The sequence below is a fragment of the Pleurodeles waltl genome, chromosome 4_2 (genome assembly GCF_031143425.1).
Source record: "Pleurodeles waltl isolate 20211129_DDA chromosome 4_2, aPleWal1.hap1.20221129, whole genome shotgun sequence".
Taxonomy (NCBI): domain Eukaryota; kingdom Metazoa; phylum Chordata; class Amphibia; order Caudata; family Salamandridae; genus Pleurodeles; species Pleurodeles waltl.
The window spans coordinates 1,041,961,148-1,042,033,236 of NC_090443.1; the positions used below are offsets into that span (position 1 = coordinate 1,041,961,148).

The window sequence follows — 72,089 nt, forward strand, 5'->3', positions numbered from 1 at the left end:
TCATATGACAGTCCTGTTAGTTTTTTTTACATTTTTTTTTTTAAATCAAACAGTAGTTAGCATGATGCTATTTTTAAGCATATACTTATCATCAGTGCTTTGAGTAGTCAAAATGTTGGGGTCTTTATGGGGGTATGGTCTAAACCATTTATAAAAGGCTTGTTTTCTTTAACTATTGTGATCCGTACAATCCCTTGGAGTCCACCACCTTCAATTAGCCCTCTTTCTTCTCCTCTTAGTTCTGTTCTTCTGGGACCTTGCCCTAAACACGATCTCCTGACCATGGTCACCCTAGTATGACATGCTGTTTCTCGTCCTTCTTCGTTTGCTTCTTTTTCGGTCTGCCTGTTCCTGGTCCCCTGTGACCTGATCTGTCTTGTCCACCAACCTCTGGTCCAGATCTCTCTGGCCATCTGTACTTTTAATTCTGGGCTTTTGGTCTTTGCATCAGCCAGGTACAGGTCATCTGTGCAGCAGTTGTCCTTTCCCCTTGTTCCTCGTTCCCTGCTTGCTGACACATCTACCCCTTGTCCTCCTGGCTCTAGTTGTTTGTGCCTATGGACCTGATGCTTGTGGCTCTCAAGGGCCTTGTCCTTTGGTTTCAGGTTGCCCTAGTTCTCTTGAGGCTAATCACCCTGGTCTTGTATCTCAAGTCATAGCCTTTCTGCTCACATGGCCATATTCTGGACCTTTTGGTGCTGTTGTTTCTATTTCTGTTCCTTCTAGTTCTTGCTTTCCTCTTGATTATGCCCCCACTGTTCGGATCCTTTTAAACCTAGTCCTCCTTGTTCAGGTATTTCTAGGACTAGCTCACAGGGACCTAGTCCTCCCATCCATCCTAATCCTGGCCCCTCAGCCCTGGACACACAAGCCATTGCTGCTTCTCCTCAATACAGTCCTGATCATCCCTGCCTGGTTCTGCATCAACTGGTCCTGGTCCTTCTTGCCCTGGCCATTCTTGTAGCTCATCCTCCTGGACATGATGATCACAGACACCCCTCCCCGCCCCACTTCGCCCTAGTCCTCCTGGCTCTAGTCATCCTTATCCTTCTCATCCTGGTCGCTCTAGTCCCTTGCTCCTGGGTCTACTATACATTGTCTTTCTTCCTCTACTTTCATAAAGCTCGTGTTCTGATGCTTCTGGGCACTGGTTTAGATCCGCTTTCTTATCCTCATGCACTCCATTTGGTCATACTTGCTCAGATTTTGTTTATCCTCCTCCTCATGATCCATCCAAGGTCATGCTTTTTCTTCACCACTTGGAATGGTACTCTGGCCCTTGTCTCCATGTTCCTCCTAGTCTTGTTTTTGGTATCACTGATACGTCTGGTCCATGAAGTGTCCATAAGGTTTAGTCCTCCTGACTGTGACCCTGCAATATTTGGTCCTCATAGTCCTTGTGTTCTTCTGGATTCTGACCTTCCGGCCTTGTTCCATCTTCCTAGCACCATTTCCCCTACTCCTGGCCTAACAGCCCCATTCCTCCTTCAGGTATGAACATATCAAACCACCAGTTTTCACCAAGGTGAATGTGTAGAAAGCTACAAAATGAAGGCATTCAGACTTCAGACTTCACAACACAAGGTATAAAGCACGGCATCTAATAAAAGTCCATCATTGCTTGCAGACTCTAGTTATGCTGCAAATCCTGGACCGTACAAGAGCGAGTCTTCAAGACTGCTTGGGTATAAGAGCTGAACTAGACACTCTCAATTAATGTAGAACTACCATTATTTAGAGACTCTCAATCCAGCTTGAAAGAATAAATATTTTATGGGATCACAGGAACGTCCACTGACTGCACATATGCTTTAAAAATAATCTGTTTATTCTGGGGAGCTGGGAATATCATTGAAATAAAAAAGAAATCCCAGATCTGAACATGCTATGTCCTCTGTATTTTATGGCAAGTTTGTTATTGACATTAACAGTGACAATACCCCTAATGTAAATATGTTTATGGATTTTCAATGGAATCACCAGTGAAGTCTACTGCCACCAGGCACTGCCAATAATCTCACTGGTAGCAAATTGTTTATGAGATGTTTCCCGAAATCAGCAGGTGGTGTGCAGGATTTTTCTAACACCTAGTAATTTCTAGGGAAACAGGAGTCAACATTTAGGCCCTCATTACAACCCCGGCGGTAAATGCTGCCTATCGCTGTGCTGATGGCTGCCAAAATACTGTGACCGCTGCGGTAATCCACCACAGGTATCATGACCCACACATAGAATACCGCCACAAGTCCGCCAGACCAAAAGTCAGTGATAAACTGGCGATAGCAAAACCCACACCGTTACGCCAACAGGAATACACCCATAGTATCACGACCCACGAATCAACGCGGCGGTCTTTCAACCACGGTAAACCATTGGCGGTACACACCGCCGTGCTCAAAATACACACACACTTACAAAACTACACCATATTGGACAATTCAAAATACACACACCTGACATACAAACACACACCACACCCACACCACTATAAAACACACTCCCACTTTACCTACAACCCATTACAACGAAAAAAAAGATAGCTAACTGAGAGAGACAAGCCAGGAGCACCCACTCAATCAGAGGCACAGTACACCATCACCCATACACCATTCACACACATCACAGCATACACAACACATCACCTCACACATACCACTCACACTACATCCATGGCACCCCAAAGACACCCCAGGTTTTCAGAGGAGGAACTAAGGGTCATGGTGGAGGAAATCATCCGGGTAGAGCCACCGCTATTCGGATCACAGGTGCAGCAGACCTCCATGGTGCAGCAGATCTCCACTGCAAGGAAGATGGAGCTATGGCGCAGAATCATGGGCAGGGTCGACGCCGAAGGACAGCACCCAAGAACCAGGGATGACATCAGGAAGAGGTGGAACGACCTACGGGGGAAGGTGCGTTCCGTGGTTTCAAGACACCAGAATGCTGTACAGAGGACTGGCGGTGGACCCCCACCTCCTCCCCCACAACTAACAGCATGGGAGGAGCAAGCCTTGGCGATCATGCATACTGTGGGCATCGCAGGAGGACTGGACTCTGGTAAGTCAAAACTTTACTACTTTATCCCCACCCTACCTGCATGCCATCACAAACTCCTACCCCTACCCTCACCCCCATCACTCCACCAATTCACATATACCCCACTAGCACAAGCCACCCATCCCAATACCAAGCCATCACAGACCTGCATGGGCACCCATCACACCAGCATGCCCAATAGAGAGAGACTCACCAAGCCCACAAAATCACCACTCACACAAGGCCAAGCCGACAGGGAAATCACAATCATACAGGGAAACACACACATGCACAAGATGGCACATGCTGATACATTAACAATGCATTTGCATCCCAACGTCACCGGAGAGGAGGTGCCAGCTACATCCAGCCCCCCCCCCCCAAGAAGAGGCCCACAGTGATGACAGCAGCTCTGCACGCCTGGATCACGATGACCAACCTGGCCCATCAGGGACCTCTGGACAGTCGGTTCCCCTGCCTCAGTCCCAACCCACCACAGAGCCTCCCCCTGAGGAAACACCAGCACAGCACCCATCCAGCGGGCCCATGCCACTGTCCTCAGGACACGTCAATCACCAGTGTGTCCACCACTACAGGGACCCCAGGCAACCCCACAAACACAGAACGATCAGGGACCTGGGGTTAGTGTCAGTGGGCACATGGTTCAGGGGACAGAGGCACAGGACAACCAGGAAGCTGGGAGGACTGCTGTGCGGCAGGGGGAGGACAGGCCAAGGGAACCGACCATCCACGAGGCACTCTCAACTATCATGGGAGCATACCACCATTCCCAGGAGACCATGGGCCAGGTACTGGCCAAGTTACAGGAGACCCAGCGGCTGCAGGAGGGACAGTACCTGGGGATCATGGAGGACCTAACAAAAATCTACACCATCCTGGTCGCCATTGCAGGGATGCTGGCTGACATGGGCAAGACCATGAGGGAGGCAGTGGCACAACAAAGGGCGCCTGACACTAGCCAAACCAAGGAACAGCCTTCCACCTCCGCCGGCGCTAGTGGACAGGAGGCCCCGTCAGAGGACCAACAGGCCACCAGCACCCCACCCCCTGCAGAAGGAGAACCACCCCGCAAACGGTCCCTGAGATCCAGGCAGAAGACAGAGAACATTGCCAAGACTCCCGCCAGGAAATAGGACTCTCCTGATCGTCACCCTTCTGCCCCACTCTGTCCACCTGAACTGCCATTGCATCCCCGTCCTTTGCCACATTGGACAATGCACCTGTGATACCAAGAGACTGGACTCTAACTGGACATTCCTCCACCATCACCCCAGCCCCTTGCACATACCCCCATACTTACTGGTACAAAAATAAACACTCTGGAAAGAAATACCATAATGGAGTCAGTGTAATGAATCTCAAATGTATTAGTACAACATTATCAAAGCACTGCAACGTATATGTTCAGTGAAATATACTACAGGATGACCTTTGGTGGACAGCAGTACATATAGCAAGAGCCAGAATGGGGCACACAGATCTGAAAATACAGAATCCAAAGGGAACAGTCAGTGGCCATAGACATAGGGTAAGAGGCTGCCATGTACAATGTCCAACAGATTCCTGAAATGTTAAGTGGAGTTACAGTCTCTTACCTGTGTGTCACTGGAAGTACTGCTGTATTATGTTTGTTCTGTTGTCCACATCTTCTTTCTCTGCCTCCTCTTCGTCACTGTCCACAGGCTCCACCGCTGCCCCAAGACCATCTCCAGGCTCATCCTCCTGCAGAAAAGCACCTGGCGTCTCAAGGCCAGGTTGTGCAACATACAGCATGCCACGATTATCTGGCACACCTTCTTGGGTGAGTAGTATAGGGATCCACCTGTCAGATGAAGGCACAGGAACCTGGCATTCAGGAGGCTGAAGGTTCTCTCAGTAATCCTCCTTGTACACCCATGTGCCTCATTGTAATGTTCCTCTGCCCTTGTCCTGGCATTCCTCACTGGGGTCAGTAGCCATGAGAGGTTGGGGTAACCAGAGTAACCTGTAAATATCGAGGGACACCTGTTAAACACACACTAACCCTTAGGGACAACCCCATACCCAGACACCTACTTATACTCTGTGGGGACCTTGGGCTCACCTATTAGCCACACCCAGTGCCTCTGGAGTTGGCCCATCACATATGGGATGCTGCTATTCCTCAAGATATAGGCGTCATGCACAGAGCCAGTATATTTGGCATTCACGTGGGAGATGTACTGGTCCGCCAAACACCCCATCTGCATATTGATCTAGTGACAGCTTTTTCTAGCCCTGTAAACCTGTTCATTTCTACGGCGGGGGGAGGATCGTGGGGGGGAGACGGACAAATGCCACATGTGTACCATCAATGGCACCAGTGATGTTGGGGATATGTCCCAGGGCATAAAAGTCAGCTTTCACTGTGGCCAAATCATCCACCTGGGGCAACACAATGTAGCCTGCGCATGTGTTTCAGCAGGGCAAACAACACTCTGGATAACACGTTGGAGAACATTGGCTGAGACATCCTTGATGCCATGGCCACTGTAGTTTGAAGGGAACCACTTGCCAGGAAAAGAAGCACTGACAGAACCTGCACTAGAGGGGGGGATTCCTGTGGGCTGGCGGATAGCTGACATCAGGTCTGGCTCCAATTGGGCACACAGTTGTTGGATTGTGGCACAATCAAGTCTGTATGATGATAATGTGTCTGTCCTCCATTGTCGACAGGTTCACCAAGGGTCTGTACACCGGAGGATGCCGCCATCTCATCATCTGCCTCAGCGGTTGTAGCCTATGGAAGAGAACGTTGAGCAGAAGGTCATATTTCCACATAGATTGCACTACTGTTGCTGAATTTACGTCACAGAAGCAGTATGTGAAGTCGAGAGGAAGTTCATGGGCTAATGTCAGCTGTGACGCAGTTAGGTGCCATGCCATGTGCCCCCCTGAAATGGCGGCTGCCTGACCTGTGAGTAGGGACAAGTGGAAATTAGGTAAGTGCGCTGGCGTTGTGCGCCGTCGCGATAGGCGGTCGATAACCGCCGCGCAACTTCGCATTGGTTATCATTGGACCCTATGGGTTCCAGGAGCCAATGGCGATGTATGCCTACGGTGACGGTATGCACCGCCGCGGACGTCACCGCCATTTTCTAACTATTCACTCACTTGCTACCTGACTGTCAACAGGAGAGGACCTACACTGCAAGTGCTGCTGTGACCTGAGTCTGGAAGCGACAATGGCCAGAATGTCTGGGGAAAGGGCCCCTGCCTTCACTGTGGAGGAGTTGGAAAAACTGGCAGATTGGTCCTACCCCAGTCCACATTACTCTATGGTCCTCCAGACAAACAGGTAAGTACACTGTGAGCATGATGTGTGGTCAATGCATGTTTGGAGTGGTGTGGATGTAAGTCACATGTTGGGGGGTGATGAGGCGTCCTGGCCTGAGTGCTGCATGAGAGGTGGTCAGTGTATGTGAGTCAGGGCATGGGTGGGAACAGGTGGGCAATGAGTATGCCGGTCCGGATGGGGGAGTAATTTCCTTTTCTGCTGTCTTTTCCCTGCAGGTCAGCGCCCACCAGAAAAAGGGTATTTGGCGTGCCGTCGCCAAAGAGGCGCAGACCCTGGGGGTCTATCACAGGCAGAGCACCCACTTCCGCAAGACATGGGAGGACCTGCACCGCTGGACCAAGAAAACAACAGAAGCCCAGCTGGGGCTGGCCTCCAAACGTGGACAGGGTGCCCGTTGCACCATGACCCCCCTGATGGTCCGCATCCTGGCAGTGGCCCATTGGGAGTTGGATGGGCGCTTGAGGGCATCACAGCAGCCACAACGGGGTGAGTAGATTCAGAAAGCTGACTTTGTGCGCTTTAGGAGCTGGCTGGGTGGGGGATGTGGGCGCCCCTAGGCCAAGGCGATCATGGCAGGGTAGGTCCCTTGTGTGCAGGCTCTGGCGCACTCCCAATGGTGCAAGTGGCCATCTACTACTGGGCAGGGTCCTGTGGGTGTCAGGTGTGCAGATGCTGACGTTAGGCATTGTACCCCATGGGCTGGTGAATACCTTAGTGACTGGTTGGGCATGGCTTAGTGCATAGGGGCAGCTCCCTGTGTGTTGTGTACGCCAATGGTAGTGTTGTTGCTGGCATTGACCAAGTGTATCCTCTGTCTCTCCCCCCCTTTTTGTTTTATCACCCTGTAGTTGTGTGCATTAGCATCATCTGGCGGAGGAGCAGAGGCACGGGCGACGGAGGGAGCTGCATCCCACATGGGCCTGGAGGCCGAATCTACAGAGGGTGAAGGCACCAGTAGGACGGAGGGTGAGGGGAGCTCCACGACGGGGACAGGAGGGGAGACCTCTGACAGTGACTCCTCCTCCGAAGGAAGCTCCCTGGTGGTGGCGGACACCTCTGTGCACACCCCAACAACAGGTACAGCCGCCACCCCCCCTACCAGCACCGCCCTCCCAGCAGACCCTCAGCATGTTTCCAGTGCCCGCTCACCCAGGAGGGTGGGCATCTCCTTTGCCCCAAGCACCTCAGGCCCTGCCCCAGTCAGCCCTGCTGCCCTCAGTGAGGAGGCTAATGACCTCCTGAGATCCTTCACTGTTGGGCAGTCAACCATACTGAATGCCATCCAGGGTGTCGAGAGGCATTTGCAACAAACAAATGCATAACTGGAGGGCAGTCACTCTGGCGTGGCGGCCCAAAAGAGAGCATTTCAGGCTCTGGCCTCAGCACTGATGGTAGCCATTGTCCATGTGTCCAGCCTCCCCCCTCCAACTTCCACTATCCAGACCCAATCCCCTCTACCTCACCCTATCCCAAGCACACCTTCAGACCAGCATGCACCCAAATCAACACACAAAAGTGGCTCAGGCAAACATAAGCACCACACTACATCTCACAGGCACTCACACAAGCACCAGACCCATGCAAACACAGCAACATCCACTGCACCCCCTCCCTCCCAGTAGCTTCTCCACTCACACCTGCATGCACTACATCTTCATCAACTACCTCCATCACCAGCACACCCATCACTACACGGCCCTCACTGGCAGTCACCACCCCCACAACCATGCACACATCCCCTGTGTCCTCTCCCAGTGTGTCTGTAACCCCTCCTCCCAAAGTACACAAACGCAAGCACCCACCCACCCAACAGCCATCCACCTCACAACAGCATCCAGCCCATGCACCTTTACCCAAACACAGCAGACGTACACCTCCTACAACTACTCCCTCTTCCTCCACTCCCAATTCCTCTCTATCTTCCCGTCCCAGTGTGTCTCAAAAACGTTTCCTGGCAAACATTGACCTCTTCCCTATGCCTCCCACCCCCTCATGCCCCGTCCTTCCCCTCGGGCCAGGGTGCCACCAAGTCGGCATGCGCTGTGGTACCTGCAGGTCCCAGCGGATCAAAGGGGGCACCCCTCAGGGCTGCCAGTGTGCCACCGACACCTGCAAAGGACCAACCCATTCCGCCAGCTGCCAAGGTGAAGAAGGGGCCAGCATGCAGCACAGCCAAGAAGCACGACCCACCCAGCAAGGCCTCCTCCAAAACTCAAGCTCCCATTGCCAAGGTCCCAGCAGCATCTGCCAAGGTAGGGAAGGGGAAGAAAACCCAAGGCAAGGCACTTCAGGCCTCGGAGGCTCCAGGTGAGGGACTGGTGCCCACCATCAGTACCGACAGCCACGCAAACTGTACCACGGAGTGCACCGCCGCAGACACCACCATCTGCCCCGCCTCCTGCCCCGCCACCTGCACCCCCGCTGCCACAGATGCTGTCAGCAGCATCTTCCCCAGTAGGCAGCCGTCCGAGGCTGCACGAGACGGCCTGGTGTCTCCCTCCACCACTACCAGCACCTGCACCACGGCGAGCACTGTCAGCATCCCTGCAGCAGACACCGCCACAAGCACCACCATCTGCACCGCCACATACCCAGCTGGTGCCACTACATCTGTCAGCAGCAGCCCACGGCCTGTACCCTCCCCCCACCACTTGAAACACCACCACCAGCAGAAACACTACCAGCAGTTTGCAGCCTTAGTCGCCGCAGGATGGAGTCTGGCTCTGCCTCCATGGAGTAGCATGCTACCTGTTACCTGTACATCTCGTGCCTCAGACACCCAGGTGAGGAAATGGGAACTGCCACACCCCAGGTGCAGCATCACTGGGCACAAGGCCGCCTCCACGACCAGAGGGGAAATGTATACAGTATCACTTTCCTTGGCATGATGAAAAAGACTGGGCACAAGGCCCCCTCCAGAACCAGTGGAGATATGCATCCACTATCACTTTCCTTGGCAGGATGAAGCAGACTGGGCACAAGGTCCCCTCCAGAACAAGTGGGCAAACCACCCAATTGATAGACTGTGGCTTTCAACTCCCCAGGATCAAGCAGCGGGCAAACCACCCACTTGAGAGACTGTATCTTTCAACTCCACAGGACCAAGCATTAGGCAAACCACCCACTTGAGAGACTGTGGCTTTCAACTCCTCAGGACCAGGCAGAGGGCAAACCACCCACTTGAGAGACTGTGGCTTTGTACTCCCCAGGACATCGTTGTGGGCATGTTGCCCCCTCCAGGAGCAGTGGCGTAGTACCATCTTCCGGCTGAGGTGCCCCCCTCCCCTCCCCACTGAGGTGCCTGTGTGTTTTTGACCTGATGCCCCTGCAGTGTTCTCTCCATTTTGAGGCAGGAGTCAAGTGTGGGCTTCGCCCATGATTTTTTTGCCCACTGAGCCATAAACATTTGCAGAGGACAGAGTACGGCCTTCTGTACATATTGTAAATATTTGTATATACTTTTTTTCCAATCGTTAACTTTATCTGCATATTTAAAAATATCACTATTTGCACTCAATTCCTTTTGTCCTTGCGTTCTTCCAGGGGGTTACGGGGTGTAAATGTACTTTTGCTGCATATGTTTGTGTGTATGGTTTTTGTCGGAGAGGGTTGGGTTGGGGTGGGGGTGTTGCATGTTGGTGTCACTCTCTTTTTTCCTCCCACCCTCCCCTGTGTGCTAGGTGCAGTACTCAACGTGGTCGTTCCCGCCGCCGCCTTTGGTGTTCCTGGTGTATTAGCAGATACACCAGCATCGGCAGGACCTGCAGTTCGGGCTCCATGGCATCCTGTTCTTCGCTGAGTGTCGAGAGGTGAGTGGTTTACCTTCAAAGTCCTGTTTCCGCCGAGCTTTTGATGGCGTTGGTACTGCCCCGGAAAAGCTGGCGGATTGGTGGGTTGTGATAGGGTGGGCGGTACATTGTCTTCCGCCTGTTGACGGTGACCGCCGCGGTGGTCGGAGTGTTAAAGTGGCTGTCTGTGTTGGTGGTTTCCGCCGTGGTCGTGATCCCATTTTATTTTACCGCTGGCCTGTTGTCGCTATTACTGTCGCTTTAACACCGTCCGCCAGGGTTGTAATGAGGGCCTTAGTGTCTACAGCCCCCGAGTCACAGTCTGAACCCCTACTTTTCAAGGAACACTGCACATATCCTGAAGCTTTTTTTCAGTCTTTCTACAAACAGCCTTATGTGTCTAGTAGACCTCATGTTATCAAACTTTTAAGAAGTACATATAAGGAGCGCTACAGACAGAGGCGTTGACATTGATTAAATAAGCTGTGCACCAAAGTCATGGATTTAACAGGTTGTTAGATTGTCCCATTTGGCTTTGGTGATGTTGATACAGTCCTTTTGTTAAACTGCAGAAGCAACAAGACGTGGCTTGTAACTCAGAGTTACTGTGTATTCTTTCCTATATTTATTTACTGAAAATGAAATTATTTGTTCTTTTATAGCTTTAAGGATTTGGCATGGTTTTCCTTATATACATGCAAATGCTGTTTACTAAACAGCCTTTCGAGTTCATCTGTTTTACTTTGATTTGATAAAATGTTGGTCTGCAGCTTTTTGTTCACCAAGTACTGATGGGTGCACATCAAACCTCTCACGAGTGCGGCGAAAATATAGACCCATTGTCAAAACGATTTACTGTGCAAAAGTTTGCCGTATATTCCTTTTATGTTCACCACTTACTCTGCAAAGTCAATCTTTTGACTCCTTGTTATAACCCTCTTCTTTGAGAATACCACATGACACTGAGACAGCAGTGTGTTCAACAAAGGCACCCTACTCCCAGCATCCATGTTATTTTATTTCAACCAAAAGCCCACAGAGAGATTACAACAGGCCAGAGCGCTTGCGCTCGACAAAAAAAACAAGCATTTGCAATGCAACGGGTCTGGGGTTTGCTCATGTTAGAGCTGATAGCGTTGTAAACTCATCACCCGACTTTTCACCTATCGGCAAAAGTGCATTTATGCACGTAACCCGAAAAAGTGCAATTAACTATGTAAAGCGCTCGACTTCTGCCAAGCGAAATCGCGCTAATAAATTAGAGAAAAAGTAGTCCACGAGCCGGACAGAAAACAGCGAGCCTCGCATGTTTCCTGTACTTGGTCGATGTGCTCGAGGAGGGCTAGCCACCGGAAAAGGCATGACGTATGCATGCCTTCGACCGATGAAAGCAAGCAGATTTTAATAGGCAAGCCCACGAACCAATGAAAAACACAGACGTGACGTCGACAGGGCTCCGAGCCCTTTTCTAAACACTAAAGCGTCTCGCTGCGATACGCATGCTCGAGCGCATGCAACGCAGGCCGGACCCTAAAAAAGGAAGAAAAAAAAACTACACCTGAACTTCTACAGATTTTCAGAAGGGTGAGGGATGAGGAAAAATCACACAAGGTGTGACACTTCCATTCAGACAGGACTAGTTCACTGGGCCAAAGTAGGATCCTTTAATGACTTGCCAGATATATTCTATCTGGGCCCATTGAACAGTGTGAATTCTTCAGCAGGCATGCAGCAGGATTTGTAATTAAACCTGAAGAAAACGTGTTTTTCATATTGTATGGTGCAACTTTTAAGTAATTTGCATGTAAGCAAACCTCGTGCAAACAAGTATTATTCACAATGAGATTTATTTATATATATTTGTTGATAAATTCTATTAAGCGTGACATTTGATCAGTGTTTGCTAGGAGCATTGAATATGTAAACTTTACAGTGAAATATCTGACAAACTTAACACAAAAAAACACAAGTTGAAAAAACATTCAAGAGTCATATCAAATATTGTATGCATCACAGACTTTAAAATCTAAAAGATTTCCTAGCTCATATATGGGAAGAGGAGTAAGCAGCTTTCTCAATTGATCTGCCTTCAGAAACAGATGGATTTATTTTTTTCCACTCTGGTACAAAGATAACATAGTAAACATCAAAGGGAATTTCATCCTTATAAACTCATCCAATGGCTCTTCGTTTGTGGGGATGGTAAGCCTGTGTTACTTTGCAGATAAACTTCAGGTGAAGGCTAGCTAGCTTGAAAGCAATTTTGACTTCCAGCAGTAACTGTTGATTTTTCAAGTATGCAGTCTGCTTTTTCAACCATATGACTAGGTCTACGGTGCCATACTTAAAAGGTTCTTGCTTTTCACAGGAGCAAGAGAAAGCAGGGATCCAAAAAACACAGAGGGAAGCCCATTATTTGTTACCATTATTTCAGATGTAGTTTAGTGATGCAAAGGCAACTTTGTTATCATTGGCAACACCTACACTGCTGGAAAAAACATGACGGTTTATTGATGAAGAACCTCTGAGGAATTAGGGGTGAGTTTTTAGCTGTTTAAGGAACCAAACAACATTGCACCAAGCTCCTAATCCTGTGCTTGGAATTAGCACATTTAGCAGTAGATTTCTGTATTTGGTCACAAGACACACCTAGGAGGCACATCTCAACTACATCACTGGATTCAAGAACTTTGTTAACTGCAGGAAGTGCAAAACAGGAACTCGCTCTACAAAATGCTTTCTCGGGACTGAGAAAGGAAACGTAAGCACTATGATAAACAAAAAAGAAATATCAGCAGCTGGTCAGATTAAGCTGTTTTGACATCTGAGTCTTGCAACATCTAATGTTTTTTTCCAAACATATATTGGCCTCTTTAAATGTAACTTTCAAAGTGACTTCCTTCAAGGTTATCTGACGTTCTCATAGCTCCTCTCGCTCCCCTAGTTTCAGTGAATTGGTAAGCTTGAACTCCAGGCACTAGAAGATAATTATAATGTGGGGTCATTTACAGTAACAGTTTCTGAAATAAACTGAATACTTAAAATTTAATTCACCCAAGCATCTCACAGCATGCTCCTCCAGAATAAAATGCAAGAAGGAGGGCAATGGTACAGCTAGAACAATGGTACTTCTGGGGATCAGCTATAAACAGAACTCCAGTATAACAAAGGCATGATTATATTCATAACTCTGGTGTTATCAAAAAGCAGGCTATTCATAAACAGAGTATGAATACTCAAACATTTAACAGAAACTTAAACCTGTATGTTTAGCATTCGCTGTAATTGGAAATGCTGCAGTCAAAGCCTTGCTACAATCCAAAACCTGATGTGAGCCCCAGCGTAATCAGAAACTGTATTATCACAGCTTTGATATGAGAAAGCTGGCATTATTTATCACACTTACTGATGAGCAAAAGAACTAACTTTTTTTCTGCACACCTATCACAATTTAATTCAACTAACTATACTTCCTTTGTATAGCTGTGGATCCTTGAAGTATCCTCCAACCAGACACATACATGTTCCATAGTCGATGGGCCCAACGAGTGCAGTCCCAACTTTCTGATTTGCAACAAATAGTACAAGTACATTTTTATAAACAGCAAGTAGATTTCTGAAGCATTCCTTCACTTGGACAAATAGGTATTTTGTAAAATTTCACACTCCTGAATACCTGTACAAGATTTTCTGAAATACCATATATTGCAAAGTATCAAAATGATCTATATTTTCCTTCTGCAAATGAAAGCTGGCCTCTGGATAAATCGAAAATGAACGCAAGTCAACTACATTCATAAACAAACATTAATGGGATTAAGAGAGCTGATATTATAAACCTTGTACAAAATACAGGTTTGCAATATAATTTTCAATCAAAACAAATTTGAGTATACTCTTTACAGCATAGCTTTCACCTCCTCTGTACAGGTGAAATTACTATTCATTTGTAGAAATTGCCACATTACGGTACTCTATCATAATATCATTCCATGATTATCACCAAGACACAAACTTTGGTTTTTATTACGTATTTTTCACTTGATTAGTCTGCAATGCATTTTATACAGGCATACAGCACCCACATTCACACAGCAGCATGGGACGCAGGCGAGTCCAGACAGATGCTGTCTTCTTCATACCCCGCTACTTCCCTTCCAGCACAGTAGAATAAACAAGGATAGCCCTTCAGATTTTCTTCTACACTGAAATACTGCAATTAATTGGTATCTGTTATCCCCTGTGCATCACAGAGCTCAAAACATATCAGTGAGATCACACTGAAGAACTTTACGAGGGGCAAAGCTTTTTGCGATTGACGAGCATGTTTGAAAGATGTCATCTTTTGATTATGCCCTGTTTCCTAAGTGAACGCCTTTGAAAGAAGGTTGCTGGAGGTCTGACATGTACGAGTGCAGGGAACATTTCCATTCCATAAAATGCACAAAAAAAAAAAAGTGATGTGCAGTTGCATGAGTGGTGGCTATAAAGAAAATATGTGAAGGTGTGTTTTTTGCAATCACTTTGATGGCCTGCTGAGAGCAGTATTTGTCGCTGTGGGACAATCTGCCATTTACATATTTTTCTAAATGTTTTTCGTGACAAGGCTCATTCTGTAGAAACAGAAGTGGATTTCACAGGAAGAAAAGCTGGTGTCACTAAGGAGTGAAGCAGTGCTGAAGCGATGGCTGGTTGCTGGTTTTGTATCTGACTTCAGGAGTGAGCTTCAGGCTGGAACACACCGTCGTTGAACTGGTGCATGTTCCACTGGCAGTGGCAGCTCAGACTCATCCTGGAAGGCCTTCTGCAGAGCCCCTGGAACAGATTGCTTCAGCCGCCACCTCTTGAGGCTTCCCACAAAGTAATAGATCACAGGGTTGAAGCTGCTGTTGATGCAGAAGCACAAGACGGCTATTGCAAAGCTGCGCCACGTGGCCTTCAGGAAGACGACCAGCTTGGCTGGAACCGTTAAGAGAAGGAAGGCAAGGACTGTGATGAAGAGAAGGATGTAGAGTTTCGGGGGCTGCTGACCTCTCTGTCTCCTGCAGATTTTGATGAGCATGGTCAGGCTGGAGAGAAGCATCAGGGGAATGCAAATCAGCACATCCAAAACACAGTGACCAATGAACATCCCCAAACATGCATGATACGAGTATCCACAAAATAAATGCCACAACACAACGACAAAGCAAGACAGGACCCAGACTGCTGCACAGACAGTCCTAGACTGGTGCTTGGAGCGGCGACGGCGGTACCAGACGGGGCACCAAAAGGACAGGCACCACTCCACACTCATGGCTGTAAGGAGGCATTGGCTGGTCAAGAATCCAAACATGTAGAGTGCCTGCATGACTTCATAGGGCATACCACTTGCACGCACTCCATGAAGACTGAGCAAGAAAATCAGAGCTACAATAGAAAATGCAAACAAGAAGACAAACTGAACAGCAGCCAAGTTGAGGATGTAGACACTCAAGGGGTTTCTTTTGATCCGAAAACCCAAGAACCAGAGGACTGCCGCATTTGTGATCAGCCCAATCAGAGAGAAGACCACATAGGAGCAGTAGATTGCTTGGGCAAATGGGAGTGGGTCCACATACTTTGAATCTACTTCCGGAGATTGATCTAATTCAGGAGCTGTTGTCACTACAGCGCTGCTCAAGGTGCTCACCAGAAGGTCCTCTATGCCAGGTGCTGGTGCTCTCTCCAACCTGTCAATAATGAGAGAAAATGGCAGAAGTCAACACCCCAGTTGAGCAGCTGAAGAACACAAAGCATAGTGTTACGGATACACTGCAGTTGGGGCATTGCATGTAAGCAGGGCACCACTGAAAAAATTTAAAGAGCTCTAGGAGTTGTAGCCCACAACACAACTTTAGCTGTGGTGCGAGTTGGATCTCTCAGATGAAGCATGCCACCTTATGGTGGGTGTGGGTTTTCGTCCTAAAAAGAAATCTTTTTCCACTTGTCAGAAACATTAACTATCAGCTGAACTGATAAAAGTTGATTCCAGTTCTTTTAGGCCTTGATATATATTGTTGTGTATAAGTTTAGGTATAGTGTTAATATACTGTTGAGTGTGTATATAAGATAATTTCTTTTGGAGTCTGCACCCGCTGGTGTTTACAATCTACATTTGCCCCCATCTCTTTTTTTGTGGTTTGACCATTTTTCAGACCCAGTGAGTGCACCAACATTCTTGAACTTCTAACTGTAATGACACTTTTCTGGAAAATTGAGCTCCAGGCTTTCTTCAAAGACCACCCCCCTCCCAAATTAGATAAAATGGAACTAAGACTCCCAGACTAAGATGGCCCCCCACCCATGCTTGACCTTTTCTCTCATCAATACACCATACCTGTTAGATAACTAAATTTGAAAGATTAATTCTCAAAGAGATCTCAGGGTAACAACAACACCTTTCCACATCTTACAAAATGTCTCACCAAGAAAGGACAGCACTTGAAACACTCCAGGACATGACTTCCCTAGTAAATAAATCTGAAGACGAAGAAGTGGCATAGAATACAAAACACAGAAAAAACATAAGCAAGCAATCAATGGGCAGCTTTCTAATAGTCAACATTATCTCAAACGTAACAGAAATCACACAAAAGAAGAAAAATAAGAAAAGACAGGTTTGGTCGGAATCAGCATCCTATCAAAAGAACCATCTGACATTTGGGGCGTTCAACCACTACCGGGACCCAACAAACGTGCCCAATGCAGTGTATGTCCATGTATGATTGAGATCAAGGACCTCACTCACGGCAACATAACATTCTTACAGTATGACAGGAGCATGCATCATGTCATCCATGCCAATGTATGCCCCAGTAAGCTCCTTTAGATCAGCCGGACCACCCAGAAGATTAGAGTTCATGTTTGCCAGCACAGGAGTAGGCTTATTTGCCAGTTCCTCACTGCCCCGCTAGTTGAATACTTTATTGAAAGAACTCACTCTGAAGACTTTCTGCTGTTAAGTCATTTCAGTGTTCTTTGTTTTGCCAGGCAGAGGAGACATTTCATATATTTTAAACACAGAGGATTTGAAATCGATTTTTAGAGGACACTGAATTCTGGCCTCAATCACATGGAGAATTGGCACACTTTATATTTTTAGAATATTCAAATGAACTTGTAATCATTTTTGTCACTAACCCTATTCAGTTTTGGAATTACAATTATGTGGACACGGTGCCTGATTAAAGCCTTTGTACGTATGTTGTGCATTACTGCCTGTATTCTTGCCTTTTTTCTCATGTGCTCCCTATTTTGACCCTTATTGTACCAGCTGAGTTGTTTTCACCCTTCTAGGTTGGTTGCCCTCTAGATGGCAGATCAAGGGCCAGGGTATTAGTGTGGGACAAGGTTTTTTTGGCTGGGGTGGGGTTGAGAGGGGACACTCCAACTTTAGAGTCAGCAAAGTTGGGTAGGACAAAGCTAGGGAATTACTTCAGTCAGGACAATTGTATTAGGAGTGATAGAAGTTTTTGTTCTTGACCTCATTTTATGCTTACACTAACATAAATTCCAGTATTACGTATATAACAGCTGCAGTAAACGTGGCAATGTTATATTGAAAATGTTCTCGTAAAAAACTATTCCGGTGGGGGTGATGCCTGGTTTTGTTGCTGACCGCCTTAAGCCTTGACAATACCATGGAGGTCGGTATATTTTCTTTAAAACTGATTTCATTAGGAGGATACCTGGACGTGGTCCTTCCCATTAATGCAGAATTCCAGTATTTTGTACTTTATACAGTATAGCTGCAGCCCCATGTCAATGTTCAAATTCTTCCTTTAAAAGCCAAGTCATTATGCACAATAATGTAACATATCATGCGTATTTCGAAAGCGTACGTTCACACAGAAGGGCACCTTGATGCTGAAAAACAGATGCTTATTCTTACCCAAATCAAATGTACTCAAGTTTATTGACCTCAGAAGGATGAAAGGCTGAGTTGACCTGCTGGGATTTAAATCTGTGACCATGAGGTCGAACACAGGCCCCTACAGTGGGTGCATTAGTCCACTAAGCCACCATATCCGGCTAATGGTTACTGACCTCCACTACCCCTTTAAGGTTACCATGGAAATCCATGTCTCAGTAACAAGCCAATGTCATTGTGTAAAATTTTTGTTGCATATGACCTTCTTTTAGCATTGACATTGCCATGAATTCCGGTATTATGAATGTAAATATCTGCAGTAACACCAATAAATATAATAATAGCTGTACTACAAATGGTTATAGCTATACTACTAACAGTTATAGATAAGTATGTGGTGACTAAATCACAAGTGGTTTATTGTGTGTTTGTTGACTTCTGTACTGCATTCGATAGGGTCGACAGGCCTACCTTATGGAGGCAATTAGAGAGCCGGGGAATCCCCAGTATGCTACTTCGATTAGTAGTTGCACTGCACACATCTACATGGTGCAAAGTTCTAATGGGGGACATAAAGGGTTGACTCTGAAGATACCCACACATAATGGTCTGAAGCAGGGATGTAATTTAGCCCCTCTTCTTTTTTTCTGTATGTCTCAGTGATCCGTGCATTTATGTACGCTGATGACGTGGTCATTTTAGACCTTACACCTGTCGGTCTCCAGCGCAATATTGGTGCATTGTCTGAATATTCTGAGGAAGACTTTTCAAAAGTAAACATATCTAACACTAAAATAATATTATTCAGAGGGAGGAAACAGCATTGCACCCAAAAATGGAGTCTAGGGGTAGACCAGTCGAAGGGGTTTAAATATATACTTACTTAGGGAGGGTGTTCTCTCAGACTCTAGAATGTAGTTCACATTTTTTCCACATAAGGCTTAAGACTACCTACCACATAGGTGCTCTAAAAATATTCTACTCCGTCTCTGGTAAGGAGACATTTTAAAATTCTTCTTGATGTTTACCAGAATAAGATACCTCCTATCCTCTTGTATGCTCTTGAATATACCCCGTTGGCAAATAGACAGTTTCGAATATAACTGAAGGTAGGCTTCTTCGCACAATTACTTCCCTGAGACAAGCCACCCTTGTACAGGCATTACGCCTTGAGTTTTCATTGCCCAGTGTCTATTCTAGATCTCTGGCAAATGTCATTAGGTGGGCATACAATCTTTTGCATATGACTAAAGGCTCCTTGAGAGCATTTTTGAGGGATGAAACCTTTTGAGGGGATAGATGGTTATGTACCTTTAATAGTAATTTTGAGATAGAACACTGAAATTTCTCTAGTTTAATCACCCAATTCAAATGCATCGGTGTCCATGATATCAAGTTATTTTTGAGAAACTGGATCCCCAGACTAAGTTTTAATCTGACACTGCGCATTGCTCCCGGCTGGTGATGTACAGGCCCCATGTAGATAAATGTGTATATCAAAGTTCTCAAAAGTATCTGGGCTTTGTACTAGATTACAGCACTAGGTGGCGTAGAACTATGTTGCACTTGGGTCTGCTACGATTTAATAGTGCCACTAGTCACTGGAAGAACTCTATTGACAAGGCAAGAATATGCGATCTGTGGGAGAGAGATTCAAGATGTTCAACATGTTTTATATACCTGTCCCAGTAGGAAAGTGGCAGTGGCTAGGAACCGTTTTATAAAACCTTTGTTTCAAATATGGTGTGATTAAAATTAAGGATCTGATTGCCTCAGCAGAGTCGACTCCGGATGAATGTGTGTAATTTACTGTACACATTTTTAAAAACATTTTTACCTTTGTATTAACAATAGCCATCAACAGAGCTAGTTATGTCTTTTACTTTTTTCTTCAGGTGATATTTTACAGCCTTTTTGTATTGTTGGCCTCTGTCGAGGTCTAAATCAATAAAAATAAAATTTGAATACTAGTGTTTTATTTTAATCGTTTTCTCTAAGACCAGCTTCATTAAGAATACATTCTGTTTTGTTCCTGACCTCCACTGGCCTTGAGACTACCATGGCATTTACTGTATTATGTATTTAGTAGTTTAAGTAACATACCAATGTTTTCTTTTAAATGCTTTCTTTAAAAGCTTGTTATGCATGATACATGTCCTTCCGTTACCCTTTGGGATTACCACGGAATACATATTATGTACTCAAATGCCCCAGTAAAAGGCATATGTCTTACTTAAATGTTTAGCTTATCAAGTATAACAGTTTGAGGACGACCTTTTATTTGATATTGCCAGGAAATTAACTATTACAGAAGTAACATACTAAGCCTTTCTTGCACATGTTTAAATATAAACAAAACCATACTTTCACTATTTACAATATCTGTGTTTGTAGTCTACCTCCTCTGACTTTACTATGGAAGTATGGTACTGCATGCATAAGGTAACCAATGTCTGAAACTGATTTGGTTAAGCACAATACCTGCGTTGTTGTTGGCCTCCTATAGCATGGTCTAAATTTCAGTACTTACCCATTGCTTTCTACTTTCTACTTTGTTTTAAGCTACAATCAGTTGATTCACACCATAAAGACAATTTAAAAATGATATGAACCATCACTTTATACAAGCAACATTGCTACACTTGTAAAAAAGTTTTTAGTTTTTCAACATAACTTCCAAGGTAATTACAGATTTGCTTGCGTTTTTAAGACCTTACACCTACACAAATAATTTGAGAAGTAATGTAAAACAGGATGTTTGCACTGTCTTTATGGAGTCTAACAATGTCTAATGTTCAACAATGTGTACAAATTCAGTCTTTCCTCCAGAACCCTGTTAAATCTCCAGTTCCATGGGAAAAATGGTTCAGATCTTTTGAGTTTTATTGTAACAACTGATGTAGAGAAATTAACACCTCAAAGAAAGGCAGCTATCCTGTTTGGTAGCTTGTCTAATACGTTCTGACATTAAGCTCCTACATTACTAGTTACTTCACCCCCCTAAGAACTTTGAGGATTGGAATGCGTACTGGGAGGCTATAACAAGGTTAAAGAACAAGTTTACAGAACAACCTAACATACAGCTTGAAAGATTTGGATCAGGAAGAGTCTATTGAAGAATTTGTTTCAGCACTTGAAATGCTTGCAGCTAAATGTAACTTTGGGGCCTTTTTGGACACCTATATAAGGGATCAATTTGTCCTCAGCTGCAACTCAAGGAAAACACATAAGTGTTTGATTAGTTTTCATGAGCCCTCTCTAGCAGAAGTCTTGGACATGGCCAAGGCAATTGAACGTTCAGTTATCTCTAGCAAATGTATGAATCTCCTTCTTTGAATGCTGTGCAAATTACAGACTCAGTCAGTGTGTCATCACATAAGGATAAGAGTTCTAAATTCACACTGAAAAGAACAGGGATGTTTTGCTTTAGGTGCGTTTCTAAATCACACCGTGGCCACAATACCTCATGACCAGCTTTGGGGAATAGGTGCAACAAGTGCCATAAAGTGGAGCATTTTCAAGGAGTATGCATACGTGTTAAAGTTGGAGTCCATATAACTTATGTGGACCTACTTTGGCCCACAGATTAATGTTCACAGGATTTGTGTAAGGTAGTTCTAACACCTAATGTAGATTGTATTCAAGTGAAACCTGTTAAAAAGGTATTTTTGGGGATGGTTATGTGGGATCTGTTAAAGTCTCCAACATGGTGGCGGATTCAGGGACAACCATCACTATTTATCTCTGACACCTTTTATAATCAAATGTGGAGCAAAGCCACATCTTTAATGGCAACGATGTTTCTCCCAAAGCTTATGGTTGGCAAGATTTTCACACGATTGGTTTCTTCACAGATAAATTGTCATGTTCAGGTAGGGAGATACTCACCAAAATATATGCAGAAGAGAAGGGAAAGCATATTTTGGTTGGCAGGACTTAGCAAGGTTAGTGCTCTATCTGGGCTGTGCATGTAACTATGGGGATGGAATTTGGAAGGCTGGATATAGAGTGTTGGTGTTTGAAGAGGCAGTTGCTGATCTGGTGGCTGGCCTGCTGTACTTGGAGTAAAAACTATTAAGAAACGTACCAGGAGTGGAGTCTCTTCATATCAGGTGTTGACGAGCTTTGAACCACGTTGTTTCCAGCAGGGTAGCGTTTCGTTGGACACCTTTGCTGTGCTATTGTGAAGAGTGTCTATTTGATCAGCGTTTGTTTTCCACTTGATGTAAAGGGTATCTAGCGGCGTTGCATGAAGGCCTTGACCTGTGAGGAGACCTTATTTTGAGAAGAAAGGCCAGCTTGAGAAGCTATTTTTGTGAAGGAAGGCCATCTCAAGACGGTGGGTGTTGGCGCGCGAGAACTGTGTAGAGTGCACAGTCATTGGCAACGTGACGTACAGAAACTAGTTGCCTAGACAACAAGCGACGCGCACAGCGTGCCCTGTTATAGGCAACGTAATCTCTTCATCTTTGTTGTCTCAGCAACGGGCGGCGCGCACTGCGACAATTCAATGGTGTATGACAGTCAGGTATTTTGACATTAGTGACTACAGTGATTTGCACACTTGTGTGAAAACTACAGCGTTGTACATTTTATTGTCACATTTCAGTCATCAATCAGTGATTTGCACACTGTGGTGCAGATTACAGGACACATTCTCTTTTACACATAAAAAAAAAAATGCAACAAGCTGTTATGCCTCCGATTCCATTTTTGTCCTTGCCAGGATTACATCCTGTAGAGTGGGAACAATGGGAAGAAGGTTTAGAGGTATATTTGGATGCCACTAAAGGGGAAATCTTCACACAAAAAAAGAAATTTTCTTTGTTAAAACATTATTTAGGCATGGAGAGCAGGAAAATATTAAAACATTTGCCAACTGTACCTGTTGCAGGCGAAGGTGATGAAATTGACAAATATGAGGCAGCCATAAAAGCCTTAGATGCACGTTTTATGAGGAAAAGAAATGTTATAATGGAACGTCATACATTTTATAGGAGAATGCAGATGCCAAATGAATCTATTGAGAGTTTTGTAGGTGAACTCAGGATTTTGGCTTCAACATGCGATTTTAAGGTTTTTGAGGATGAAGTAATTCGAGACCAAGTAGTGGAAAAATCAAACAGTGTAAAAGTTCAAGAGAAGCTGTTAATTGAAAATCTCACATTGGAAAAAGCTATAGAAATTGTCAGTAGTATTGAGTCTACAACAAAGTATATGGAGCAAATTAATTTTAAGGGTGAGGTGCAAAGTGTGCAATCGCAGTGCAGCACTAAACAAAAGGAAAAGAGTGGTGTGGTAAGAGAAAACCGTTTGAATGTTATTGTTGTGGGATTAGAAGGCATTTAGGGAATTCTCAATCCTGTCCTGCATTTGATGAATAGAGCAATAAATGGAAGAAAAAATGCCATTTCAAGAAAGTGTGAAAAGGAGCGTGGGTAAAGGATGCTAGAAATTTTAAATCGGTAAACACGGTGGAGTCTTATTCAGCGAAAAGCAGTCTAGTGACTATAGTGATGAAAGTGTTGTACTTTTAGTGGAGGAAAACTAAGCTGTTGGAGAAGATACAGCTGTGGTGTCACAAATTATATCGAGAAAACCAGTGTGTTCAGTTGAAATTAATGGAATTAGCATCAGGGTGATAGCAGATTCTGGTTCGTTAGTTACCTTGATCAACCTAGAAGAATGCAACAAGTTACATGGTGTTGAAGCAACCTAAGGTCAAGCCAGTGGCCTATGGGGAACACCAATTGATATAGTGGGAGAGTTTGGTGCATTGTTGAATTTTAAGGGCAATCAAACTCAAACTACAGTGTACATGGCACAAACAGGAGGGAGTCTGTTGGGGTGGATGGACCAGAAAAAAATCGGAATTGTATTAGATCCTAACAGTGATGAACAAGTAATATTACACAGGGAGGTAGTACATTTAATTTCAGTGGAAAATGGTAATTGGGCTGAAGATTTTCCAGAAGTATTTAATAACAAATTGGGGAGGATAAAAGAGTTTACCCATCAAATACAATTGAAGACCGGTGTAGAGCCTATGGTCTACAAACCCAGACATATTCCAATAGCCATGAGGGAAGAAATGACAAGGAAATTACAAACGTTATGTGATAATGATGTGATAGAACCTACGGAGTGTTCTGAATGGCTTTCTCCCATAGTTTTGGTGAAACAAATGGGGCTTTGAGGATGTGTATCGATTTGAGAGACTTGAATGAGAGAATATGGGTTGATCGGCATCCCTTACCCAATATCACAGAGATGTTAATTATGATTAGAGATGCTAAAGTGTTTGCAACGTTAGATTTGTCATCAGCGTACCATCAAGTCGTACTGCACAAGAATTCATGTCACTTGACGTCATTTGTCACACCGAATGGAGCATATCGATTTAAACGTATGCCATTTGCTTTGGCTTCTGCTTCATCTGTTTTTCAGAGAATAATGGAGGCGATGTTTAAAGGGGTGGACAAAGTCAAATGTTTTCAGGATGAAATTTTGATTTGGGGAGTGGACAGGAAAGAACTTGACGAAACGTTGAGCGTGGGGTCAGAAATTTTGAAAGAAAAAGGAGTCACTTTGGAAATTAGCAAGTGCAAGTTTGGTGTGGAGAGTGTAGATTATTTGGAACACACTTTGTCAGAGAAGGGTGTTGAACCAAAGGGAAGTTTGGTGAAAACATTAAGGGAATTCATAGAACTTGTTAGCAAGGTTCAACTAAGGTAATTTTTTGGAATGGTGGAATTTTATGCACGATTCATTCCAAGGTGTGCCGAACCGAAAACGGTTTGAATGTTATCGTTGTGGGATTAGAAGGCATTTAGGGAATTCTCAATCCTCTCCTGCATTTGATGAATAGAGCAATAAATGGAAGAAAAAATGCCATTTCAAGAAAGTGTGAAAAGGAGCGTGGGTAAAGGATGCTAGAAATTTTAAATCGGTAAATACGGTGGAGTCTTATTCAGCGAAAAGCAGTCTAGTGACTCTAGTGATGAAAGTGTTGTACTTTTAGTGGAGGAAAACTCAGCTGTTGGAGAAGATACAAAGAAGGGAATGCAGAATTATTACAGAATAAAATTAAGTTTGAGTGGACAGAAGATAAGGATGAGGAATGCACCAAGATTAAGTGTGAATTGGCCGGCTGCTATGCCGCTGAAACCGTTTGATACGAGTGATCGTAGCATAGTGGGGATGGATGCTTGCCAGTATGGTTTAGGACCTGTGCTAATGCAATCCAAGGATGGAAAAGATGAAGTGGTGGCATTTGGTTCCTGACCTTTGAGAGGAGCTGAGGGTACTTATTCGGTCATCGAGAAGGAAGCTTTGGCGTGTTGGTGGGGAGTGAACTATTTCAGAAAGTATTTGTGGGGGACTGAATTCATTGGGAGGACAGATCATAAACCTTTAGTTAATTTGTTTTCAACTAAGAGAGCCTTCAAAGCATCACCTAGGATTGCTAAATGGCATTATAGGTTACAAGAGTTTCAGTTCAAGTTGGATTACATTGCTGGTATCAAAAATATTTTTGCGGATTGTTTATCGCGTCATCCTGTGAATGAAGAGGATGAAGAAGATATTAGTAATGACTTTCTGGTGGTTGCGTATACCATGTTGGATGAGAAAGGATGTATTGACGAGGAGTAGGAAGATGCAGTAAAGCGGCATCAAGTGTTGCAGGAATTGATTCGGAGTGTAAGTAGTGGATGGGTCAAGAATGAGATGTGTGATGAAGTGAAAATGTATAGGGAGATATTTCAGGAGTTAAGCTGGGCTGACGGCATTTTAAGAAGAGGAAATTTGTTGGCTGTGCCACAGGCTATGCGTAGGAATGTATTCAATTTGGCACATGAGGGACATGAAGGCATGAGTGCAAGTAAAATAAGAAGAAGTTAAACATTTTGGTGGCCAGACATAGACAGGCAGGTCGAACATTGGGTGAAAGAATGTGTATCGTGCTTTGAGTGATAAGTCGCAAGTAACAAAGTCTAGCCCAGTTGAGATTATATCGATCCCAGAAAAGTTGGGAATGGACTTTATTGGTCCCATGAATATGTTGGGGGAAAATCACAGGTTTGGGATAGTATTAGATTACAATTCACGTTGGCCTGTGGTTAAATGGGTCAGGATGCCAAATACTAGAGAAGTGACAAGATTTTTGAGGGAGTTGCTCATGAGGGAAGGTGTTCCGTCTGAAATTGTTACCGACAATGGTGTGCAGTTTGTGTCCAATGAATTTAAGGAATTTATGAAGAACTGGCGTGTGAAGCATCTGACGACATCTTTATATCATCCTAGAAGTAATGGTCTAGTAGAAAGATGGAACCGAGTTGTGAAGGATAACATACAGTTGTCTGTGGTGAATGGGTTGGAATGGAAAAAAGAATTGGAGGAATTAATATGGGCTTTACGACCAACACCTAATGCCATTACAGGAGTGTCACAGTTTGCTTTACTCAAAGGTAGGGAGGCGGCGAACAAGTTAGTGCATCCATGGATGACTGATGTGGAGTTGTTGAAAGAAAATAAATTATGTGGCGAAGAGGCGTGAGTGTGCTCAAAGTAAATATGTGGATGTAAGGAAGTGCAAAAGGAGAGATGTTAAGGTAGGAGACTGGGTTAGAATCAGACTACTGGGAATAATTGTCAAAGGGAGTTCCAAATTTTCTGTTCCAAAAGGGTGGTATGTGTGAAAAGGTGTGTAGTCAAACTGGAGGATGGCAAATGGTGGAATAAAGAAAGATTAGTCATTCAAAAGAATGAGGGAGGCATTTCGAGAATGGTTGGTGAAAATGGAGGAGAATGCAGAAAAGAAGTGGGGGGTCAACGTGTGGAATGCAGAAGATCAGGAAGGGAAAAGAAGAAACCTGCATGGTTGCCAGAGTATGTTGAGAAGTTGATATGCTATAAACTTAATTAAACACATTTGGTTTATTTTTCTACTTTCATCGAGATCATAACACATGTTCATGACACATGTTTGTATGTGTAAATAGTTTTCCTACTTATTTTTATAAATTTTCTGAATGGGAACGATGTGTTGTATCTGGGTTGTGCATGTAACTATGGGGATGGAATTTGGAAGGCTGGATATAGAGTGTTGGACTTTGAAGAGGCAGTGGCTGCCCTGCCATATGTGCGGAACTGTACTTGGAATAAAAACTACTAAGAAACCTACCAGGAGTGGGAGTCTCTTCACATCAGTTAGGTTTAATGCTTGTCCCTTGTTCACCCAACAATCATAGTGAATAACGCAGTGATAGCATTGAAATGTAATAACAGTTACCATCTACTACAAGATATGGTACAGAAATATCCTGACGTTTTTAGAAACAAGACTGGTGCAATTCAAAAATTTGAAAACAAAATTTAACTCAGAAAGAATGCTATTCCAGTCTCTCATAAGATTAGGCCAGAACCATTGTCAGTAAGGCCTGAATTCAAGGCTCTTCTTAAGTCACTGAAAGGTGTAATTACTCAAACAAACTCCTGAGTGGGTAAGTCCCATTTTCATTGTACGGAAAAATGATGGGGACATTAGGCTTTGAGCAAACTTGTACACCATGAACAAAAATCTGGTTACAGACTGTCTTTCTCTCCCCAAGATAAATGATTTACTAAACATCAGTGGGGCCAAGTATTTTTCACTGTTAGATCTACGCTTTTCTTATCATCAGACACTGCTCACTGCAGATTCACACGACCTTACAACGTTTGTTACTCCAGCCTCAAAGTTTCTTCGGTTACCATTTGGTTTTGCATCTGCAGCAAGCGTATTTTAGAAATTGATGGATACCATTCTATCCAACATTCCAGGCACTCGGGCCTACCAGGATGATGGAATGTATGATAAAACAACTAATATGAGAACCACTCATGATTGAACAACACGGTCGGAACAAAGACTGCGTTGTTTCCACGTATGCCCTTACCCCGCAGGCCTTTGCAAAGATTTTTCATTGTAAAAGCATGGCACGTGTGCAACGCCATGCGTGGTTCTAGAATGCCACCCCCCCACCCGCCCTAAAAACACAAGTACCCGATCCCTCCACCACTCACCCTAACATCACAAGTACCCCGACCCGTCCTAAAAACACAACTACCTCACTCCCCACTACCCTAAAAACAATACTACTTCGACCCAAAACCCCCACCCCTTAAAAAAAATGCCATCATCCGCCCTAAAAATTTAACTACCCCGACCCCCTCACCAGCCCTAAAAACACTACCCTGACACCCACCCCTAAAAAAAATGGCACCACCTGCCCTAAAAACACTACTACCCGACCCCACCAACCCAACCTAAAGATACAAGTACCACGACCCCCCACCCGCCCTAAAAACACAACTACCCCTACCCCCACCCGCAAAACATAACTAACCTGTCCCTCCACCCTGCCTCTTAAAAAAAAAGGCAACACCTGCACTAAAAACTTAACTACCCAACCCCGCCGTAAAAACAACTACACCGACCCCTGCCCTAAAAACACAACTACACCGACCCCCCACCTGCACTAAAAACACTACTACCCTGATCCCCCACACCCGCCCCTTAAAAAAATGGCACCACCCGCCCTAAAAACATAACTATCCATCCCCGCACCCACCCTAAAAACAACTACCCCAATCCCATCTGCCGTAAAAACACAACTACCCTGGCCTGCCCTAAAAACACAACTAATGTGAACCCCCCCCCACCTGCCCTTAAAAAAACAAGTACCCTCACCACCTGCCCTAAAAACATTACCCCGACCCCCCACCCCTTTTTTAAAAAACAAATGGCACCACCCGCTCTAAAAACACAACTATTCTTATCCCTTAAAAAAAAGAAATGGCAACACCCTACCTAAAAACACATGTACCTCGAACCCCCACCACCCGCCCTAAAAACACAACTTACCCAACCCACCCTAAAAACACAAGTACCCCAACCCCCCACCACCCGCCCTAAAAACACAAATACCATGACCACCCGCCCTAAAAACAAAACTACCCGACCCCCCAAACCAGCCAAAAAACACCACCCCTCCCCCCATGCCCTAAAAAACCAACTACCTTAGGTTGGGTTTTAGATAGTTAGTATTAGGTTAGTGTAGGCATAACAAGTTTACAAGTTTAAGTTTATTGACACGGTTAATTAAAACCATTGCAATTCTAAAATGCATAATAATAAAATACTTTGCCTACTCATTATGTTAATAGAGACCCATAATAAAAACATAAAAGCTTATTTGAAACTAAAACATATCATGGTAAATAAAGAGTTGTGCATAGCTAAAATGTTCTCCACTAATTCCAACCTTGGTCTTGAACTTAACTTTACCACTTTCTTGCTCCCTTACGAACACTATAATAGTAGATGAGTGAAGCGGAGTGAGAATCCTAAGTACTACCTAGTGCTGTTTCCTGGCTGGAACCAAACTTTAGGAGCTTTACTAATCATAAAATGATGGCCCTTGCACACTCGGCTTCAACTTTATTCACTAATTCTTTCTGGGCCTGTACCATGAATTTAGTCCCTCGTCAAGAAAATGGGATTGAAAGTCCGCTAAGCCAGCTAATAATGGCCGGCCTGCACGAGCGTATGTTCAGTGTCTTACAAATGTTTTTCAGATTTTGGCCCTCATTACGAGCCTGGCGGTCTGTGACCGCCAGGCTCGCGGTTGGCGGGAGCACCGCCGACAGCCTGGCGGTGCCCCTTAGGGCATTCTGACCGTGGCGCTTTGGCCGCGGTCAGTGCAGGAAAACCGGCGGTCTCCCGCCGGTTTTCCGCTGCCCGTCAGAATCCTACAAGGCGGCGCAGCATGCTGCGCCGCCTTGGGGATTCTGACACCCCCTACCGCCATCCTGTTCCTGGCGGTTCGCCCGCCAGGAACAGGATGGCGGTAGGGGGTGTCGCGGGGCCCCTGGGGGCCCCTGCAGTGCCCATGCCAATGGCATGGGCACTGCAGGGGCCCCCGTAAGAGGGCCCCGCTTGTATTTCACTGTCTGCATAGCAGACAGTGAAATACGCGACGGGTGCAGTAGCACCCGTCGCACCTTCCCACTCCGCCGGCTCGATTCCGAGCCGGCGTCCTCGTGGGAAGGTTGTTTCCCGCTGGGCTGGCGGGCGGCCTTAAGGCGGCCGCCCGCCTGCCCAGCGGGAAACTCAGAATGCCGGCCGCGGTCTTCAGACCGCGGTGCGGTATTCCTGCGGCGCAACTTTGGCGGGCGGCCTCCGCCGCCCGTCAAAGTTGTAATGAGGGCCATAATGTCCTGTGGCCTAGCAAAGCCGTGCACACACAAAAATAGGTTCTAATGAATTGTCTGTACCCACACAGTCAACAGGAATGTGTCAGATCCTGCTGTCTCCAAGAAGTGACCATATCCTTCGTTTCCATCAACCAAAAGCGGAAAAGCATGAACTGATGTTTCAGCGACTGGTTGAAGGTTGCTGCTAGACATTCCTGTGCCCGTAAAGTTTTGTATGATGTTATTATAGTCCAGGCGTGCTGTCTGCTTGCCAGTTTTTGTTTGTCAGAATTTAAAGATTTCTTCTTAGTGACAGTGTTTGCTTTCCGAAAAAACTCCTTTTTGTCCGGGTTCCGGTCAGACGCTTCTAGCAAACCTATTACTTTAATGCAATTATTTAAGTGATGTCCCCGGGTGCTTTTATCATTGTGACGCTGTTGCTCCTCAATTTCCATCCAACATAGGTTGTTTAGAGTACCAATCTCAGCTGCACGCATCCTCCAGCATAGTTTAATGAAGGTACATCTACTCTGAAATTCATAGTTTTTCAGACCCAATTCTAAACGAACCTGAGCTGGAGATGCTGGTCGTGGTATCCGAAAAACTGTTTTGTAGGCCTTCGTCTGGACTTGATTGAAAAAAACTGCGTCCTTCCCCAGCATAATTTCGGTGCTATAATTGATGGTGGGCATTAGCCGCGCTGCCATGACAGAAAGCAGGTGAGTGTATGAAGGGCAGCTCTGTTTTTGTTTTAGAACTTTAAAACCATAGGTCAGTGAGAGGGCTTTTGCTTGAGCGACAGCAAGCTGCGGCTTGAAAGTCAAGAGGCGGTCCATAGTGAATCCCAAGTACTTATATGTGGGTGCAACCTCCACCCGGGATCCATTTTTGAACCATGAAGCAGATTTAAACTTCCTGTCAACTAGGCGGACAACCTTAGTTTTACTCAAATTCAATTCTAGGCCTTGCATTGTTATGTATGTATAAAATGCATTGATGCTATGCTGTAGCCCAACAGGCCTCTGCGTACTGTAGCCAGGCGATTCCTTTCTTGGCCAATACTGGTGGGTGGCTATTTACGGGAGCTAGAGCCTCGGCTAGGTCTGCAAGATATAAGTTGAACAGCGTGGGAGCCAATACACACCCTTGTTTAAGTCCTTTTGCTGTTAATGTTCTATTGGTGAAGTGGCTGCCCTCTCCGATTTTTACTTGAGCCCAAGTACCTGTCAAGTCCATCATTGCGCCAAGAAGGCTGCATGGTAAGCCCCAACCTTTCAGTTTCTCCCATAGACGGGTTCTTGGTACGCAATCAAAAGCTGCCTTTAGATCAATAAAACATGCAAGAAGCCTTTTTTTCTTAAGCCTGGCTTTGTTTCCCAGCAAGGCCAGGGTTGCTAGGTTGGTGGACGCACCCATACCAGCTCTGAAACCTGTCTGGCATTGTGGAATGAATTGTCTGTCATGAATCCATTCTGCTAGTTGTTGCAGCAGACAGGATGCGTAGAGTTTTGCTTCCACGTCTATCAATGCTATTAGCCTGTAGTTTTAAGGATTTGCGGGGTTGCCCGCTTTGTATATAGGGTGAATAATGCTGCCTTTCCATGCATCTGGGAGACCCGTAGTGCCGCGGAGATCGTTAAAAAGCAGCGCCAAATAATACGCCCAGAATGAAGGGTCTCCTCTAAACAAGGCGTTCGGAATACCGTTCTGACCAGCTGCCCCTTCCATTTTTAGTTTCTTGATAAGGCTTATCAGCATTTCTATGTCAATGTTCATTAGTGCGTGCTTTCCTTCATTTCCGTTTAGAGATAAGTCTGTTTGCGTTGTCACTCTGAAGCCAAAATTAATCTTGCTTAAGTCATTGGCTATCTGTGTGGCCTCCTCCTTCACATGGTGCTCTGGGAGTGAGAACATTGTCTGTATGTGGGCTTCCCATGTGGCTGCATCGATACCTGCATTCATGTTTCGATTTTTTCCCTTAGTTAGTTCCTTTATTAGTTCCCAGAACTTTTTGTTATCTTTCTATTTGTTGGACATAAGCAGCTTGGTCCACAGATCCTCGTGATTTTGCCATCCAGCAGTTTTTCTTATATTTGGCTCTTAGTTCAGAAAGCCTTGTGTCGTCAGGTTTCCTCCCCCAGTGTACGTCCATTAATTCTCTAGAGACTTGATTTTTCTGATTGCGTAATGTCCTGTTGAACCATAGCTTTTCTCCTTTGCGACTCTTGACTTTGTTTTTTGACTCTGTGACCGAAATTGGGAGACGTTTTTTGATGGAAAATGTATTTATTAAGGAATCACACAAGTACATCCAAGCGATCACTCGTTCTCCTTGGGGGAGTTCCTGCACTCTCAGTGATTCTTTGAGCTCTTTAGTTGTGCCTGCACTGCGGTACACTTCCTCCATTACTTTGTCGAGGCCCGGCCCCTTCCATTTCAGCTTTTTGTATCATAAGTCACTGGGGCTGAAATTATGATATTAGCAGTGGGGAGCCGATTCCATTCATTCCGGATCTTAATAAGTTGTGGAAAATGATCGCTCTCTGTGCATTGTTGGATCCTATATGCTGAGACCAGTGGCAATGCGATTCCGTTTATTAATGTAAAGTCGATGTTGGATTTTTTTGTGCCACTTGAAAAGGTTACTTGTGAGGATGAGGCATCCTTAGGGACAGGCGTCAGGCAGCGCAAACACAGGGTTTCAAACTTTATATATGTGCATGTTCTGTTAGGGTATTTTGTGTTGCCTTTTCTCAAATCAAGCTTGAAATCACCAGACAAAATGAGGATTGTGTCCTTGTTTTGTTTCTGCAGCATTTTTAGAATACAGGTCAATGTTTCAATGTTTCCACTGTTTGGGGTTTTGTTAGGGTGTATGTATACGCTGATCAATAGTAAAGTTCTATTGTTGCCTGATGGCGCCCGATGTTCCAATTTTATTGGTAGCAGACAGTCAATTCCCAGGTCGATCTGTTTGATCACCCAGTTGATTTTTGTGGAGCAATACGTTGTGAGGCCCCCCTTGGGGTGTCCATGTTTTTGAGGTTGTTTTGCAGAGACGTCTATCCCAGAATAACCCGAAATTTGTATCGGCTCCATGCACCATTTGCCTGCAACATGATGATTTCAAACTGCTGAAGGAAACTCAGAGCCGCCCTGTCGGTAACCAGATTTTTAAAACCGTGAGTGTTCCAGGAGCAAATATGGATATATTCTGGGTTTTTGTCAGGACCATTTGTGATTGTTGTCATTTAAATTTTGCCTTCTAGCCTGTTTGACTGTTGAGGAAGTACCAATGAAGATCTGTTGGTGCATGCCAGGACGGAGCGTGCTTTGGTGCTTTACAACTGTTATGTGGTCCCAACTGCTTGGGGAGGTTTCTACTCCCACGGCCCCGTTTAAGATTGAGCCGCCCTTCTTTTGTTGCAGTATCAGAAGGTTAGGGTATATGGGCGTTTCTAGTTTTTGCAGGACGATCCCCCATGCGCTAAACGTATCTTGATGTACTAGAATTTGATCAATAATGGCGGACGTGGCCCAGGATGTCAGTGTTGCCTCTTTGTCTTTATTGTTTGGATGTGGAGTGAACTCCACAGTCATCAATTCTGTTGTTGAAATGTGATCCAGGGGCAAAATCGCATTTATTAACTTCAGTATGGTGCCTCTATTTAGAATGTCATAAGCCCCCTTCGAATTATAGCAAGGGATGAAAAGTCATTTTTTTTCCTCTGAGGCAGCATTGTCCTGCATTATCTGGTGTCCTGGGATTCTTTTTTGTGCCGCGCTGTTTGTGCAATCATCTGACCAAGGATGGTAACCATGATGTAGAATCTGTTTGTTGTTGCCTGCAGGTTGATTTGTTATGGTCATGTTGTGTGTGGAGCTTGTGCATTGAGGGTTATATTCCCAGGGTTTGCCAGTTTCCTGCCTGTCAGTAAACCACTGAGTTCCCTGTTCTGGGCACTGCCTGATGATTGTTCTATTTCCCTGGAATTCTCTTAAGGCCATCTCTCCGTGCAAAAAGCTGCTACCCTGCTTGTTGCTGGAATGGGGTTTTTTCGGAGACTGTTGCTGTGATGTTGATTGATTAAATAAAGCACTTGGTTCGCCCGTAGAATTGTCCTGGCTGGCTGGCCATTCTGCCCTGATCTGTCTAGATTGGCAGATCTTGTTTCTGTTTTCAGTGCTTTCTGATTCCTCAGACTGCGTGCCATGTGATTTAGCAAACGATTTCCATATACTGCTTTGCTGGACTCCCTTTGTTTTTTTCCGTGCCTTCCTTTTTTGTTTCTTTTCCCTTTTCGTGAGGGATGATTCCTCCACTATTGAATTGTTGGGACATAAGTCCTTCGATCCGCCCGTGGGGGGTCCCATTTCTTGTGTACTAAGGTATGATCTGGCCTCGGTGTTGTTCTGAGACATTCCCTGTCCGGATAAGTGAATATCCTTGATATTATTGCTTTCCTCATGGGATTTCTTTGCGTTTTGTGGGTTTTCCTTATTCGTTAGGTTTTAGGGGATCTTCTCGCCACTACTACTAAGATGCTCTTCAGTTCTAAGGGTCTGGATTTTTACCTCTTTCAAGATGTCGTTTAAGATATCCAGGGATCTTGGGAGTTATCGCCTGTGATGGAGCACTGACATGTCACCTGCTGGGTGTATGAGTGGGTTTGAGCCCTCTTTAACAGATCATTCAAGGATTGTAGCTTGTTGTTAATGCTCACAATGTGGATAGCCAGGATGTTAAGTAAATCTACCTGAGTGTGTTGCTTATCTGCTTGAATTTGGAAAGCTGCTAATATCGCGTCCATTGTTGCTAGCAAGGCCTTCCAAGAGTCTTCAGATGTTGATGGTTCTACATTTGCTTTAGTCCCCGTTGTGTGGTCTAATGAGTCTTCAAGTTCCTCTAGTTGCTCTGGTGTCCATTGCCATGACAGCTGAGGATACATGCGTGTAGAATGTTGTAGTAGTTGTTATATTACAAGATGAGAGATCTTTTTTGTGGTGAGCTTGTACTGCAGGTAGATCTGAAAGGTCTATCAGCAGAAATTCCTCAATTATGATGCAGTCTGTGTCGTTCTCTACTTGCGAGGGTTATTTGGAAAAAGGAGTGCAGCACAGACTTTCACCCCAGTTGTTCCAGTTACTGAGGTTTAAAGTGGAAAAAGTATCATCTAGGTAACATCTGTGAATTTATGCGCTGGTCGTTAAGCCGGTTTTATTTGGCTGGGAGATTGGTATATTGATTTTTCCCAGGTCAGCACAGGTCCTTTCAATGTCCTGCGCAGTCTTCACGTCAGCTGCACATGTTGTCTCAGAGTCGTTGGCAGGAGCTATACCCTTTAAGGCGCTGGTGGGGTTCGATTCCTTCTTAGTGAGCAAGAAGTCTGTGATTTTGTATCCTTCTTTTTTTCCTTTGCTTGGAGATTTGCAAGGCGATTTCTTTGTTTTTGCTGAGTTTGGGGGTACTTTCCTTTCTGTAGATTAATTTTTTGGCTCGTGATGGCCTTCCCCTGGGGAGCCTTGCCTTTGCCTCTTTGCTGCTTTTTTCCTTCCACGTGTTAATGTCATCCTTGCTGCCACCCCTGGGTTGACAGGCAATATCTGAGTACTTTCGACTGGTGATTGATTTTAGATTGTGTGTGTGCTAATCACGATGATCTATTTCTGGCTGCTTCAGCCAAGTACTTTAGGTGATTCGTGATCACTGGCTTACTGCTTGTTTGCCAGTTCCCACACAGTCACTGAGTTTCACTGTATTTGTTGTGTGTTCTTTGTCCCAGGAATTCTGGGCTCTGCAGTCTGAGGGTGCATGGAAACCTGGGAATTGGATGTGCCTTGCCTTGCGCACCTCCGTGACGTCTGAGGGGGGTCTCTGGGCTCTTCCCCTCACTTCTCTGGCCCGGTGCCTTCCTGGCACCAGTATGTGGTTGCGGTGGAGCAGAGCAGGGCAGGGGGGCAGAGGGGCGGGGGTGGTCCGGTCGTGATCCAGGTGCTCAGCGAGGATTTCGCAGCACGGGGGAAGACCCAGCTGGGAGAGCGTGGACAATGCTCCCCCTTGCACCACCCCTCTCCTTGTTGACTAGCCCCACTTACCGAATTATCAACGCTTCACTGGCTCCACCACCTGCTCCTTCTTCCTTCACTGCCGCCAACTGCCTGCCGCCGCTGACGTCCGATTGCAGCTGTCGGAGTCGCGGCTCGCGTCCTGCCGTAACCGTCCTCACCGTGAGCCACCCGGCACGTATCGCTGTTGCGTCAATCCACGTCCAACGTTCAGTATCTGGACTCCAACTGATCCCCATTCGTGGGAAAAAAAACAAGGTTAGGCATAAGTTAGGTTATGTATACTGGGGGCGTGGGTCATGTTGAGGTATATGTGTTTATAAAAAAATATATAGATATATAGAAATAAATTACAGAAAAATATATATTTGTTTAGGCCATAGGATAAGTTAGATCATGTGTAGTTATAGTAATTGTTGTCGTACTTGTATCTTGTTTCTTAAGGGGGGGGGGACAATGTTTAGAGTGTGATCCCACTTTCCCATCAGCCTTTGCATGGCGGTCCAACCGCATTACAAAGTCTGGTCAGGCATGGGCAGTGCAGGGGCCCCCATGGTCAGCCCCTTTGCGCCTTCCACTGCCTAATTTATGGGCAGTGATAAGCACATCCCAACATTGGCTCTGGTTATATTACAAGCCATTGTCAATGTTGAGTTGAGTTGAGTTTCCCACAGAGCTGGCAGGCCGAAACATGTTTTCCACCCACCGTCCCAGCAGGAAACTCGTAATGCCTACGGCGGAGGTAAGACCGCACTGGCAGTCTTTCCAACACAGGACTTAATGTTCACAGACATGCACCATGTGTTGTATTTGTTCTATTGTTTGCCCATTCCCATATGGGTAATATGGTTGTGTCGGAGTTGTTGTGAGTTCACCCTGTATGTGTTGTGCTCCACAGCTTGCAAGCTTTAGTGCAGATTTTTCTCTTGTGGCATGGTTCAGGTCAGCCCCAATATGTGTAGCTCAACACTGCACCAGGTTAGTTACGCAGGGAAGTGCCATGTTTACTGGGTTACGGGACAGCCCTGCAATTCCCCCTGCGGATGAACTGATTTGTTCTCCCTGAACAGGCATTGTTGCAGCATGATGGAGTGGCTGCCTAAAGGGGTTGAATTATTATGTGCAGGGTGGTGCCCCTTCCTGCACATGTACAAGTCATGTTAGCTACAGTGGCATTTCAATGTATGCTGCAAGATGAAGCACACATGTGCAATGGCAATGCAACAAGGAGGTAGGGGAACATTTTTGTGAGATACACCACCCTGAGCCTTATCAATGGTATTGACTCCCACCCTAGTCTCAGATATCTAAGTTGAGTGGGTACAGGAGCTTTGACAATATGCAAGGGGTGTTTTGATGGCACAGCCACAGTATTTACACGTCCCTTCCAGCCAATGTGCTGCATATTTACGTGGTGATTGGAGTATATCCACGTTGTGAATATGCTGGAGTGCATAGCACAACTAAGGCGTGTGTACATGTGTTGCTTGTGTGGGGATGGAGCATCTTGATTCAGGTTGATTGTGTCCCCACGCAATCCCTTAGCATGCATTGTGTGTGTCCTATCTACCTCCCCCTTCTGGCATTTTTAAGATTCCAGTTAATTCCCCCATGCAACTTGCCTTGCATTTGTGGTGGTGGTTGGTAGTCTGCGCTGTCCTGTCCTTGGATTCCTGTGACCAGCTCTTCCGGGATGACCGCTACAACCATCTTCTCCAGCTCATCCAGGTCCTCCTGTGGTGCAGGACTTCCACCTCCAGTCTACAGTGCTGCCTTTCTGTTCTTGGCCGATTTCTCCTTCTTGCACTCAGTGACAGTTCTCTTCACCTCTGCCACATTGTTGATTTTGTCCGCTATCTGCTGCCATATAGCCTCTCTCTTACCAATTGGCAATTTGGAGGTGACAAAGAGCTAGTGTTGGTGCTCCGTCCCCTCTGACAAGGATGTCATGCTCCTCCTCACTAAAGCAATACTTGCGCTTTTTCTTCTCCTTCTCCAGGGACTTCTGTGTATCCTCAGGGCTGAGGCTTGGGCGATTGGGGTCTCCCTGGGGTCTACCCTAGACAGATGCTTCCATTTTCGGTTGCAATTGCACTCTTTCCTGCTTGTGCGTTTAAATTTGGCGCTAATGCGGGCTAAAAATGGGCCTAACGCCTTTTGCAACATGTTTACGTGCCGCAATACGGTTTTGCGCACTCTGGCAGGCCATTAATGTCATTTTTCATTACTACAGGGCACAATGGTTACCGTCATTGTTTTTTACGTTCACCATTCCTTAGTGCCGTTGTATGTCATACCTTAAATATGGCACACGGCTGGCGCTAACTTGCGCTAAATAAAATGACGCAAAACTGCATTAGCGCAGTTTTACGTCATTTTGTAAAAATATGGGCCTAAGTTCAAAGAATTTAATGGTGAAGAAGCTATGCATCTTTCAGTTATTCATGGATGCTTGTCAGATTCGTTCAGATGACGAATGCTGTGAAAAACGTAGTCTGCAGCGAGTGTTACGACTGCCTGAAAGACAAGATGCTGACACGAACGCTGGAGGTGCCCAGAGTCAATCAGTCATCAGTGTGCAAAGTAAGCCGAAGCAAAAGACTGAATGGGCAGAAAGTGATTTTGAATCGTAAAAAGAAGTTATGTTTTAGATGTGGGTTTTTGTTAACACACGATAATAAATGTCCCGCTACTGGACAGATACGTAAATAATGTGGCAAAGATAACCATTAAGCAGAAGGGAAAAGTGGGTCACAGCGAAAAGATAAAATGGCCTCCAGATTGTTTCAGAAGCAATGCTCAACGCATGCCCACAAGGTCAAGCGACAAGATCAGTTGAGGCAAATCAACACTGACAGTGATTTAAAAGATGCTCAACTTTGTTCAAACTGTTCTGTTGCCTGAATATCAATTTAAAATGAGGAAGATGGCTGTGCCTTCTCAATGTTTACCCTCAGAGAAACTTGAGCATGTTGGACTGGCCGCATGTGAAGAAAAATGCCAGTCAAAGAAAAGTCGACATGCCAAAGCACTAAAATCATACAAACACTGCAAAAGATTACACTAAAAATAAATGCTTGTTCAATATCTTTCAGTATTGGCAGTGGGGCATGGATAAACAATGCCTGAAGACAAATACAATGAACTATCTCCAATGCCGCGGCTTACGCCTTAGAAAACCAAAGTGTATACATGGGCTGCATCGATGCCCATAAAAAATGAAGCATCATTAGTAGCGACAATGAAACACAAGAAAACAAAAGTGCCATCCATATGCTTCCAGGTAAAGCGCCAAATGTCTGTCTACTTATTTTTAGGACAGCCACTGATATGGAATTGATTTCTATGAATTGCAACATGAGTGCTCATCACAAAATGGTAAGTCAATTCCCTTTGTTGACTCATGGTTTACACTACGAAAGTAAAGCTGCACCAAAGGAGGTCAACATGTTTCACGCCTAAGGTGTCCTTACAGATCAGATGGCGTTTCATCAGGAAAAAAAAAAATCAAACCACTTGACTCCTATACTATGCTGAATGCAAAAATATATACTGGAAGTATAATGAAAAAAGTTAACTTACTCATAAAGCTACGCACCTCATAAACTAAGTAGATGAGTGCCATCCTCTATTTGGGACAGTGCTCCATGGGATAATGCCAAACCAGGACTAACCTCCTAGTTAAGGGTGTGAGTCCACAGCGGGGAACCTACCAGCCACTCCCATTTCCCAAATCCGTAAGGACATCTTAGGTGTGAAACATGCTGACCTTCTTTGGTGGTCAAAGAAAGTTCTCTTTCTCACCTGTGGTGGAACATTATCACCAACCCACTCCCCAATATATTTTTTAACCTTGACCAAGACCCTCGACGATCAATAAAATTTAGGTTAGTGAGATTGTTGAGCCAATTTTAATCCTTTCTTCCTGACTGTACATCTAAATTTACTCCTACTGTCCTCTGATAACAGCTCGCATGACCAGATAAAGATCTCTGGCAGAGAGCCCCCCTGAGCGGCCCGTTAGACATTGCAGCGCCAGTCTGACCAGGAGCATACCCTATGATGAAGCATGACATCCTAATGGATGTGTGAGGGTTTTTGCTTCTGTTTTGCGAAGTGCCTAATGGATTTCTGTACTGTTTTATGGAACAATGTACCTTTTTGATTTACGTGCTTACTCACAACCTGAGAAAAAACGTTTAGCCGTGGCATGGGCTTGTTAACATTTACATGTATTCCTGAATGGAAAGCCTATTACACTGGTAAATGATCATCAAGCTTTGTTGACTATATTTGGCAATCCAAAAGCCAAGATCCTCCTTACATTGAAAAATAGGAGCTATGATTGCAAGAGTACAATTATACTGACTACTTTTCCACAGTGTCTATAAAAAGTCAAGGTACACCATCCAAGACAGCTGAAGCCTACATTAATTTCATTGTAAAATCAAATATTCCAGCTGCTATTTCATTTACTGTTTTTTTTTTTTACTATCACTGCCACAAGTCATGATAGTGACATGCTGAAGTTAAAAGACATACCTGCCAGGGGGTAACCGCTGTGCGGCCGCCAATGCGGCCGCACTCACGCGGCCCCCATTATGACATTCCCGCTGGGCCGGTGGGCGCAAACCAAGTTTGCGCCCGCCGGCCCAGCGGGTATGAGGCCGCAACATAGGAGCCGGCTCCTAATGGAGCCGGCGGTGTTGCGGCCGTGCGACGAGTGCAGTTGCACCCATCGCGCTTTTCACTGTCTGCTATGCAGACAGTGAAAAGCTGGCCGGGGCCCTGTTAGGGGGCCCCTGCACTGCCCATGCCACTGGCATGGGCAGTGCAGGGGCCCCCAGGACACCCCTTACCGCCAGCCTCTTCCTGGCGGTGCAAACCGCCAGAAACAGGCTGGCGGTAGGGGTGTCATAATCCCCAGGGCAGCGCTGCCCTGGCGGATTATCACCGCCGGGGCTAAAACGGCGGGAAAACTGCCGGCCCCGGCAGTGCGACCGCGGCGCTTCCGCCGCGGCCATAATAGGGCTGGAAGCACCGCCAGCCTGTTGGCGGTGCTTCCGTCCTATTAGCCTTGGCGGTCTCGGACCGCCAGGGTCAAAATGACCACCATAATTACACATCATTCACGTAACCAACAGTCTAGCTCTCAGCAATTACTGCAAGGGTTGCGAATCCCGATTCCAGAGGGTCTGCGACAGAAAATAAATGAAGTGGTTCACAGAGGACACAGTGGTATCATTGCCACAAAAAGAGCTCTCCGAGACAGAGTTTTGTTTCTGTATTTAGATGCGACGGTTGAAAAAGGACTCTAGGCCTGGCATCTATGAAACAGCCTTTCTACAAATTTTACTCAACATATCACAACTTACTAAGCAAGCATGGAAAAAAATAACCATAAATTATTTTGGTCCACTCAATAAGGGACATCAACTGATGGTGATTGTGAACAAATATTCATGTTTTCTATTGATCAAAGATATCTCTGCCACAACTCACAAACAAGTCAATGAGAGACTAGATGGTACCTTTGCCACATGGGGCACTCCAGCCATTTTGAAGTCTGATAATGGCCCGCCTTTCAACGGTTGAGAATTCCAAGAGCATCTGAATATAAAACATCAAAAGATTACACCCTTGTGGCAGCAGGCCTACAGACATTGTTGAGTGTTTTACAAGTACGCTAAAGAAAGTACACCATGCAACTTTTGACTCAGTTTGAAAACTGTATTAAATTCTACCCCACAAGCTTATCATTCAATGCCTCACTTGACCACAGACGAAAGAAAGACCCGCGGCTCTGATATTAGGGACCAAGTTACCTCAATGGACCAACAAGAGCGAAAGAAGTGAGAAGACGATTCATACAAGGGACTTGGTTAACAAGAAGAAAATGAAAGCCTATGTAGACAAGAAAAGAGTATCACTTTTAAGAGATTCAGTGATCACCAAACAGATGCAAAGAAGGAAATCTGATGCTCTATATGATGCTGAACCTTTCCAAGTGGTGTCTACCAAGGGACACATGCTTACAGCCCGGCACCCTAGGAAGTCAGTTAACAGATACTCTTCTCTCTTTAGGCCTTTGAATAATCGATCTTCAAATCGAGATGGTGAAGAAAGACTGAACCAGAGAACTCAGACTGTCTTCACCTCTTCAACGTCTTCAAAAATCTGACACTGAAGATAACAGCTTCCAGTAACCAGATCAGGTTAACTGATCAAAGCACCAAAAACGTCGATTGACAAGGTGTAGCTGTGCATGCTTATATTTGGACATAGATTTTGTGTAAACAAAAAAAAACAAAAAAATTTAACAGAGGGGAAGATGTAATGTCTTGCAACTTTAATGACACAACTCTTTTAGCTCTGAACTGACTTTGTATAAGGAATGCAATGAAAGCTTGGTTTAGAATGTTGAGTTCGAAGTTACACCCAGAATAAAGACACTTAGGTGGTCATTCCGACCTAGGCGGGCGGCGGTTGCCGCCCGCCCGTCGGAAGCCGCCTGAATACCGCCCCGCGGTCAATAGACCGCGAGGGGTATTCTGACTTTCCCGCTGGGCCGGCGGGCGATCTGATTCAGATCGCCCGCCGGCCCAGCGGGAAAGCGCCTTCCACAAGGAAGCCGGCTCGGAATCGAGCCTGCGGAGTGGAAGGCGTGCGACGGGTGCAGCAGCACCCGTCGCGCTTTTCAGTGTCTGCATCGCAGACACTGAAAAGCCTAGTTGGGGCCTGTTAGGGGGCCCCTGCAGTGCCCATGCCATGGGCATGGGCACTGCAGGGGCCCCCAGGGGCCCCAAGACGCCCGTTCCCGCCGGCCAGGTTCTGGCGGTAAGAACCGCCAGAGCCAGGCCGGCGGGAAGGGGGTCGGAATCCCCATGGCGGCGCAGCATGCTGCGCCGCCATGGAGGATTCCCCAGGGCAGCGGGAAACTGGCGGGAGACCGCCAGTTTTCCCTGTCTGACCGCGGCGTTAGCGCCGCGGTCAGAATGCCCTTAGGGGCACCGCCGGCCTGTCGGCGGTGCTCCCGCGCCCGTTGGCCCTGGCGGATTGTATCCGCCAGGGTCAGAATGAGGGCCTTAATATTCAGCTCAATGTGTGGCACAGTCATTGGCGGGCACCCAGGCTGCGGCGGACGCTACACCTAGTACATTCTGCACAAAGTAATCAACTTTACTGTAACAGTACAAGATATGTGGGTATTGCCCTCTATTAAATAAATGCGGAAGCTGTGAGGCATTCCAGTTCACACATAACACTAATAAGACATGCACATGGACACATTAATGTGGAGCTCAGACATTTCTCAAATTGTAGCACCATTAATGGTGTATATTGCGTATGGTGCCCATGCTCCCAAATCTATATTGGTCAGGCCACGCAGTAAATCAAGGTACGCGCACTGTCCAACAGAAGCAGGATTCCACACTGGGTTACCTCGCGCCACCTTACGTACCCCATTTCATTGAGGCTAGCCATTCATTTAATAATAATAGATGGCAGCCACTGGAAGCTGCACAAGCACCACTGAGAGGAAGCAGTGTTGCCCTTGTCTAACAGGAACTGGAAAGCAGATGAATAATGCGCTGTGACTCAATTGAAAAGTGGTTTAAATACGAAGAATGGCGCAGACTTGTGTCCTTAATTCAGTACTGAACATGGGCGCCTTTACAATTTCCAACATTTTATAGACTTTACTCATTATTATGACTACTACTATATCTGTATATAACGTTGAATGTAATTCCTTTGTTACTTTTTAGGGGAGAGCGCAAACCGCTGCGCCCCTCTTCTAATCTCTCTTTAGGGGGATTTTAACCATGCCCATGTTACGTCAGTCACTTCCATTGGTTCGTGGCCTGCCTTTAAAAATCCGCTTGTTTTCATTTATATATCATGCCTTTACTGGTGTTCAGCCCTCCTCAAGATCACCAGCAAACTACTGGAAACATACGAGGCTCCATGTTTTCCGTATGGTTTCTGGACTACTTTTTCTCTTTATTTCACAGTGCGATCGCACTGTGTTTTACACAGCGCAATCGCGCTGGTTAGGCGTTTACAATGCTAATAGCTCTAACGCGACGTAATGCGAGACCCGTTGCATTGCAAATGCTTGTTTAGATACTGGTTTTCAGATTGTAATTGGTTCTCCTTAGCGGCTGGATGTACACTGATCAATCAGTGTTGTCCTTTTGGGCATGTCTTCAGGATTGAACACAGGTGACTTTATGAGTTTCACCAACCTCTAGACCTTGTGCAGTATTTATTATTACTTTCGTAATTTACGTTTTTTGTTTTCACGTAGCTATAGATTTTCTGCTTTTGAATGATTCTCCTTAAGGCTAGACTTATACTATTCAATAGTGGTTTTCCCTAGGTTTTCGGTTAAGGCTGTATTTATTTGATACATTTTACTTTTCTCTTTCGGGTGTCCAAAGAGGCCCAGATGTCTTCTCTGTTCTGTCCCTCTCATCAGGTTCCTCCCCAATGGCTAGAACACACGGTGTGGTCCAAGCCTCGCTTTCACCTGAGATTTGTGCGCATGAGTAAGAAAGTAACGGCCCTTGTGCCGTACTGCTGTTTTCTATGCAGGCTGCCGCTAGCTGCACAAATTTGGAGCAGCTCCGCAATATGCGATCCTCACTATGATCTTTTTCTAAATGTGTTACCTGGGGTAATGGTTCCTAATATGCTTCTTAATAAACTCAGTGTGATTGATAATGGCTTCTGAGCTTATTGTTTGATATCCTTCACAGGTTCAATTTCTCCCCGAGTAGGTGATTGTTATTTTAGATCAAGGCGATTTCCTTTTCACTGCTCCCAGTCGGCAGGGCTGGTGTCACGTTCATTACACTTCTTATTCTTCTGCAGACGGCATATGATTCGCTGGGTGGAAGGTAGTATTGTTTACTCCTTCATACATATTTTAAAGATAAACGTGAAGAACTAGCTATGGAACTATTTAGTTGCTCATCCAATACTAATTTATCTGATTTACCAACACCTAATACACATAGTCTGAAAGCTAAATTTCATAAATTGGAAAGGCTTAAAAAACAAGAATTAGCCAGATGGTGGGACGGGATCACCCTACAAAAATATTTGGATAATAACAAGATACCCAGGGGCCTTAGAATCTTGATTTTCCCCACATATGAGGATCTAGATGAAGACTCGTTAAAAGAATGGGAGGCTAATTTACAGCACGCATCTTTTATTATGATGCGCATACTAATTCGGCATACAGATAAGAAGGTAACCAAACTTCAGGGAGATATTGAGGTACTCGAGAAGGAGATTGATGAGGTTACCCAAAAAGACTTGGTGAAGAAAAATTACAAAATTGTGGACAAAATTATTGATGATTATCAAACGTACTTAAGGGAAAAAACACAACGGAAAGTTAAACATGATGATTTAGACTACAAATTAGGCAGAATATACACCTTTACATGTAAATATGACAATGTGAAAATTCCAGAGTCCTCAACCATTAGGAGACATGATACGGTTGACACAGACCTGTCCAGTGGGAGTTCTATCTCCTCAATTGGCAACTGCACGTCTAAAGAGAGTGGTCCTTCCACACGGATCTCTTGCGATGTTTTTAATCATAATAATTTTTTAGTGGAAATGGAACGGTTACGTCAAGGCACAAAAATTATTCGCAAGGATACAAGACCAGAAGGGGTGGGAAACGATGTAAACAAAGACACTGGAAAATCAGGGGTCAGATCCAGGTCCCAAAAAGATTATCACCCTTTTTACCTAGTGTAAACATAACTGAGGGTGACTTGACTGTCATCAACCTGTCCAATCGTATTTTGAGCACTACTGAATGTAAACTACTGAGTAAAGGTTTAGGCTTTTGTCCTACCCAGATAAATGACCCTGTAGAGGTCTTCGTCGATTTATTTAAATTCACACGTCTTCTTAAACTCAGAAATAATTTCTCTTCTGCTTTGGATGGTGACAGAAGTAGACCTCGACCAGAGAATCACGACGAAGACCCCCCACTTCAGACACCCTTCCCTCTATGCATTTGGTCTCTGATCTTCATGATGTACAGTTACTCATGTCCTTAGAAGATGATTGTAGGGAAATAGAAGATATTCGGAGAGACTTGGGGATCTCAGAGAAAATTGAAAAAACGACTAGATTTAAACTTCGGTCTAAATTCATACCAGCTAGCTCTCACAGTAACACTGAGCTATTTTCCAAAAGAGTTTCTCTTGATCTACATCATACTTTGAATGCCCGAATACATAATTGGCACCAACTTCATAATTTGTCTGTTACAGAAAGGGAGGCTCTTCGGAACCTCAAGAACGACCGATCGATTGTCATACGTGAGGCCGATAAGGGAGGCAATATGGTGGTCATGAATTACGGGGACTATATGAAAGAAATTAATAGACAACTAGCTGACACTACCTGTGATAAACACCTTACACACAACCCCATGGGCGGCCTGATCGAATACATTAAAAACAAGTTGTGGGGCTGGTACGAACTTGGTTTACTTTCAGATGATGAATTCAAATACCTAACTGTTAAGAATCCAAAATGTCCTTGTATTTATATTATTCCTAAAGTGCATAAAGGAGGTAACTTCCCACTGGAAGACCTATCATCTCAGGGATAGACTCCCCTACCGAAAAAATATCTGAATTTGTGGATTTCTACTTACAAAAATTTGTCAGTAACCTACCTTCTTTCATACAGGATAGCAAAGATAGCCTCAATAAATTTGATGATTTCACCTGGTCTGAGGATCTTATCTTTACGACTATGGTGGTAAATAGCCTGTACACATGCATACGTAAAACTTTTGGGATTCAAGCAGTCACCATGTTTCTCAATACTAGGACTGCGGACTGCTTTTCACATAATCAGATGCTTCTTCAGATGATTGATATTATACTGTCCAGAAACTATTTTCTACACAATACTGAGTGGTACCAACAGACACAGGGGACGGCGATGGGTTCAAAATGTGCCCCATCATATGCCTGTTTGTTTATGGGTTGGTACGAAAAAATACACGCCTGGGGCAAACTCGCTTCGCCCTGGACGGATTTTATCGTCTTCTGGGGACGATACATTGATGATATTATCATCATTTGGAATGGGACTACAGACCAACTTACTCAGTACCATGCTTTTCTTAACAATAATCCTTACAATGTGCAGCTTAGCTTACATTATAACAAAAATATCACAGACTTTTTAGGTATCAGATTCTACACAGAACGTAATAGCATACAAAGTGTACTCTTTAGGAAATCCACAGCATGTAATAGTCTCCTTCATGCTACCAGTGCCCACCCCCCTTCGGTTATTCACAATATCCCATATGGAGAAATGGTACGCGTTAAACGTAACTGCAGTACCAATGACAATTTCTGTACACAGATTCAGCAAACCAGACACCAATTCACCAATAGGGGGTTATAATGCCGATATTCTATCACAGGCTGTTTATCGCATCATGAAGACTCCTAGAAAGGACACCCTGATGGTTAAAAGATATGGGAACAGTAAGATTCGAAAGGACTACTTATCTTTTGTGACACGGTATACGGCCCATAGCCAGGGTATCTTCAAAATTCTCAAACGTCACTGGCCTTTATTGACCGATATCCCGGGCCTTAAAGGTATCATATCTGACAAACCTAAGATTACCTTTCGTAGAGGTTTAACTCTTCTTAGAGATCACTTGTGTCCAAGCTACATTCCCTCCCCCAGTCCTACCACGTGGCGTCCTATGAAACCTAGGGGTTTCTATACGACTGTAACATTTGCACTTTTGGTCGTGACAGAACCAAAGATTTTTGTTATCACAATACAAAGAGATTCACTATTCACCATTTCATTAATTGTAATACCAAAATTGTTGTTTACATTTTGGGTTGCACATGTAACAAGGTCTACGTGGGCAGCACGATACGCCCCCTAAAGCTCAGAATACAGGAACACTTACGAGCTATAAGAAAACAAGATTTTACATATCCACTTGCCATGCATACGATATCGACCCATTCTAATGATCCAACTATTTGGTTTCGTGGTATCGAGCATGTTTCTGTCCACCCTAGATGGGGAAACAGAGAAATGACGTTGCGCCAAAAAGAGGCGGCCTGGATCTGCCGCCTTCAAGCGGTAGAACTGGGCCATAACACAGATCATGAGTTGCCTTATTTTCTCTAGTATGTGTGTCCGACTTGTAATGTTTTGTGTCTTTCACTTAGATTGCCAATGTGTTACTGGGGGCGTGTAATACTCTTGCTATTTATTTGCAATATACATATATTATGTTTAATATTTTCCCTAGTACACATTTCTGATGACTTTTTCAATATTATGCCTTACTCAGCCACATTGTGAACATGCCGTTGCTCTAACTTTATGATGAATATTATGTGTTAATTGGCTAAATTGGGCAGTACATATACTTCCAATATGCGTTTATATTTTTTCATTTATATGCATACGTTTTTCTCTCATGTCAATCATATTTTGTTTCTTCATATTCATTTCTGGGCTTACCTGCCCTCTCTCTTACATATTCCCCCTCCGCCTTCCAATCCTTCCATTCCTCTTTCTTTGTTCCCTTTTCCTTTTTACTTGTTCTTGATGCACTTATCTATTCAGGTATGGTCCTATGGGGTACCCAGTCAGTTTGGTACATACTGTTTTCTTTTCACAATTTGTCCCTTCTTACAATCTCTTTAGGATTGTTTTTCTCCCGAACTTTGGAAACTATTTCCAATATGGCCGTTCTTCTTTTTGGTCTTTTTTTTGTTTTTAATATGTATTTGTTGTCATAACTACCAGCCCCAATATGGCGGTTCTGCTTTGTCCTTTTTCTATTTCTGAGAGGTTTTATTCTTCTACTTCCGGGTGTCTTTCATTGGCACACCCAGACCGAAGGACTTCATGTGGGTTTGTTTCCTGGCGTCCGGCTCCATACTCGTGCCGGACGCGCACGATCCTTTGTGGTCTTTCTGATCGCGCTTGTGTAACTCGAACGTGTGACGTTTGCATGCCGCACTTGAACACTTGCGGTAAGATTCCCATTTCCTCCACTCAATTTACATTTATTTTTCTGCCATTACCGGCGTTGTTTCGGTTTTTTTAATACTTTCTTGTCTGGATCTTTTGGAGTTCTAGGGACAGGTTTCTGTTTTTTTGTCCCAAGAGTTATCGCATTGCCCTATATTTTATTTTTAATATGTGTAAGCACGTAGTATATACATATACTTTCTCTGCTACTTAAACGCGCTCACCTTACATGATTTTTACGACTTTCTTTCTACATGAATGCATCCCCGCTTACTTTATATTTTTTTATTTACCTTCCCCTTTTTTTCTTGGTTTTGTTTTTCTAGGTTATCAACCTACCATAATATATATTATATATTTTCCTATTATTACCACTGACTGGATAGCACTGATGGTACGTTTCTCAGTATTTTGCTCCATTTAACCTACATGACACTTGCTGCCCTCTTTCCGTTTCCCTTGCCTTTCTCCCTTTGGGATGTAATTTCTTATTGGATATTTACTAATACACTTTATACGTGCCTTTATATAATTATTTCATTCTCATTACAGTCAGTTCACGGTTCGGGTATCTTTTACAGATTTCTTACGATAAACTACTTTTTTCTTTTTCTTCCTGCATGGTACGGTATAGTTTATATATGGGTGTATCCCTCTCATTAATGTGTTGGTACACAGTATTCTTTCTCTTGTTTCACTTTTACATTCAAAATTCTCACACCTATGTATATATTTGTCTTTTTGATTACATTGCAGCCCTGAAGAAGCCCGTCTGTTGGGCGAAACGCGTTGGCTGTCTTTCCAGAGTGTCATTCAATTTGTCTGTGGATTGCAAAGAACATTTGGCTGTTTTACTTTGTCACTTCTTGGCTCCAAAAAAACTTTTTTTCGTTTATGGAATTGTGTGGAATTAACACTTTGGACTTGCTATGAAATATTAAAAAAGGACTGTTCATCTACACCATTGGAACATTGGACTTTATTTCACCCTAGAGTATATAACTATCTGTTCATTTTGTGGTGCACCGCCTCTTAGAGTATTTTCAGTGGGGCTGTCCCAGCCCTGTTCAGTTCCTTCTTGCAGCAGGAACTTGGTGATGTTGCACACTTACTGAAACTTAATAGTTTTATTGTTGTTTTCTATTTGTATTTTCTTACTATTGGGTACTAAGAGGGATTGTGCGTTGTTCATGAGCTTGCTGCAATCCGTGTTTGTTTGTCTTTTACTCCTTCATACTATTTACATTCCAGGCCACCTCATTCCACACCTATTCCTACATACATATATTAATTTTGTTCCACATACTCCCCATTGTTTTTGTCCTGATGAGACCTGGCTATCTTTCTGGGTCGAAACACGTTGATGCATTTAACAAACACAAATAGCCTTGAGATGGCTAATGGGGTATTTTTTCAAATAGGGAATCAGTGTTGTTAAAAAGAAATACACCTATATTTGTTGGGTGCATATTTCTGTGGTTCTGAAGTGCAGGGGATACCGCACACGTGTTTTTATTCTTAAGTATATGATTTAAATGTTTGCCAATACCTTTTTGAATGAACTTGATAAAGAACATTACAATCATTATGGGGGTCCGAGATTTGAGTATAGGGCGATACCATTAGATGCAGTGGGTTATGTAACCATGTACATCCTTCACTGTTGTTTTGAATTATACGTACGAGTGCCATGTTTAGATGTGCATTTACTCCCAGGCTTATGGGCATCTCTTGTAGACGAGTACAGGACCGCAAAACAACAGTCAGTTTTTGGCCATTTGCTTAAGTTGTCGGTCCTCTTGTACCGTCCCTTTTGTGGAGCAGCTGCAATGACTTCAATATGACACCTGCCATGGTCATTGGACAACATGTCTGCCCAACCTTTCTTCCACCTCTTTCACAGCGGAAACTACCTCCACCCCCATCTCCCCCCCCGTGGGCATGCAAAGCAGATTTAGTGATAGGAGCTAGGCACCAGGGGCTACTGTTGCACAAGTGGGGTTTTAGTTTATTAACTGAGATAAATACAACTTTATGGACTTTTATAGTAAAGAGGAAGCACACTAGACTGAAGCTGTTATTTCTGCGCTAGTCGGTGATAGAAGGCTTTGTGCAGAGACTCTGCTGTTATCACCCCTTTGTTCCTTCCTGTTGTTAACTCAAGTGATTAAAAACTGCAAACTTTTTCATCTCCGCCCTCCTTCCTCCTTATCTTCTCTTGTAAAGTATAACTAGGGAGTTTCTTCTTTCACTTTTAATGTTTTGCTGAGTTCCCAATTTTTGCCCTTTTTGAAGTGTGTAACGTTTTTTGGGTGTACCTTCACCTTGCCGACATTTTACTCAGCATGGGGAGGTCAGTTATATTGCAAAGTAAGAAATGTTTTACTCATCAAACTCAGCCAAGCTGGAAAACGTGAGTAATACAAGCATGTGAAATATACAGGGTGTTATTTTCTTTTTTGTAACCTGTGCAAAGGTCTCTATATAAAACTTTGCAAGGTTTGTACTTGGGATCATCTGTTTGAAAATCAAGACTTTTGTGACAATTTGGCGGGGAGGGGTGACTCGGGCTGCAGTGTTTTGGTTGGAAAGAGTGAGGACACATTTAAGCAGGACCTGTCCTTTATTCTGCCCTGGATTACTGCTTTAAGACAGATGATGGCAGCCACGTCCAGAGATTTCACACTTCCATTAGATTTTTGTTTTGGATACTGCTGCTTGGACCCAACATCTTTGCTACCTGCTGAGACAGCCATCACCTTGCACTAAGGATGCTCCTGAGGAACAGCCAGAAATGACAAAGAGCCAACCCAAACAGATTTTCAAACCTTAAACAGTGGATTCACATACCCTGCCTAAAAAATGTGTCTGAAAATGAGATCCAAACCAACCCACTTTAAAACATGGTTCTAAGTTCTTCATGACCAAGGAATGGAATTCTGTGCGCGTGTGGCTGGTGTCTGCATGAAAGCCAGTCTACCAAAGGAGAGCGGACATCACTTGTAGTCTGCACTTTCTCTGGAGGAGTTGAGTGTCAGCCTAGAACACACAAGCCTTCCTGCTGAGTGGGAAGGAGTGTGCCTGACCTGGAGGACAAGTGTAAGAATGGTCACCATAGACTTTATACCTTTTTCTGGGCCCTAGATCTGCGCTGGCTTTGTTATTCTGAGCACTTTACCTCTGCTAGCAGGGGTAATGTGTCTGTGTGCCACCTTTTGACATGGTTGGCTTGGCATACTCCCAATTGGTATATTTATCTTGCTTATAGGTCCCTAGTACATGGCACAAAATGGGCCTAGAACATAAATGACACTATTGGACTGCAGCACATATTGTATAATCCACTGCAGTGGCAGTGCAAACATGGCTTCAGGCCTACACTGTAGTATGACTGGTCGCAGTGCAGATTTTGCACTGGTACAGTCAAAGTAAACACCATTTGACAGCCAAAAACCTTTCTTTTTAAAACTTAAGACATCCCTATGAAGGCCTAGTAACCTTCTAGTAGGTATTTAAAAATAGGACATGTGGAAATTCAAAGGTAGCATGTCAGTATAGTGACAAGCCTCCAAACCTTTTTTTACAGTATGAATGCTGACTGGACCATAGATAAATACGGGGAAGCAATATACAGTATCTTAGGAAAGGTCTGCTTGGAAAATAAACAACTATTTTTAATAGCTATTAAAAAGCCAATTCAATATTAAAGTCAGGTCTTTAACAAATATTAAGGAAAACTTAGATTTAGAAAGTTATGCGGAATTGTCAAAAAGCTTAGTAGCATAAATATCCGCCAGCTTTTAGCCTGTGTTCATCCTTAAATAGGTATGAAATGCCTCCCAGGAGCAATCAAGCTGACCTGAATTGGCAGAGAAGACTCCGTTGAATTCCAGAATATGCAGATCGGGGGCTGTGAGCATCCTTTTTGGCAGTGTTAAATCCTGCTTGACAGGTAAGTTGTGCCACATGTAACACTGGGTATTCTTGAAAGAGGAACAAGATGGCAAGACAATTCCTATGTATACACTTTCTGCTTGCTGGAGGATCTGCTTTTGTTCTACCTGAGAGTCTGTCTGAGAGTTTGTTGTGGGGAGAGTGCCTTCCTCAAACTGGAGTTTAGTGTTAGATGTGGGAGGACACTAGGGTAACCATACTACACTCCCAACTCAATGCCCCATGCCCTAGAGCCCAAGTTGATGGAGGTCAAAGGCTTTTGCCATCTTGAAAATGCCCCGATACTTGGCATTCCAGACCTGTTTGCAGGAAGGCAAACAGGAACTACTGCAAAAGTAGGTAATGCTGGCCCTGGGAACATGTACCCGCTTGGTTAAGGTATGCCCTCGAGTAACCCCATCCACATAGATGCTTCCAGACATAAATGTGGCACCCAGAAGAGGACTGGGCCTGTTGTCTGTGGCCTTAGAGGAGTCCTGAAGAACTTGACCTGCTTGCTGTTGTACGCAGGACAAAAAAAGAGGACTCCAAGGGTCAGCTGCCAGACCTCCTGTGTTTCTACAAGGAGTGCTTTTCCTGTAAGTACTCAGCTGACCAGTGGGAAATGGACCTGAACTGGGCCATGCTACTGGCCATGGCCTGACAACCTGTGGGTGTCCAAGTGCCTCTGTAGTGAATCCTAGTTTGTTTTAATTGGATAAAAGGAGTCAGCTTAGCCTTAGGCTTGCAGACTCGTGCCCCCGCCACATAGTGACTTTTAACCTACTTAGTTTGCTCTGTCTTAGCCCATTTATTTAATTAAGTCTTCTAGGATGGCTGCCTTGTTTATAGTTAGGCCATTTTGTTTAGCTTTATGTTATCAGTGCCATCGCGCTAATGCGTCAACACATGCGACAAAGACAAACTGTAGGTGTTCACATTAGGTATTTTTCCTCTTCACGCTTTTGAGGGAATTGTTTATATTAATTACTGTCCCAAGCATCCATCGTTATCTATTGTTTGGGAACAACCTACGCCAGGGGTCCAAGTAGATCTGTATAAATACATCACACTTTAGACAGATAATCAGAGGGATTCCGACCAGATACCATTACTCCTATCGATACTGCACGTCGCCTTGATGCTGACCCGGACTTCGTGTTCCTACAGAGTCTGAGCTCAAGACCTCATTCCAAGGTAACGAGGGTTGGGGGCTCCTTCCAGGGACATGGCACTGGCAGATTAGGTTTAACATGCCCAGCTCTCCTTTAGGTAGGAGGTTAGGCCTATCAGAATAGGGTAATGGGACATATTACACACTTTATATCTTTTCATGTTATTGTAAGATGGTGGGGGTCCTCATAATCATAACTCTTGTCTTTACAATTCTATTTCTTGCACTGTTCATTATCCTAATCATTGCAGCCCGTGCGATTTACCTTAGATTGCAGACTGTGTTACATAAAAACCTTTAAAACCTTACTGCATCTTCGTTATTGCCCGTGTTTGGATGATACATGATGTATCTGTGAGAAAGGGGTAATCTCTGTTTAACCACAACACTCATTGAGATGTCATACTTCTGAGTCCATGCGTAAAAGCTGACACAAATCACCTTTCACTGTTTGTGTTTTTGGTGAGGTGCTGCTAGTGAGCCGGAAGGGTTGGGACGACAGCTGTGACTTGTACGATAGGCATAGTCGCCTACAAAGATAACTACTGTCATCCTTGAACCAGCAGTCTTGCCCAGAGCAAGAGTCCAAACTACAACACTTCCTCTGAGGTCTTGGGGGTGAGTGAGGGCAGGGTGCGGGGGCTGAAGTGCACTTCTGAGGAGGACTGGGACTTTAAAGGTACAAAGTCAGGAGGTAAATCATTGACTAGGACGAGTATGGTCAGTGTATCCGACCTACGCTCCTTTGTGGTCGCTTCAAAGTGTGCTTAGGTCCCAGGCTACCGCATCCCATGGACTATCATTGGCACTTTGTGCTTTTTGGTGCAGTTTCTACTTAAACTTCAAAAAATCATCTCTCTGGTTTCCTTTATTGGCTTTTTCAATTTTCTTTTGTAACTTTCACTGTGTTTCCAATTCTGTTTGAGATTTTAATTGTTTTGCATTTCATCTTTATTCTTGTTGTGGTAGTAAATAAATAATGTATACATTTGCCTAAGCTAATACTGTTTCCTCTGTGCCGGGGGGTGGAGTGCAGGTTAATTTAGTAATTGAGGTTTCACCCTGACAAGAGTTGTGATTATTCCTTAAGGTGGGTAGTCACCCACCCCAAATAATACAAGTACAGACTTTCCAAGGTAAGAAGACTAGTGTGCTCCCACCAAGGGTAACAACCAGAGAAGGCAAATGGATTTGGGGGAGCACCATCCATAGTGAAGCATGCGTGGATGGGCCCCCTGGCGTCCCCGAGTGGGTCTTGTCAATATGGCTTGGACGAGTGGCAAGCATTGTGTGCCTGGCTTCCTGCCATGAGGCTGAAAAGACTTGTGCTGACGCTTTCGAAATCAGAATTGTGAGACTTTATAACTGACTAGCCTGAAAGGCATAACTGTTAAAGAAACCCACATGTTCATATTCGGCCAAAAAAATGCTTATTCCATCCGAGCGTCCCATCTGCACCTCTCCTGGGGAGGCTGCTACCCCTGAGGACGAGAGCCGCGGACACCTCCCAGCCAGGGTGGGCGGCTGCTGAGGCAGGCGTGGTACCGCTCCACACATCTGTCCCACGCCACCAACACCGCAGCATGAAGAACGCAGTTATCCATGTGGCGTAAAAAGAAGTGGAATGAGAAACGCAGGAAGACTGAGGTCTGAGATACGAACTTGAGTCTTAAGGAGTAAGCTTACAGAGGTGAAATCTAACTGAAGTGTTGTGCACATCTTTGCCTTCGGGTGTGTTGAGTGAACTTCACCTGTGCCAAGTTACTGCCATGTCCTGTTACCCACCATGGATCACAGATCCCGGAAACTCATTCGGGGATGATTACCAAGCGGTGCATGGCTTTTTGGGTGACAGCAAACTGGGTCACAGCCCTGTGTCTCCATCCCCTTACTGCACTGTATGGTATTACTCTAGGTCAGTGGTTCCCACCCTGTGTTGGACCCCTAGGGGTCTGCAGAGCCTCTCAGGGGGTCCGCCACTGCTTAGAAAATTAAATAATATTAACAGATTCTCAGAGCGGCCCCCAGCTGAACTGCACTGGGCTGCTGTTTACTTGGGGGGTCACTAACTGTCAGGGAGGTGTGAAATCTACGGGGCAGCGTTTATTTGCATGCTGACTGAAGTGCTCAAGTAACTCAAGTAAAAGTAAAGAATCAAATAAGGTGCCCGGCACCGCATAACTTTGGGGATGTATTCATTTTTAAGACATCGTGCAACAAATGTTTTTAAAAAGTGATAAAGAATCTTCAAAATTCAGAAAAAGTATATTTCATTAACATGCACCTGGCTGGAAGAAATTCCCCAAAAAATTAAGTAAGCAATGACCTAAAAAGGGAAAAAAACGGAATGAATCAGAATCGGGAAAACAAGTGAAGAGAAAAGACAGGGCCATACACAGCAGAGAAATTCCCATCCTCCTGGGGAGGATCCGGCCACGCCCCCTTAAACCTAGTGAGATGCTGCGGCAGGCCCCCCTCCGTCCAGGAGACCCCTCGCCGTGGGCACACCTCGGGTGAACTTAGTGACCGACCCTATGAGGCTGAGAGGGGTCACAAGCAGGAGCGAAGCACCGAGGGTGCAGCTGTTGCGAGATGAAAGTGCGAGCCCCCCCAGACTTCTGTGTGTTCCACATACTCAGTTCAAAGCCTGAACGGGGCCCTCTGGTGGGTGGGGGCCTTCTGAAGGGTGAGCCCTTCTGCTCTGCTTAGGGCCCTGGCTCAGAGCCCACATGTCCAGTTACCCTGCCCTGGCATATCCACCAACAGGGGCACCTTCACTGACCAGCACCCTACAAAGGTGAATGGGCGAGAGGGTGTGCCGTAAGGCCCAGACCTACCGACCTTGGAAGGAGCTTGGGAACCAGGTTAGAGTCTCGGCGCTGGCTCAGCATCCTGTGATTCTGGGCACATCACCTAATGTCCGATGCCTGCAAAAAGTGAATGTGCCCTTGCGTAGTGTAACTGAGGCTCATATAGAAAGTGCAAATAAACAAACAGTCCCATCCCGCGCACTTACTGTGGCAGGGAGCGCCTCTCCCTGAGCTCTGCCCAGCCCATGCTGCCCTCCGCGTGAGATGCCCAGGGCCTGCGTGCGATCAGTGAGTCAGGGGCAGCGCCGCGCTCAGCAGACTCTCCCACAGCTGGACCTCCTCTCACGCCCACTCTCGCACAAGTCACTTCCTGCCCCTCTCCTCCCTCTGTCCAGCTCCCGCCCTTCCCAGGGGCCTCCCAGGCTGAGATTAGAGGGATGGGCAGGCACCCCTCCTAGCCCGTCTCCGGGAGGGGGAAGGACCCAGAGATGGCCCTGTGGGAAGAAGGGGCCCGGATCCAGGCGCAGCCCCTGCCCCAGGCCGGGTCTTGCAGCCACAGGGCTGGGAACAAACAGAGCCTGGAAGGATGCTGAGAGCACAGAGGAGGGGGCGGAGGAGCCGACCCACGAAAAGTTCAAAACACTGATGCTCGAGTCGCACAACCCTGGCCATCTTCCAGCCCCCCTCCCATGCGCAGGCCTCTCCCCGGACTTCGGTATTCCAACTTCTGCCCCAGCATCCTTTTCAGGGAGGGGTTTTACTAACCCACAATGCCCCATGTTTCAGCCTGCCTGTAAGAGTGCTGCTGAATTAAGAAAGAGGTGCTGAGAATAAACAATGTGATGTGCTGCTCAGACATGGCCACATTGTACTTCAGTTACATTTCTATAGCGCTTCACACCTCTTTCGAGGCGCATTAGCAGATGGGTAGCACGCCACAGCGTGGGCTCTTTAGTTCAGAGACTACAATCTCAATGTGGACTATCTGAGGAGTGTTCTGGGGGCGTGGAAGGCTCGGGGAGGGTTTGCTCTTATTTAATGTTATTTTGCTATGGTGAGGCATGCTTGCATTACAAATTGTTATTTTTGTCTGAGAGAGAGGGACAGGAAGGGAAGGATCCCCAACTGTTTCGTGTGCATGTTATCACCACTGGAAGGATGAAGGGGTGAGTTGGCCATGCTGATGGGTTAAAGTTGTGGTGCTCAACCTACTGAACTATCCTCCATACTCTTCTTAACCACTGCCACTGGAGTTATGCAATTTTGCGGCCTATTCTGCAGCCACAGAGTTTTCCACATAAGTATAGATTTGCACTTTTGTCACATAATTCATCACCTGCTGCAAAATCTGCAGTGGTTTCCAAAAAAATGCTTCTAGTTCGAATGAATCACTTTACTAAAAGCGTGACAACATATGTTCCCACGCAGTGGAAGACGCTTTGTAAAGGTTGACTGGTTACCTTTAAATTGCTTTTCCCTGAATTTGGGTGCTGATGAGAAACCCTTTCCCAGGCAGTGGTAACGTGTCAAAAATCACAAAGTAGAGAAGGAATACTATAACAAAATGTGCCGCATTATGCTGTATAATTTGCTATTCCTTGCAGCGTAATTTAGTCAACCCTGCCGCATAATCCATCTCAGCCCTGCCGAGTATCTCCAGTGGCTCTAGTTTCTACACAGGTTTATGCAAGGGGACGCTTCACTAATAGACTACTAGAAAGGGATCCAATTTAATAATTTAGAAAGGGGCACCCATAGGTTTAAGTGTAACCGGTGAGGGATCCTGGCTGCAGCAAGAGATTGGGAAGTGTCCACCTTTTCACTTTAATGTAAGTCAGGAAAGATGCTCAACATATGTTGATAAGAGCTAGGAAATGTGAAACCGGGATGGTAAGCACCAATAACCTTAGGGGGGTATAAGCTCTTCTGCAGAACACCACATACTTTGGAATATTTCCTTAGTACCCTGCAAAACCTTTTAATTTATCTGACAATTGTGTTGAAAAATTCACCAAATGGTGTTATTTTTCTTTATTTGTTTCTTGGGTGAACCCCCTCCCGCACCTAGGCTGTCGTTTCACCAGCTATTATTACTTCCAAGCGGGCCTGGTCCTAGCAGTGAAGACAGCGGCCAGTGTGATGGTGGCCCAGTGGCTCTAGTGGAGCACATCAGTGGTAAAATAGGGTGTTTACCTCTTAAGAAAAATGTTTGCAACTGCATTTTTATTAATTTTTTCAAATCAAGCACTTAACCGAACAGTAACTCTTGTTTAAGGGGAAACCTTGGGGAAAGACAAGAGAAGGAGCAGAAAGGGCAACAATTTTAGCAAAGGCTGGCTCGGTCTATAGGGTTCACCCAGGAGCGCCGGACAACCAGCACACCACATGGACTGGATACCAGCAGCGGTGTTAGATGTCCTAAATAATTCCCCAGGAGCTACAGGTGAACAAGGTTAATTTGTGCCAGTGTGCCATACCAGCAATCATTCTTAGCGCCTGTCCAACCAGCAGGCCTCAGTTCATAGAGGCCTGCTCATGTCTGTGTGGTGGTGGTCTGCCGCTCTGCCCAGACAGGGAACTATCTCCCGCTGCAAACCTCTGCTTTAATACATAGCAACATCATATAAAATGCACCCTGTTTTTATATTTAAAAAAAAGTGCATTTCTTTAATATCCGCACTTTAATGTAGGAGACTTTAATGTACTGATGTCAAACGCGTCCACTGCCAGTATGAAAGAAATAATGTATTTCATAGATCGACTAATCCATGCAAGCGAAGGAGTCCACACTTTACTTCACCTTTCATTCCCTACAACTATTTGTTTTTTTCAGATGTCTTTTTGCAGTTTATGAACAAGAGTATATTTAGCGCATATTGTGAACTGAGTCACCTCACTGTGTCTGGGTGAATTCAGGTGTGGGGCGGACGGGCTATTCAAAGTGGGGAACATTGAAAGCTCCGAGGCGGAAGGCAGTGCATGTTCCTCTCAAACTAGAGGCCCCTTCAATTTCTGGCCTCTTTGCAGAACTCACAGAACAATAGTCACATATGTGCAAATTAGAATCGTGAGAAAGTGTGAACGAGGTCCATAGCTGTGAAAATATTATCAGAGCCAGAGGAAAAGAAAATGCTGTGTTTGCAAGTGGGTGGGCTGCGAGTCTGGGAGTGGTTTGTGGAGGAGAAAGGAGTAGGGTAGGTCGCTTCCCCCGCCGCTGCAGCTCCACCTGCCCAGGCTCCTGCCACCTCCCAGCAAGACCAGCTAAACCGTAAGTACCCCCCACGCCCAGCCCCTCGCCCAGCCCACGTTACTCACCTCTGTTTCCTGAACTTCTGTCTTCTGCTCTCTCCTCCAACTTTTCTTCGCACCTCTGCTGTCCTCTCTCTGTCCATTTCCCTTCGCTTTCTGCTCCTCCCTCTGGTAGCCATCTTCCTCCGTTTTTCTGCTCCTCTTCTGCAGCCCACTTGCTGCGTGTTCTGCTCTTCTCCTGTGTCCTTCTCTTCCTCCTCACCGCACTTTCCTCGTGTTCTGCTCTTCCTCTGTGTCCCGCTCCTCTTCCTCACCACATTTTCTTCCTGCTTTGCTCTTCCTCTGTGTTCTTCTCTTCTTTTCTCTTCTTCCTCACTGCATTTTCTTCCTGCGCTGCTCTTCCTCTGTGTTCTTCTCCTCCTCTGCACCCCATCCTGCGTGCTCCTTTCTTCTTCTGTGTTCTTCTGTGTCCTTCTCTTCTTCTGTGGTCTTCTCTTCTTCTGTACTCTTCTCTCCTCTTCTTCTGTGGTCTTCTTTTCTTCTTCTGTACTCTTCTCTCCTCATCTTCTGGGTTCTTCTCTTCTCTTCTTCTATTCCTCTCTTTTTTTCTTCTGACTCCTCTCCTCCTCTGTAATCCATCTCCTCCCTCCCCTATCTTCTTTCCCTTCCCCTCTATCTGACCCCCCGCCCTCTGCTTTCCCGCCGCCACCACCCACTCGGCCCCGCCCCCCCCTGCTCCCATTCGTCACCCCCAGCTGACCCCTCCCCCCCCCAACTCCCTCTTATGGCGTGCCAAAGGCAAGCCCGTCTGCGCCCATCCGCGCCTGAACCGCGCTCAGCGCCTCGACCTCTGGCCCCCAGCACTACCAAACCCCGCAGCACCGCTACGACCCCACCTCCCTCCACGAACTCAACCCGTGACGCTCCAGAATCAGCTTCCAAGCCAACCCGAAACGCACTCATGGACCCTTCGCATGCCCTACCTGCAAACACACCTTCCACCGCGACTGCACCCCGACCGCCAGCCCACGCGCCAATACCCATCTCAAATGCATCCTCATCAACGCACGCTCAGTCCACAAGCACGCCATTGAACTATGGGACCTCCTGGACTCCACCGCACCGGACGTCGCCTTCATCACTGAGACCTGGATGAACGCCTCCTCGGCCCCCGACATCGCCATAGCCATCCCCGACGGCTACAAGATCACCAGGAGAGACCGCACCAACCAAGTCGGATGAGGAATCGCCATCGTATTCAAGTACTCCATCAACGTCACCACTTCCACCGAAGACACCCCCCTCGCCGCCGAACACATGCACTTCCAGATCCACACCGACCCCAGGACCACCCTCAGAGGAACTCTCATCTACAGACCCCCTGGACCACGCGCCCTCTTCAGTGAATCCATCGCTGACTTCATCTCCCCGCACGCCCTAGCCTCGCCGGACTACATCCTCCTCGGAGACCTCAACTTCCACCTGGAACAGAACAACGACCACCACCCTGCTTGACAACTTCGCCAACCTCGGTCTCAAGCAACTGGTGAACACCCCCACCCACATCGCCGGACACACGCTCGACCCCATCTTCTCCGCCAGCAACCACGTATCCTTCAGCCACTCATCCGTAATACACTGGACCGACCATAGATGTGTCCACTTCACCTTCAGACGCAAGACTCTCCACCTCCGCACACAACCCATCCCACGCAGACATTGGAACAAAATCCCCACGGAACAGCTACTCTCCACTCTCAGCGACAACCAACCCACCTTCTCCACCGACAACGCAGCCCTCAGCCTCACTCATTGGATCACCAACTGCACGGACAACCTCGCACCCCTCAGACGCCTCCCAAGACACACCAACACCAGGAAACCTAAATGGTTCACAGACACCCTCAAGGAATCCAAAAAAAACTGCTGTACTCTCGAGAAAGCCTGGCGCAAAGACCACACCGTAGAAAACATGTCTGCCCTCAAAAACGCCACCCGCGAACACCATCAGCTGATCCGCGCCACCAAAAGAACTTCCTTCACTGACAGACTGGACAAGAACACTCACAACAGCAAAGAACTCTTCAACATCGTCAAAGAGCTCTCCAATCCTAACTCCAACTCCATCACACCCTCACAAGATCTCTGCAACTCCCTCGCTACCTTCTTCCATCGAAAGATCACCGACCTACACGACAGCTTCGGTCACCAGACCCAGCCAACCACCACAGAACCTACAACCCCAGCCATCACCCTCAACGCCTGGACTCACATCAGCGCTGAGGAGACCAAACCTACCATGAACACCATCCACTCCGGTGCCCCCTCGGAACCCTGCCCCCACTTCATCTTCAACAAAGCCGATGACACCATCGCCCCTCATCTCCAGACCATCATCAACAGCTCATTTGCTTCTGCCACCTTCCCCGAGAGCTGGAAACACGCGGAAGTCAACGCCCTCCTGAAGAAACCTACGGCGGACCCCAGCGACCTGAAGAACTTCCGCCCCATCTCGCTCCTCCCCTTCCCTGCCAAAATCATCGAGAAGACCGTCAACAAGCAACTGACCAATTTCCTTGAAGACAACAACCTACTCGACCCCTCCCAGTCCGGATTCCGAGCCAACCACAGCACAGAAACCACCCTCATCACAGTCACAGATGACATCAGAACTCTGATGGACAACAGAGAAACAGTCGCCCTCATCCTCCTCGACCTCTCGGCTGCCTTCAACACCGTCTGCCACCGAACCCTAATATCCCACCTCCGCTGCTCCGGTATCCAAGGACAGGCCCTGGACTGGATCACTTCTTTCCTCTCTAACCGCTCCCAAAGAGTCTAGCGCCCTCCGTTCAGCTCAGACCCCACCAAGATCATCTGCGGCGTCCCACAAGGTTCCTCGCTCAGCCCGACTCTCTTCAATGTCTACATGAGCCCCCTCGCCGACATCGTACGCAAACACAACATCAACATCACCTCCTACGCCGACGACACTCAGCTGATACTTTCCCTCACCAAGGACCCCACCAGCGCCAAGACCAACCTGCAAGATGGAATGAAAGACGTCACAGAATGGATGAAACTCAGCCGTCTGAAAGTGAACTCAGACAAAATGGAAGTCCTCATCCTCGGAAACACCCTGTCTGCCTGGGACAACTCTTGGTGGCCCACGGCCCTTGGCACTGCACCAACCCCCTCAGGCCACGCACGCAACCTCGGATTCATCCTGGACCCACTTCTCACCATGACCAAACAAGTCAACGCCGTATCATCTTCCTGCTTCCTCACTCTCCGCATGCTCCGAAAGATCTTCCGCTGGATCCCCGCCGACACCAGAAAAACTGTGACCCACGCCCTCGTCACAAGCCGCCTGGACTACGGAAACACTCTATACGCAGGAACCACCACAAAACTCCAAAAACTTCTTCAGCAAATACAAAACGCCTCCGCCCGCCTCATCCTCAACATACCCATCAACAGCCACATCTCCGCCCACCTGAGACACCTGCACTGGCTTCCCGTCAACAAAAGGATCACCTTCCGGCTCCTCACCCATGCACACAAAGCCATCCACAACAAGGGACCCGAATACCTCAACCGTCGCCTCAGTTTCTACACACCCACCCGTCAACTTCGCTCCGCCAACCTCGCACTCGCCGCCGTCCCTCGCATCTGCCGCACTACGGCAGGTAGGAAATCCTTCTCCTACCTGGCGGCCAAGACATGGAACTCCCTCCCTGCCAACCTCAGGACCACCCAGCATTCCGGAGGCAGCTCAAAACCTGGCTCTTCGAGCAGCAGTAACCACCCTCCCCTAGCGCCTTGAGACCCTCACGGGTGAGTAGCGCGCTTTATAAATGTTTTTTGATTTGATTTGATTTGATTTGAGTTATGTGCAGGAGGGGAGTGAAAAGACTGGCTGAAGAGGAAAGATAACATGAGATAGTGTAGGAAAGTACCATCTTGCCTGGCATGTTACCCCCATATTTCACTGTATATATGCTGTTTTAGTCTATGTGTCACTGGGACCCTGCCAGGCAGGGCCCCAGTGCTCATAAGTATGTGCCCTGTATGTGTTCCCCGTGTGATGACTAACTGTCTCACTGAGGCTCTGCTAACCAGAACCTCAGTGGTTATGCTCTCTCTGCTTTCCAAATTGTCACTAACAGGCTAGTGACCAATTTCACCAATTCACATTGGCATACTGGTACACCCATATAATTGCCTAGTATATGGTACTGAGGTACCCAGGGTATTGGGGTTCCAGGAGATCCCTATGGGCTTCAGCATTTCTTTTGCCACCCATAGTGAGATCTGACAATTCTTACACAGGCCTGCCAGTGCAGCCTGAGTGAAATAACGTCCACGTTATTTCACAGCCATTTACCACTGCACTTAAGTAACTTATAAGTCACCTATATGTCTAACCTTCACCTGGTGAAGGTTGGGTGCAAAGTTACTTAGTGTGTGGGCACCCTGGCACTAGCCAAGGTGCCCCCATATTGTTCAGGGCAAATTCCCCGGACTTTGTGAGTGCGGAGACACCATTACACACGTGCACTATACATAGGTCACTAGCTATGTATAGCCTCACAATGTTAACTCCAAACATGGCCATGTAACATGTCTAAGATCATGGAATTGTCACCCCAATGCAATTCTGGCATTGGGGAGACAATTCCATGATCCCCCGGGTCTCTAGCACAGAACCCGGGTACTGCCAAACTGCCTTTCCCGGGTCTCCACTGCAGCTGCTGCCAACCCCTCAGACAGGTTTCTGCCCTCCTGGGGTTCAGGCAGCCCTGGCCCAGGAAGGCAGAACAAAGGATTTGATCTGAGAGAGGGTGTAACACCCTCTCCCTTTGGAAATAGGTGTGAAGGCTGGGGAGGAGTAGCCTCCCCCAGCCTCTGGAAATGCTTTGATGGGCACAGATGCTGCCCATCTCTGCATAAACCAGTCAACACTGGTTCAGGGATCCCCCAGCCCTGCTCTGGCGCGAAACTGGACAAAGGAAAGGGGAGTGACCACTCCCCTGACCTGCACCTCCCAGGGAAGGTGCCCAGAGCTCCTCCAGTGTGCCCCAGACCTCTGCCATCTTGGAAACAGAGGTGTTGCTGGCACACTGGACTGCCAGTGCCAGCAGGTGACGTCAGAGACTCCTTCTGATAGGCTCTTACCTCTCTTAGTAGCCAATCCTCCTTCCTAGGTAGCTAAACCACCTTTTCTGGCTATTTAGGGTCTCTGCTTTGGGAGTCTCACCAGATAACGAATGCAAGAGCTCGCCAGAGTTCCTCTGCATCTCCCTCTTCACCTTCTGCCAAAGGATCGACCGCTGACTGCTCAGGACGCCTGCAAAACCGCAACAAAGTAGCCAGACGACTACTAGCAACCTTGTATCGCTTCATCCTGCCGGATTTCTCAACTGTTTCCAGGTGGTGCATGCTCTGGGGGTAGCCTGCCTCCTTTTTGCACCAGGAGCTCTGAAGAAATCTCCCATGGGTCAACGGAATCTTCCCCCTGCAACCGCAGGCAGCAAAAGACTGCATCACCGGTCCTCTGGGTCCCCTCTCAGCACAACGAGTGTGGTCCCTGGAACTCAGCAACTCTGTCCAAGTGACTCCCACAGTCCAGTGACTCTTCAGTCCAAGTTTGGTGGAGGTAAGTCCTTGCCCCCCCACGCTAGACTGCACTGCTGGGTACAGCATGATTTGCAGCTGCTCCGGCTCCTGTGCACCCTTCCAGGATTTCCTTCATGCACAGCCAAGCCAGGGTCCCCGACACTCTAACCTGCAGTGCACAACCTTCTGAGTTGTCCTCCAGCGTCGTGGGACTCCCTTTTGTGACTTCTCGTGGACTCCGGTTCACTCTTCTTCCAAGTGCCTGTTCAGGTACTTCTGCGGGTGCTGCCTGCTTCTGTGAGGGCTCCCTGACTTGCTGGGCGCCCCCTCGGTCTCCTCATCCAAGTGGCGACATCCTGGTCCCTCCTGGGCCACAGCAGCATCCAAAAACCCTAACCGTGACCCTTGCAGCTAGCAAGGCTTGTTTGCGGTCTTTCTGCCTGGGAACACGTCTGCAAGCTTCTTCACGACGTGGGACATCCATCCTCCAAAGGGGAAGTTCCTAGTCCTCTTCGTTCTTGCAAAACACCAAGCTTCTCCCAACCTGTGGCAGGTTCCTTGCACCCTCAGCTGGCATTTGCTGGGCTCCTGCCCACTCTCGACACTGTCGCGACTCTTGGACTTGGTCCCCTTGTCTTACAGGTACTCAGGTCCGGATATCCACTATTGGTGCATTGCTGGTGTTGGTTTTCCTTGCAGAATCCCCCTATCACGACTTCTGTGTTCTCTGGGGGTTGTAGGTGCACTTTACACCTACCTTACAGGGTCTTGGGGTGGGCTATTTTTCTAACCCTCACTGTTTTCTTACAGTCCCAGCGACCCTCTACAAGCGCACATAGGTTTGGGGTCCATTCGTGGTTCGCATTCCACTTTTGGAGTATATGGTATACCTATGTGCTCCTATTGCAATCTACTGTAACTTTACATTGCTTGCATTACTTCCTTTTACTATTATCTGCATAATTTTGGTTTGTGCACATATATCTTGTGTATATTTCTTATCCTCATACTGAGGGTACTCACTGAGATACTTTTGGTATGTTGTCATAAAAATAAAGTACCTTTATTTTTAGTATATCTGTGTATTGTGTTTTCTTATGATATTGTGCATATGACACCAGTGGTATAGTAGGAACTTTACATGTCTCCTAGTTCAGCCTAAGCTGCTTTGCCATAGCTACCTTCTATCAGCCTTAACTGCTAGAAACACCTCTTCTACACTAATAAGAGATAACTGGACCTGGCACAAGGTGTAAGTACCTCTGGTACCCACTACAAGCCAGGCCAGCCTCATAGAGATAGCCACAAGAAGGATTTCAGAATAATATATAAAGCCCTGCGCTTAAGTGTCCAAGAGTAAGAGACTGCAAAGGGAAGTAGAGTGCAAGGGAGAACAGGAGGGACACACTCCGAAGACCGCTTATACAGTCCTCATTAATGTTTCATTCAGTCTAATATTCTCACAATTAAAACAATTTAGATCCTAATAATTTGCAGAAATATCAGTAGTTACTCATTTATTTGATAATGACAACAAACTTTGTCTTAGCCAATAGCTGTGGCTTGGTTTACGTGCATGTATGATGCTGTGTTGTATGACTGGATGCCATTTCTAAAGCATCAGAGGCACCAAAATACTAGTCAGGTGACACTCTAAAGCACAGAATTGTAGTTAACATGTCAAGCTACAACCTTAATTATGTCGGCCACACATCTTGAAAGACTGCCTGCCCCCCTTTTATAATTTGATGGATTGACTGTATTTAGGGGGACTTTGTTAGACTAAACTGGTAAGAATTGTTGTTATTCAAATTATTCAATAGCATGTTTACTCTGAAACATATAGTTAGGACCTAGTTTCTATATATGAAAAGCATCTTTTTATTTGCCTATATCTTTGATGCCACTAGACGAATCTTCACAAAACTTTCCAAAACCATTTGCCAGTCACATCAGCTGCTGTCTGCAGTTTTGGGGTGATCTGTCCAGTGGGGGGAAGAGAAAAGTGGGGTGGAGGGGTACCAAAACACATTTTCCCCATTCATTTTTCTAAAGGGATTTTGAACAACGATAGCTTAAAAAACTACTGAATGGAATTACAACAAATATGGCACAAAGGTAGGTCCAGAAAGCAACCCTTTTGGGTTTGGTGTATTTCCATTCAAGTAGTTTTAGAGAAATTAAAGAAAATGCGAATTTCTATATATATGGACGCAAAGGATTCGCGACCTCTCCCGATCGGGCTGATAACACCTCAAGAACAGAAGCCATTGAAGCGTTGTCAGCCATCTTGGGCCACAGCCAAAGAGGTGTGCACAGCATGGGTTTAGGTGCTTAGAGGGTGATGGCAACAGGGTCTGGCAGCAGGCCAAGTCTTGTGGGCAACCTCCCCTGTGCACGAGTGAAGGCCGTGCATGGAGCAAGGTTGGGTGCTTATGGGGGGGTGGGCCTCAGGGCCTATGGCCAACCATCTCTGCATGCGTGGCATTGGTTGGATTAACATATAGTAATTAAAATTACTATGTTAAAAAAAAAAAAATTAACTGAAAAAAGAAAAGATTACAGGGACGTTATAGTTAGGCTCACATTTTAAACATACGAAACCATAGTAATTCACCTGTTACAGGTATAGTTACATCAAGTAACTATAACTTGTGCCCTAAAGGAACTATAACTTGCACCCTCGCGCCCCGGGCTTCAGCCGAGTCCCAGTAAAAAAGATTTGAAAAACTAACAAAAGGGGCCAGAGTAGGGACACCTGCTGCCTGTGAGTTGCGTCAAAGCAAGGACTGGAACCCCATAACTCTCCCCCTTGCTTATCAAAAGCTTTATTTTACTCAGCATAATAGTGAGATGATTTGAACAGTCCACAGAAAATGATTGTTTTTTTTTTGGATAGTTTTGTTCAGTATTGGTTGCGGGGGCCCTGATGAAATCACTTAGCCTGATGGGATGTAGCACTATAGAAGTATGAATACCATGGCCCTCCGGTTGTAATACTGTTCCTCTACTTAACTCCAATGCTGTATTTGTTGCAAGAATATTCAATATATTGCTCACATAGTTCAACAATTGCTGCCGACATCAGCAAGTCACAGCTGTAATTTCTGGCAGGGCCAAGTGAGGTTTTCATCCTGCCAGATTCAGAAAAGAGAAGGTGTAGTCTAGGGTGGCCGAGGGAGTCATATAAGGAAAAGGCAGCTGACCATCCTCTTTCTGAATTCAAGAACCGATCTAGCAAAAAATATGGGACGGTGGAGGAAGTGCGAGAAATGTAAAATTGTAAATGTCTAGTCTGAGTGTAAAAATGATGAGATTATTGAGGAACGAGCGATTGAGTCGAGTACAGCCTCAAAAGATGTAGGTCAAAAGCTTAAAGTGGTAGCACGTCTGGATTTGCTCCCTGTGGGCATCCTCAATAAATATGGTTATGTGTTTCCTGGGGGAGTAGGCTGAGCGTTTTGCAAAACTTGGAGTCTTTTGGTGAAGTGGGCAAAGATGCTCACATATAATGCGTTAACAAAGTAAGAAATATATAATGCGTTAACAAAGTAAGAAATAGTGTGCACAGAGTCCAAGGGTTCCCCTTAGAGGTAAGATAGTGGCAAAAAGAGATAATTCTAATGCTCTATTTTGTGGTAGTGTGGTCGAGCAGTAGGCTTATCAGAGGGTAGTGTTAAGCATTTGTTGTACACACACAGGCAATAAGTGAGGAACACACACTCAAAGACTGATTCCAGGCCAATAGGTTTTTATATAGAAAAATATATTTTCTTAGTTTACTTTAAGAACCACAGGTTCAAGATTTACAAGTAATACTTCAAATGAACGGTATTTCACTCAGGTATTCTAGGAACTTTGAATAATCACAATAGCATTAGCAGTTTTGACAAAAATGGCAACAAGCTATTTTAAAAGGGGACAAAGTGCAAAAATCAACAGTTCCTGGGGGAGGTAAGTATTTGATAAGTTCACAGGTAAGTAAAACACTTGCAGGGTTCAAAGTTGGGTCCAAGGTAGCCCACCGTTGGGGGTTCAAGGCAACCCCAAAGTTACCACACCAGCAGCTCAAGGCCGGTCGGGTGCAGAGGTCAAAGTGGTGCCCAAAACACATAGGCTTCAATGGAAATAAGGGTGCCCCGGTTCTGGTCTGCCAGCAGGTAAGTACCCGCGTCCCCGGAGGGAAGACCAGGGGGGGTTTTGTAGGGCACTGGGGGGGACACAAGCAGGCACAGAAAGTACACCCTCAGCGGCACAGGGGCAGCCGGGTGCAGAGTGCAAACAGGCGTTGGGTTTCAGATAGGAATCAATGGGGAGACCCGGGGGTCTCTTCAACGATGCAGGCAGGCACGGGGGGCTCCTTGGGGTAGCGACCACCTGGGCTAGGCAGAGGGTCGCCTGGGGGCCGCTCCTGCACTGGAGTTCGGTTCCTTCAGGTCCTGGGGGCAGCGGGTGCAGTGCTGGTTCTGGCATCGGGTCCCTTGTTACAGGCAGTCGCGGTCAGGGGAAGCCTCTGGATTTCCTCGGCAGTCGTCGCTGTGGGGGCTCAGGGAGGTCAACTCTGGCTACTCACGGGCTCGCAGTCACCGGAGAGTCCTCCCTGCAGTGTTAGTTTTCCGCAGGTGGAGCCGGGGGCGTCGGATGAAGAGTGGAAAGTCTCACGCTGGGGTCTTTAAAGTTGCTTCTTTGTTGCAGAAAGTTGCAGTTTCTTGAACAGGGCTGCTGTTCTCGGGAGCTACTTCGTCCTTTAGATGCAGGGTAGTCCTCTGAGGCTTCAGAGGTCGCTGGACCCTGTTGGATGCGTTGCTGTTGCAGTTTTTCTTCTAATAAGGGAGATAGGCCGGTGGGGCTGGGGCCAAATCAGTTGTTGTCTCCGTCTTCACTGCAGGGCTTCAGGTCAGCAGTCCTTCTTCTTCTTTAGGTTGCCGGAATCTATCTTCCTCGGTTCTGGGAGCCCTAAATACTGAATTTAGGGGTGTGTTTAGGTCTGGGATGGCAGTAGCCAATGGCTACTGTCCTTGAGGGTGGCTACACCCTCTTTGTGCCTCCTCTCTGTGGGGAGGAGAGCACATTCCTAACCCTATTGGGGGAATCCTCCTTCTACAAGATGGAGGATTTCTAAAAGTAAGAGTCACCTCAGCTCAGGACACCTTAAGGGCTGTCCTGACTGGGGGGATTACTCCTCCTTGTTTTCCTCATTATCTCCTCCAGCCTTGCCGCCATAAGTGGGGGTAGTGGCCGGAGGGGCGGGCATCTCCACTAGCTGGGATGCCCTGTGGCGCTGTAACAAAGGGGGTGAGCCTTTGAGGCTCACCGCCAGGTGTTACAGTTCCTGCAGGGGGAGGTGAGAAGCACCTCCACCCAGTACAGGCTTTGTTCCTGGCCAAAGAGTGACAAAGGCACTCTCCCCATGTGGCCAGCAACATGTCTGGTGTGTGGCAGGCTGGCAAAAACTAGTCAGTCCACACTGGAAGTCGGGTATGTTTTCAGTGGGCATCTCTAAGATGCCCTCTGAGTGTATTTTACAATAAAGTGCACACTGGCATCAGTGTGCATTTATTGTGCTGAGCAGTTTGATACCAAACTTCCCAGTTTTCAGTGTAGCCATTATGGTGCGGTGGAGTTTGTGTTTGACAGACTCCCAGACCATATACTCTTATGGCTACCCTGCACTTACAATGTCTAAGGTTTTGCTTAGACACTGTAGGGGCATAGTGCTCATGCACATATGCCCTCACCTGTGGTATAGTGCACCCTGCCTTAGGGCTGTAAGGCCTGCTAGCGGGGTGACTTACCTATGCCACAGGTAGTGTGAGGTTGGCATGGCACTCTGAAGGGAGTGCCATGTCGACGTAAGTCATTTTCTCCCCACCAGCAC

General features: G+C 45.9%; 1 protein-coding gene across 1 annotated transcript; it reads right to left on the bottom strand.

Annotated features, from left to right (window-relative positions):
• Positions 1-11,989: 11,989 nt before the first annotated feature.
• On the bottom strand, positions 11,990-57,741 carry LOC138293687 (proto-oncogene Mas-like). The gene is made up of 2 exons (XM_069232995.1): positions 57,550-57,741; positions 11,990-15,872 (listed from the first exon to the last, which is right to left on the bottom strand). The coding sequence occupies exons 1-2, from the start codon at positions 57,588-57,590 to the stop codon at positions 14,888-14,890; spliced, it is 1,026 nt and encodes a 341-aa protein (XP_069089096.1). The 5' UTR covers positions 57,591-57,741; the 3' UTR covers positions 11,990-14,887.
• Between the last annotated feature and the right edge of the window lie 14,348 nt (positions 57,742-72,089).

Excerpts from the sequence above, each read along its gene's own strand:
- LOC138293687 (XM_069232995.1), bottom strand. The coding sequence starts at position 57,590 with ATGGGCTGGGCAGAGCTCAGGGAGAGGCGCTCCCTGCCACA. Across the intron at positions 15,873-57,549 it reads GAGAGGCGCTCCCTGCCACA|GTTGGAGAGAGCACCAGCAC; the intron begins GTAAGTGCGCGG and ends CATTATTGACAG.